The 72,089-nt window shown below is 37.6% G+C and overlaps 1 protein-coding gene and 1 non-coding gene across 3 annotated transcripts; both read left to right on the top strand.

Moving 5' to 3' along the window:
• The first annotated feature begins 22,416 nt into the window (after positions 1–22,416).
• TRNAG-CCC (transfer RNA glycine (anticodon CCC)) lies at positions 22,417–22,489 on the top strand. Its single transcript has one exon. It is a non-coding gene; the product is annotated as a tRNA-Gly (tRNA).
• A 9,866-nt stretch (positions 22,490–32,355) lies between these two features.
• MYL1 (myosin light chain 1) lies at positions 32,356–58,543 on the top strand. 2 transcript variants are annotated; one of them, XM_005888989.3, is made up of 7 exons: positions 32,356–32,724; positions 45,804–45,831; positions 51,421–51,564; positions 54,784–54,957; positions 55,412–55,489; positions 57,352–57,394; positions 58,227–58,543. In XM_005888989.3, exons 1-6 carry the CDS (start codon positions 32,599–32,601, stop codon positions 57,378–57,380), a joined length of 579 nt encoding a protein of 192 aa, XP_005889051.1. In that variant the 5' UTR covers positions 32,356–32,598; the 3' UTR covers positions 57,381–57,394; positions 58,227–58,543. The 2 variants fall into 2 exon arrangements, with proteins under 2 accessions (XP_005889051.1, XP_005889053.1); XM_005888991.3 differs by lacking the exons at positions 32,356–32,724; positions 45,804–45,831 and adding exons at positions 44,668–44,804; positions 45,526–45,550.
• The last annotated feature ends 13,546 nt before the right edge of the window (positions 58,544–72,089 follow it).

The following is a 72,089-nucleotide window of genomic DNA, read 5'->3' on the forward strand; positions in this document are numbered from 1 at the left end:
ACAAACCTAATGGGTGTGATGGAATTCCAACTCAGCTATTTCAATTGCTAAAAGATGATGCTGTTAAAGTGCTGCACTCAATGAGCCAGCAAATTTGGAAAACTCAGCAGTGGCCACAGGACTGGAAAAGGTCAGTTTTCCTTCCAATCCCAAATAAAGGCAATGCCAAAGAATGTTCAAACTACCACACAATTGCACTCATTTCACATGCTAGCAAGATAACGTCCAAAATTGTTCAAGCTAGGCTTCAACAGTATGTTAACCCAGAACTTCCAGTTGTTCAACTGGATTTTAAAAAGTCAGATAAACCAGACATCAAACTGCCAACATCTGTTGGATCATAGAAAAGCAAGGGAATTCTGTAAGAAACATCTACTCCTGCTTCCTTGACTACTCTAAAGCCTTTGATGTGTGGATCACAACAAACTGGAAAATTCTTAAAGAGATGTGAATACCAGACCTCCTTACCTGCCTCCCCAGAAACCTGTATGCAGGTCAAGAAGCAATAGTTAAAACCAGACATGGAACAATGGACTGGTTCCAAATTGGGAAAGGAGTACATCAAGGTTGTATATTGTTACCTTCATATCACAAGTTTATAAAGGAATTTATAAATATGGTAAAAATCAACAATTTAGAAGGTGCTCTATTTCAAGGACCGATTTTTTGCCAGTCCCTACAAATTAACCTGGAATTCAGTTGACTGCCCTGACCAGAAAGTTGCTGATCCTGCCTCTAGAGCATCATTGTATCTGTCTTGGGACACTGTTTGCTCTAGGTACTCATTCGTGTGCCTAAAGGACAGAGAATTGGACTTCACAGAGCTTCCCTGAACCAGCTATATGATTGTATAGATGCTTTTGTGATTGCTGATTAATCGATGTCCTTTTAACTTATATGCAGAGTACATTATGTGAAATGCCAGCTGGATGAAGTACAAGCTGGAATCAAGACTCTAGGGAGAAATATCAACAACCTCAGAGACGCAGATGATACCACCCTAAAGGCAGAAAGTGAAAAGGAACTAAAGAGCCTCTTGATGAAGGTGAAAGAAGAAAGTGGAAAAGATGGCTTAAAACTCAACATATAGAAAAGTAAGATCATGGCATCTGGTCCCATCACTTCATGGCAAATTGATGAGGAAAAAATGGAAATGGTCACAGACTTTATTTTCCTGGACTCCAAAATCACTGCAGACAGTGACTGCAGCCATGAAATTAAAAGATGCTTCCTCCTTGGAAGAAAAGCTATAACAAACACAGACAGTGTATTAAAAAGCAGAGACATCACTTTGCTGACAAAGGTCCATCTATTCAAAGCAATGGTTTTCCCAGTAATTATGTAAGGGTATAAGAGTTGGGTTATAAAGAAGGCTGAGCACCAAAGAACTGATGCTTTTGAACTGGTGCTGGGGAAGACTCCCGAGAGTCCCTTGAACTTCAAGGAGATCAAACCAGTCAATCCTAAACGAAATCAACCCTGATATTCATTGGAAGAACTGATGCTGAAGGTGAAGCTTCAATACTATCGCCACCTGATGAGAAGAGCCAACTCAATGGAAAAGACGTTGATGCTGGCAAAGATTTGCGGCAGGAGGAGAAGGGGACAGGAGAGGATGAGATCACTGAATGGTATCATTGACTCAGTGGACATGAGTTTGAACAAACTCTGGCAGATAGTGAAGGACAATGAAGCCTTATGTGCTGCAGTCCATGGGGTCGCAAAGAGTCAGACACAACTGAGTGACCGAACAACAACTTCCCTTACACAAGTTAATGAACTCTCTAATGTGAATTCAAAGAGCCACATTTGCAGGCTTTATTGTCCCTGGAGTCCACACTCAGTGAAGTTTCAAATGCTAAGGAACCATTCCTTAGCATTCCTGCTCCTAGGAAACATATTAAAAGAAACTATGTGCAAGTGTATCATAGTCCCTGTTGTGAAGTATTTAAGTATTTAAAATTAAACACGGACAATACATTTGGTATGTGTTATATATCTATAAAGTCTGCATTACATACTCAAGTACACACCTTGGACTGTTGAAACAGCAATAAAAATGAGTCTCCAAGGATCAACATGGACTCACATTCTCCCCTAAACAGAAGTTTAGACCTAAGCCTTGGGCAAAATGGAGTCATAAGACATGTATACCTGAACCCATAAATTATAAAGATTTAGTAAAAAAGCACTACAACAAACACTTTCTAGTAGTACTTTGTGTTCCTCCTAGAATTATCCTTTATAAGTGCTCTTTCTCTCCCCTCTTTCTCCCCTGCAGCTGGCTGGTATGGTAAATGGGACTTGGAAGCATCTCCCATCCCATTTTGGATGTCAGACAAGACCTGAAAGTGAAAGTCACTCAGTCCTCTCTGACTCTTTGCAACCCCAAGGACTCTACAGTCCATGGAGTCTCCAGGTCAGACTACTGGAGTGCGTGGCCGTTTCCTTCTCCAGGGGATCATCCCAACCCAGGGATTGAACCCAGGTCTCCTGCATTACAGGCAGATTCTTTATCAGTTGAGTCACCAGGGAACCCAAGAATACTGTAATGGATAGCCTATCCCTTCTCCAATAGATCTTTCTGACCCAGGAGTCAAACCGGTGACTTGGAATCATTGTAGGCAGATTCTTTACTAGCTGAGCTACCAGAGAAGCCTGAGACCTAGTAGAACCAAATAAAGGTCAACTAAGGTTCAAGCCAGTTCTGATTGGGGAATTAAGAATACAGTCTCAATTTTCTGTATGTTTCCTTACCTCCTTCCCTATCAATTAAATGTAAGCTGCAAAGCCTCATTAAGACCTCAGCAAAAGGAAAACAGAAGCAGGTTCTTTTCACCTGCATCAAATCTTAAGGTAAAAAAGTAAAAGCAAATCTAAGGTAAAAGTCATCAAACACACATTGATTGAACAAAGTAAGATAAAAGGCCACAAGAATTTAGAGGGATTCAAAATCAAATCCCTAAAGACCAAGAAGTTGTATGCAAACTTGGAGCATTTCTCAGGATTCTAGCAAGAGTGGCTATGCAGTGTCATCAAGACCAAGTTTGCACCCACACACCTAGATACTTATCCCATCAACTATTTATAGTTTTTGCCACTTATCATCTGTCTGAACAAGAATTATAACAAAGAAGAGAGAAAAACCAAACTGGTATATCCACTAGTAAAATTCATACTCAAACTTGGCAGGGCAAGTACAAAATTTTACAAATTCTACCATAACATTAACATTGCATTTGTTGAAACAATGAATAAATGGGTGACATCAGTTCCAAAAGATATTTCACTGAGATTAGGCACTTAAAAGCCTCTACACTGAAGTGTGCTTCAAATAAAACACTATATTTTTGAGCAATCTAGATTTCTAGTTGGAAAGTCTTCCTGGTTCCAGATGCCTTATTGCTATGAACATTTCCCAGCACAGTTTTCCTAGAATTTTTTCCTCATTCATTTTATTCTGAACTGCTCAGGAGAAAAGAATATTGTTCACATAATCTCTAAGAATGGAGAACCAAACAGATTCAGAAACGAGAGTTTGGAAATATTCTGCTGGTGTTCAGCTTAATACCAGAGTTGAAGCTTTGTCCCTTTCCCTTTGAATCCTTCACACAATCAACAAGATGTGTTTCAGGACTAATTACACAAATGCCAGCCTAAAAGCCTCATTATACTTTACAATAGCCTTCAATTAAATGCAATGGTATTGAATTTGAAAGAGAGCTTTGCACTGACTCGAAAGCTCCAGTTGGAAACAAAATGTGCTTGTCCGGAGAGGTCCATGCGAAATGTTAGGTCTTAATGATTTCAAAGAGACCCTCAGATCTTTACAAACATTTGTCATTAAATTTAGTTATTAAAAGCACCAAATATTTAAAATATTTAAACCATTCTGGGTGCATGTTAATTCTTATTACGAGTTACTTATTTGATTTGCAGCATTTACTAAATAAATTGATATTTACACTTTAACTAAAGAAAAACCCTGCAACTGTTGGATATAAAATCATTATGAAATTAAGATTAAAATCAGAAACCCATCAATAAGGAAAGTAGCAAAACTGAGTGGAGGCATTTCTCATGAGCTGGTGTTTCCTCAGTGTAGGAAACACTAGAATGTGGCTTAGTCCTCTACCCCTACTCCAATTGGAACTCATCTACTATTTATGCAATAAATGTTTACTAAACACTTCTGCCAGGTCTATCCAAGTTCTGACACCCACAGTCCAGTGTGACAAGAGCTTTACCGATAACTGGAAACACCTGAGGCATTTCCTTACTATATGAATGACCCTTACTACCTTTGAAGGAAATTAGAATCCCACCAAGAACAGAACATTTGGAGTAAATTCCATGGGTAATATAGGAACTATGGGGAAGCGACACTAGTCACTATTTATCACAATCATGGAGGAAGCCAAACAGAAGGAAAAAAAAAATTTTCTCCTGTCCCTGACCCATTCACTAAAATCCCCTCAATCAGAAGATAAGATGGAAATGACAAAAGAACGGAGAAAGAGCAGTGGGAATTATAACTGTGGGAATAATCCCAATCTTGCCTGAATCTCCAGGTTTGTACAGGAGTCTACATTGAATGGGGATCCATGAACTTTCTACAACCCACATGTAAAGGCTGCATGGTTAGGTAAAATTGCTAGAAATCTTGTTTTGAAATTTTCATTCAAGGACATGAACCATACAAATCCAAATAAAGATTTAAAGGGGCATAAGAAACCTTAGGTGTAATGGATATATTTATTACATTGACTGAGGTAGTTTCACAGATACAGATGTAGATAGATATATACATTTATAACACATTGTACACTTTAAGCAAGAAGAGATAAGAAAGCTTTCTTCAGCGATCAATGCAAAGAAATAGAGGAAAACAACAGAATGGGAAAGACTAGGGATCTCTTCAAGAAAATCAGAGATACCAAAGGAACATTTCATAAAAAGATGAGCTCGATAAAGGACAGAAATCGTATGGACCTAACAGAAGCAGAAGATATTAAGAAGAGATGGCAAGAATACACAGAAGAACTGTACAAAAAAGATCTTCATGACCCAGATAATCACGATGGTATGATCACTGACCTAGAGCCAGACATCCTGGAATGTGAAGTCAAGTGGGCCTTAGAAAGCATCACTACAAACAAAGCTAGTGGAGGTGATGGAATTCCAGTTGAGCTATTCCAAATCCTGAAAGATGATGCTGTGAAAGTGCTGCACTCAATATGCCAGCAAATTTGGAAAACTCAGCAGTGGCCACAGGACTGGAAAAGGTCAGTTTTCCTTCCAATCCCAAAGAAAGGAAATGCCAAAGAATGCTCAAACTACCGCACAATTGTACTCATCTCACACGCTAGTAAAGTATTGCTCAAAATTCTCCAAGCCAGGCTTCAGCAATATGTGAACCATGAACTTCCTGATGTTCAAGCTGCTTTTAGAAAAGGCAGAGAAACCAGAGATCAAATTGCCAACATCTGCTGGATCATAGAAAAAGCAAGAGAGTTCCAGAAAAGCATCTATTTCTGCTTTATTGACTATGCCAAAGCCTTTGACTGTGTGGATCACAATAAACTGTGGAAAATTTTGAAAGAGATGGGAATACCAGACCACCTGATCTGCCTCTTGAGAAATTTGTATGCAGGTCAGGAAGCAACAGTTAGAACTGGACATGGAACAACAGACTGGTTCCAAATAGGAAAAGGAGTTCGTCAAGGCTGTATATTGTCACCCTGTTTATTTAACTTACATGCAGAGTACATCATGAGAAATGCTGGACTGGAAGAAACACAAGCTGGAATCAAGATTGCAGGGAGAAATATCAATAACCTCAGATATGCAGATGACACCACCCTTATGGCAGAAAGTGAAGAGGAACTCAAAAGCCTCTTGATGAAAGTGAAAGTGGAGAGTGAAAAAGTTGGATTAAAGCTCAACATTCAGAAAACGAAGATCATGGCATCTGGTCCCACCACTTCATGGGAAATAGATGGGGAAACAGTGGAAATAGTGTCAGACTTTATTTTTGGGGGGCTCCAAAATCACTGCAGATGGTGACTGCAGCCATGAAATTAAAAGACGCTTACTCCTTGGAAGGAAAGTTATGACCAATCTAGATAGCATATTCAAAAGCAAAGACATTACTTTGCCAACGAAGTTTCGTCTAGTCAAGGCTATGGTTTTTCCTGTGGTCATGTATGGATGTGAGAGTTGGACTGTGAAGAAGGCTGAGCGCCGAAGAATTGATGCTTTTGAACTGTGGTGTTGGAGAAAACTCTTGAGAGTCCCTTGGACTGCAAGGAGATCCAACCAGTCCATTCTGAAGGAGATCAGCCTGGGATTTCTTTGGAAGGAATGATGCTAAAGCTGAGACACCAGTACTTTGGCCACCTCATGCGAAGAGTTGACTCATTGGAAAAGACTCTGATGCTGGGAGGGATTGGGGGCAGGAGGAGAAGGGGACGACAAGAGGATGAGATGGCTGGATGGCATTTCTGACTCGATGGACATGAGTCTAAGTGAACTCCGGGAGTTGGTGATGGACAGGGAGGCCTGGCGTGCTGTGATTCATGGGGTCGCAAAGAGTCAGACATGACTGAGCGACTGATCTGATCTGTACACTTTAAACACATTCAGTCTATTGTTTACCAATTAAGCCTATTAAAGAGGCTTTAAAAAGTAATTTGATGCAGATTAATAACATGGAAAAGTAATTTGAGGAAGAAGACAAAATTTTCAATGGATTTTAGAGTTATGTGAGTAATTATTAATATAAAAATTTTTTTGAAGAAGATTCATAATAAAAGATAATACTCTGAATCTTCAATTCCAGACTGCATAAACAAATTCTAGGAAATGAGAAGAAGGTAAATGTGTACTTAAATGTTGAGAAATCAGGGGGAAGCCAGTAAAACCGCTTAATTGTTAAAGTTCACAATGAAATATATTTGTAAGTATTTTTAATGTAAAGTTATCCAATGATGAGTGTAAAACTCCTAACTAGCAAAAAAAGACAAAAAAAAATTTTTTTAAATGATCAACTTTCAATGACAGAAAGGTTTATGTACACTAGATTCATTTTTAATAAAATTATAGTGAAAAGATGAAATATATAGAGTTGATACTAGTGACACTAATCTCCCTTCTTTAATGTGACTTTATTGGAAACACTTAATACTACCAGAAAGCACTACAACATTGGCTTCCAGAATATTTTACAATCATGTCACTTAGCATAGGCATGTTCTGTGAATATTAATAGCCTGATTCCAAGCTGTTCATCAGCAGTGACCTTCAAGCATGCTAAGTACCCTTTGCAAAGCTTGAATTTAGAGAAAGAGATCTTATAGCTGAGAATTTAACTTTTTCTTTACAATATAAAAATGAAGAAACTGGAAGGAATAAGGAGGTACCTGGCTTCTTCTTTTTATCATACAATTAGCAGTAAATGTATTTTAATTTAAACATAACCATCAACACATTTGAAAAGATACTTCTCCAAAATGGAATCATTGGAAAAAACATCCTTCTGTATAGCATGGTTACTGTACAACTACAGTGGCTGTCCCTTGAGATTTTAGCATAGGCATAGAGAAATAGTTCAAAAGAGAACAGTAATAACTCCAGAAACATTACAAGGTATATGGAAACTTGTTGTTTATAGGGGGGAAAACAGACTGTTCAATACGTAGCCTCAAGACATTTTATTATTTCTATGTAAAAAAAAAAATCACTATTTTACACCATACTCAAAAACACAGAAATATAGAAGACGATATAGGAAATATTAATACCTTAAAGAATTTGGACTAGGAAATAATTTCTTTAGAATGATTTCTTAACCAAAAACCACACCCTTTAAAAGAAATGGTTAGTAAAATTGACAACTTTGAAATTAGAAACCTGTATACAGCAACATATGAATAAAAAGGTATATCACAAAGAGAGCATATTTACAAGCCATATAATAATTATTTGTATTCAGAATAAAGAGCTCATTCAAATGGATAAGAAAAAGGCAAAAAAACCTAACCATAAAATGGGCAAAGGTTATATACAAGCAATTCACAAAAGATAACTCTAAATGGCAAAAAAGCATATCAATAGTAATGTTCAACCTCATTAATAATTAAAATGCTAAGTAAAGTAAGAATATTAATTTATCCCATTCGGATTGAAATATATTTTTCAAATCTAATTATTTCCCGAGTTTTAGTGAGAACTTGGAACTCTCAAATATGACAGGACAATAAAGTCTGTCTTAGGAGATCAATCCAACAAAATGTAGCAAAGTTAATACCTGTATCCTATGAACTAGCAAGTCCATTCTATATACCTTAAAGAAATTCTTGCAGGTATACAAAGACATATATACAAGTATGCTCAAACAGCTTCAACAGGAGAACAGATAAATAAATTATGTGGTATTTGACCAGTGAAATATTATATAGTCATGAAAATGACTGATTTGAACAACATGTATCAGTATGGATAAATCTCAAACAATGTTAAATGTATGAAGCAAGATATAGAAGTGTATGCATAATTTATTATAGGTCCCTATATTTTTATATGCATTCAGTTCAGTTCAGTCGGTCAGTTGTGTCTGACTCTTTGCAACCCCATGGACTGTAGCACACCCTGTCCATCACCAACTCCCGGAGTCCACCCAAACCCATGTCCATTGAGTCGGTGATGCCATCCAGCCATCTCATCCTCTGTCGTCCCCTTTTCCTCCTGCCCTCAATCTTTCCCAGCATCAGGGTCTTTTCAAATGAGTCAGCGCTTCGCATCAGATGGCCAAAGTATTGGAGTTTCAGCTTCAACATCAGTCCTTCCAATGAACACCCAGGACTCATCTCCTTTAGGATAGACTGGTTGGATCTCCTTGCAGTCCAAGGAACTCTCAAGAGTTTTCTCCAACACCACAGTTCAAAAGCATCAGTTCTTCATCTCTCAGCTCTCTTTATAGTCCAACTCTCACTTCCATACATGACTCCTGGAAAAATCATAGCCTTGACTAGACGGACCTTTGTTGACAAAGTAATGTCTCTGCTTTTTAATATGCTGTCTAGGTTGGTCATAACTTTTCTTGGCTGCAATCAGTGCAGTGATTTTGGACCCCCCCCCCCAAAAATAAAGTCTCTCATTGTTTCCACTGTTTCCCCATCTATTTGCCATGAAGTGATGGGACTGAATGCCATGATCTTAGTTTTCTGAATGTTGAGCTTTAAAGCCAACTTTTTCACTCTCTTCTTTCACTTTCACCAAGAGGCTCTTTAGTTCTTCTTCGCTTTCTGCCATAGGGTGGTGTCATTTGCATATCTCTGGTTGTTGATATTTCTCCCAACAATCTTGCTTCCAGCTTGTGCTTCATCCAGCCCAGGAAACAGAATAAAGACTTTTATTATGAATACAGAAAGTAAACAACCAGTATTATTTTTCACTGTGCCCCATGACACTGATAATAGGCACAGAGTTAACTCAAAGAATGGGTTTTATGTTAACCAAAATTTCTTGAGAGAGAATTTATATTTGCATATGGTTATCCATTTTAAACCACACACAAACAATCTCCTTTCCCAAAGAGGTAGAGTCTGACAACATTAAAAGCAAGCAAGTAATGCAGAGGCCTCAAGAATAGCCTTTTAAAGTTGCACAGTGAATCACAGTGTTGTGTGACACATCTGTTAGAGGCTGCAACTGAAAGTGTTAAAGAAAAATCAAAAGAAAGGGAAAAAAGATATCAACTGGACTAACTAGGGAAGGCTAACTATATGTAAGTGGGGTTGCAAGATTTAGCAAATAAAAGTACTGGGTGCTTAGTTAAGATTGAATTGCAGATAAAAAACAAATAATTCTCTAGTATAAGTATATCCTAATATAAAGGCTCCCTCATAACTCAGAAATTCACTCTAAACATGGGAAGTTCTGCTAGGAAGTAATGTGGAGTTCAGTTCAGTTCAGTTCAGTTGCTCAGTCATGTCTGACTGTTTGCAACCCCATGAACCGCAGCCAGGCCTCCCTGTCCATCATCAATTCCCAGAGTCCACCCAAACCCATGTGCATTGAGTCAGTGATGCCATCCAGCCATCTCTTCCTCTGTCGTCCCCTTCTCCTCTTGCCCTCAATCTTTCCCAGCATCAGGGTCTTTTCAAATGAGTTAGCCCTTTGCATCAGGTGGGCAAAGTATTGGAGTTCAGCTTCAACATCAGTCCTTCCAATGAACACCCAGGACTCATCTCCTTTAGGATGGACTGGTTGGATCTCCTTGCAGTCCAAGGAACTCTCAAGAGTCTTCTCCAACACCACAGTTCAAAAGCATCAGTTCTTCATCTCTCAGCTTTCTTTATAGTCCAACTCTCACATCCATACATGACCACTGGAAAAACCATAGCCTTGACTAGACGGACCTTTGTTGACAAAGTAATGTCTCTGCTTTTGAATATGCTATGTAGGTTGGTCATAACTTTCCTTCCAATGTGGAGTAGAAAAGAAAAATATAAAGTAGACAGGAAAAACAGAGCTTGTCTACTTATAAGAGTGACTGAGACAGAATGTGTTAAGAACCTGACTCGCAGCAGTTACTCATTGAATAGCTTTTAAAAACCAATTTAACATTCATGAATACTCAATATGACAGCCGCTTTACCAGTATTGGGGCTATAAAGATGAATTTTTAAAAATGATTTTTTGTTCCAAAAGAGCTCACTTTTTGTGTGTGGAAGATATTTACAAATCACATAAGTAAACAATCACAGTACAGCCTGCAACATTCTGTAACAGAGTTGTGTGTGAAATATGTAGTCAACCACCTGATCAGAGATCATCAACAGACTTTCAACTTCTTTTACCTCAGATGCCTAAGCCTTCCATTTAAGGGCCTCATGATCTAGCCTGGAGGTATCTCTGCAGCTTTATATTCTACCTCTTGCTCTGTACACGTTCTTCAACTCTCATATTTCCTTGAACATATCATGTCCTTTAGGGTCACATGCTTTAGGTCACACTGTTTGCGCCAGACTTTTTATTTACCCTCTTATCAAAATCCAACACAACCTTTGAGGTCTAATGCAAAACACATTTCCTTCCAAAAATTTCACCCATTCCCTTCAGTCAGAATTAGTCTCTCCCTCCCCTATTCTACTCAGAAAGTTCACTTAGACCACTGTTGGGAAACTTAAAACTCAATGGCTTTAAACAATATTTAACCCTCTCTGTTACCCGCACTAGACCGTGAGCAGGCACACAATTTACTCATCTTTGTACCACCCTATACACAGCAGATGTGTGTGTTCAGTGAATGCTTGTGCTGCCTTTCCAGATGGATCTAGGCTATTATTTCTGTGAATGCAAATAAACAATCATGATGAGAAAAATCCCTTCTCAGGTGCCTATGGATAAAGTTCTTTAATCCAGTTGAAACATGAAAATTTGACATACATTTTTATATGAAGTAATTTAAAACTGACAATATAATATATCCCCATATAGATGGAAAGATAACTAGTATATATTGTGAAACAAAACCAAAAAATATCACATAGTATGTAAAATATAATACCATTATTATTATTATTACTAATATTAGGCTATATATAGAAAAATGTGAAAAATATATGCTAAAATATTATTACTGGTAATGGAATTATGGGAAATTTATTTTTTCTAAATTATAGACTTCTACAGTATTTAAATGTACAGGTGTTAGTTATACAAAAGAAAAACAATAAAAAATTTTATAAAATACATTAACCCAAAGACTCACGTCATGGAGTCTTATGCCCACTATTGCTTTTTTTCTTTTTTTTTTAATTGGAAGATAATTGCCTTACAATGTTGTGTTGGCCTCTGCCATACATCAAAAAGAATCAGCCACAGGTCCACTATTATTTTCATGTTAAAATTTTTACTTTTGTCTAACATTAAAAATAAGACTATTCTGAAGGTAAATGAGTGGCAATAATTTTACTGTTAAAAAAACCCAAACACTTCCTCTTCCTTTCTTTTCTTCCCTGTTGGAGTCCCCAAGGAAATGACCACCTGGTATCAGGACATTAGGACTCATACAAAACACAAAAATTGTCAACTAAAATTTACTTCTTGGGGTTTTTTTCTCCTGTGCTTATTAGTCTGACAAACTTAGGTATTTGTATTTTGGTCCAATCCTCCCTAACATTAGTTGAAAGAAATTTTTCTCTAATACTCACATAATGAGTCAAGTGCAGAATTGATTTAGCAGAAGGATGAGGGAAGCACTGCAATATCTCCCTACCTCCCCTGGGCAGGTTAAGGAGAACTTAATTTCAACGTGAAGTGGTGAACCATCCTGAGATGAAGCCCCTTTAACTGAATTGATGGAAGCAAGCTAACTGCGGTCTCAAAGCAAAACTACATCTTCTGTGAACCAGTTTACACGAGTTTGGCACAGAGGGCAGGGGCGCCAATGTAGGGGAGTGAAAAGCAGAATAGCTTCCTGAGCTGATAAGGAGATTAAAAATCATCCCAGAACTATCACTTATCAAATGCTCTTTTCAATACTTAAGGTATTGCTAAGAAAGTAAAAAAAGAAGCATATCTCATCTTGAAATGTCCTTGAATGTTCAGTGTTTAATTTAATTTGGGGAACCTCTTGATTTTGGGGCAGGCTTCCCTGATGGCTCAGACAGTAAGGAATCTGTCTGCAATGAAAGAGACACCAGTTCGATTCCTGGGTTGGGAAGATTCCCTGGAGAAGGAAATAGTAACCCACTCCAGTATTCGTGCCTGGAGAATCCCATAGACAGAGGAGCCTGGTGGGCTTAGTCCATTGGGTCACAAAGAGTCAGAAATGACTGAACGACACTTTACTTTTGATCTTGGACAGCGGTGAAGAAAGACTTTCCCTCTTCCAGTGTCCTGCGAGGGAGCTGAATGACAGGTGAATTCCAACTGGAACTGAGATGCTCAGCAATCTCCATCCCACTTAAGATTAGGAAGAATCAACATTACAAAAATATAGTTCCTCTCAACAAATGCCAAAGGAATAGATAGAATAGAGATGTGGGACTTTCAACTTTTTTCAGAAGTGTTATAGAATCGCTAGATGATTTTAGTTCTCACCAACATGATACTTTCATTGAGTATTCCTTGTATTCAAAGCTCCCTTCATTTATTCATGTATTCATCCCTTTATTCAGTGAATATATATTCAGTGCTCACTATGTCCAAAGCACTGCTAAGTACTCATGATACCATTTCACAGATGCTTTTAACCCACTGACACCAATTATAAGTTTTTGCTTTTACTCATTTGTTACTATTTAGTCACTAAGTCATGTCTGACTCTTCTCCCTTGCATCCTGGCTGCCAGCTCTCATTTCTGTGTGCATGGGTCTGGCTAGCAATAGCACTGATTTAATTAGTTACCTTTAATCTGTATAAACTGATTCAATGGTGAGTAGGAATATACGTGAGCTGAGAGTCAGTAAGTTTTCAATTGCACTTTCAGGCTCTCTCACACAGAAAAAATTTTTTTTAATTTAATGCAGTAAGTAGTTCATAAACTTTACATTAGAATCACCTGGAATGATTCTTTAAAATTCTGATGTCCAGAAGCAATGGAAAGCAGACAGAGAGAACAAATTTATGGACGTGGGGGTGGAGGGTATGGAGAGAGTAGTGGGTAGCATGGAAACATATACAACTGCCATATGTAAAATAGATAGCCAATGATAATTTGCTGTATGACTCAGAGAAATGAATTGGGACTCTGTAACCATCTAGAGGGGTGGGAACAAGTGGGAGGAAGGTTCAAGAGGGAGGGAACATATGTATACCTATGGCTGATTCATGTTTATACATGGCAGAAACCAACACAACGTTGTAAAGCAATTATCCTTTGATTAAAAATAAATAATTTAAAAAAATTCTGATACCCAGGCTGTAATCAGAATCTCTGGGAATGAGACCAAGCATCAGTGTATTTTTACAACTCCCCAAGTAATTCCAATGTGCAGTCAAGGTTGAGAACCAATGGTTTAATGAAACTTGGGACAACTATATCTTTGCATCTGGGATTTATTTTTCCTTTTTTTCATTTGCAGGGTTTGGTTTTTGTTTTGTCTGTTTGTTTACCATATTGTTGACAGCTAGAATGCTAGAAATTTCAGCCCATGTTGAGATGTCATTTTCTTAAGATCATAGAGATTTAAATGTAGTCATTAGAATAGGACAGCCACTCCAGCATAGCCAATATCCAGTGTCAAAACCTGTATTTCTCCAACTAAGGGTAGTATGGTCACAGACCATATGAGGGAACTTTCAAAGTGCTTGCAGAAATTTAATCTGCAAATCTCTGAGCACTTGCCTGGTGATACAAGTGCAGTAACTCTACCACATACAGGAAAAAACAATTAGCCACCCTTGGAGTGTCCCATCCTTTATCTTTTCTTTCTTTTCCTGAACCATTCTGTAACACTAGAAAGGCAAACAGAGCAGAAGAGCAAATAACTGTTAAATGTTTGTGCTTCAAAGAGTATTTAGAATATGTAGGGAAGCAGTTTAGAAATTTTTAATTCTCCCTTTTGTGAACCTAGATTTCTTCTTCAAGGTCTTTATTTTTAATACTCAAGTTTTTATACTTCAACCAAGCATTATAGCCATATAAAACATTAGACCAAAAATGACTTGATGCAACCAATGCCGTTTTACAGATCAAAGAGAGAAAGGGCACATTTGATTTTAGTCAAAATGATCACTTGGATAAAAGGAGAAATCAATGTTGTCAGCAGCAGAGGTATATATAAAAATATGAAAACTCCAATTTTAAAAATCACATAAAATGTTGTTTGAACACATGTTGACTGTTATTATATTAATAACTGTATCTCAGTTCTCAGCATCAAGTAGCCAAACTACGATTCTCAAAAGATCTCACCATTTCACTTAAATTTTTAAAATTATGAATTGTTTTGCGAAGTACAAATAGTAAAACAAAAATCCATATAAGTACCATGTAGCTCAAGAAATAAAACATTACAACTACAATTAAATCCCTCTATCTACCCACCCCAGATCTTATTCACCCCCGCTCCTTCTTAGAAGGAAAATTTCTATATTAAATTTGAGGTTTGTAATTTTCATTTATATTGTTGTATTTTTATTCTGTCTGTTTAGACCATAGACTATAATACTGGTTGGATGTTTTAGGCTGTATAAATGGAGTCAGACACTGTGTTTGCTTGTATAAACTGCTTTTTATCTTTCAGCGTAATGCTTGTGAGATTCACCCAAGTTGATGTATGCACTGTTTTATTGATTTTTGCTTCTGTAGAATATTCTGTTATATGAATTATATCAATATTTTATGTTGGTAATGGTTTATGTTGTCATCCATTTGTGCTTTTGCTCTTATGCTTTCTGAATTTTTCACTCCAACAACATTGCAGTACACATTTTTGCATATGAGGTAATATATGTATATATACACCCAGGACTGGAATTACTGGTCCATAGAAAGTACACAAGTTCAACTCCAATCCACAAAATAGTTATACCATAAATGTACACTCCCACAAGCACTGGATCAGAGTTCTTGGTTTTAATTTTATGGTAGTGCTCTAAAATCATCTTTAGCAAAGCCTAGCCACCAAATCATGTAAATGAGAATCACAATAAATGGTATTTTTAAGATATAAAATGTCACTTGATACTCCATTGTTAAAGAAGGATCTTATGCGTTTTGAACCTTTTAAGGAAAAATAACTTGTGTAGGCATTATTGGAGTGTGGATATTTTTTAAATTCCAAAAGCATTTTACAGATAAGTAAGATATAAATTTAATGACAGTAGTTAGGGCCATAGGGACAACATTTATAGAATAGTTCTGGAAATGGATTATAACTAATGCAAGTAGGTAAAGAATTAAAATACCTATTCTGTGTATTAGGCATTAAACTTAATGGCCAGAATAAATTTCAACAAATGCAAATGCTTAAAAAAGAAAGAGAGAGAAGAAGGAAGGGATAAAACTGTCCATTTGTGAAAGTGAAAGATTTGTCTGGTTTGTGTTGAATGGGTTTCAAGTCTGATAGGCATCTACCCAGACTATGAAAGTTAAAAGTTAACAGTATGTTTTTTTTATTATTATTATTAAAATTGATGTGTATTTCTGAAGGCTGGAAATTGTGTAAGTCACAGCACAAAACCAGCCCTCAGGTTCATGAGGGGAAAAAACAGATTCCTTTATTTTTTTCATTCTTTCATTCAAAAAAAAATTATCTTACTGGAGAATTCCTGTGTGTTTTTCCTTTGTGTAGGCACAGTGACGGGCCCAAGGAGAGTTCTGTGCGTGCAGAAATTGATTTTAGTAAGCACAAATGATGTTTTTTTCTCACATGCAGATGCCTATTACATTGTCTCTGGGTCCTGAGATATCTCCTTATGAGAGAGTTGATGTTGCTATTAGCTGATTGAGGGAGAGAAACTGAAACAAGATGAAAAACCCCAGAAACCCGAAAACACAACCACACTGGGATTTGAAGAAGCTGGCCTCCAAAATGGCCTCCGGTGATTCTTACCTCCCGGTTTTCACACCTTAAGTAGTCCCCTCCCGCATCAAGTAGGACTGACATAAATAACCAAATTGAGAATAAAAGTGTGTAACACCTGAGGCTAAGCTATGAAAGACTTTGCAGCTTCAGCTTTCTGTCTTGAATCACTTGCTCTGCGGGAAGCCAGCAGTCATTTTGTGAAAACACTCATCCAGTCACACAGAAAACCCACATGGCAGGGAACTGAGAGCTCCTGTCAACATCCCTACTAGCTAGCCGTAGGCGTGGACCACCGGCGCCTTTGCAGATGACTGCAGCCCCAGACGACATCCTAGTTAAAACTTCATGAGAGTCTCTGAGCCAGAAATACTCATGTAAGCTAGTTGTGAGTTCCTAATTCATAGAAACTATGTGAGATGAATGTTTATTGTTGCTGTAGGCTGTTACACATGTTGGGGTAGTTTGTGATGCAGCAACAGATGACTAATACAAGGTTGGGAAGATAAATAAGACCAACTCTCTTTTCTCCTATCTCCAAAACTGTAATATATGTTTCTCTTGGCTTCCCTGGTGGCTCAGACAGTAGAGAGTCTGCCTGCAATGCAGGAGACCCGGGTTCAATCTACGGGTCAGGAAGATCCCCTGGAGAAGGAAATGGCAACCCACTCCAGTATTCTTGCCTGGAAAATCCCATGGATGGAGAAGCCTGGAGGGCTACAGTCCACGGGGTCTCTAACAATTGGACATGACTGAACAACTATCATTTACTTTTTCTATTTAAAGGATTATAGGATTTCCCTAGTGGCCCAGTGATTAAGAATCTGCTTGCCAATGCAAGAAACACAGGTTCAATCCCCGGTCTGGGAAGATCCACGTGCCACAAGGTAACCAAACCCATGTGCCATAACGACTGAAGCCTACCCTCGAGCCTGTGTTCTACAAGAGAAGCCACTGTAATGAGAAATCCATGCACCACCACAAGAGAGTATCCCTGCTCAACACAACTAGAGAAAGCCCGCCCAGCAACAGAGACCCAGCACAGTCAAATAGTAATTCATTAATATTTTGAAAAAGGATTATAAGTCTCTAAGAGAGAAAAATACCTAAGACACTAGCTTCAGAAAAAAACCTTGCACAGTACAAAGAAAAATGTATCACCCAAAATAAGCCTATTCATTTATTTACTCAACAAATATTTATTGAGCATAATACTATATATTAGATACTATTCCACATTAGAGAGCTACAACAGTAAACAAGATAGCCATGAATGCTGCCTCACAGAATTTACATTATAATAGGTAACACTGCACAATAATCAGGTAAATAAATAACTCAAATTCTTATAAATACCATGAGTCTATCAAATGAAGTGTTGCAATAAGGAATAGGGGAAGTAAAACCTACTTTGGATAGTGTGATAGATAAGATTTCTCTGAGGAGATGACATCTAAGCTAATAGTTGAAGGACAGGAAAATATAGTCACTGAAAGAAAGGTGGAAAGATCAGTGCATGGAGAAATAATAGCATTTCCAAAGGTCCTGAGGCACAGAAACATAATGAATAAGCTGAAGAGCCAAATGACAAGAGTCCATGAATGAGGAGGAGGTTAGCAGGGATAAGGTGGGAGTTCATCCATTTTTTTTCAGTATTCTAGGAAAAATAGGTTCATTGTGAGAAGGCAAACTATAAAAATAATTTCACTCATACACAAGACCTGCTTTAGATACTCCCTTTCCTTCACACCTAAAGAAATATAAACTGAGGAAAGAAATGGAACAGAAAGATTAAACCAGTCAATCCTAAAGGAAATCAATCCTGAATATTCACTGGAAGGACTGATGCTGAAGCTGAAGCTGAAGCTCCAATACTTTGGCCACCCGATGCAAAGAGCTGATTCACTGGAAAAGACCCTGATGCTGGGAAAGATTGAGGGCAGGAGGAGAAGGGGGAGACAGAGGATGAGATGGTTGGATGGCATCACTGACTCAATGGACATGAGTTAGAGCAAACTCAGGGAGATAGTGAAGGACAGGGAAGCCTGATGCGCAGCAGTCTATGAGGTCACAAAGAGTCAGATACAACTTAGTGACTGAACAACAATGACAAAGAAATGGGACCAAACCACAAATCAAACTTGAGCACTCAGATTTCCCACTCCTCCAAGCCCCAACCAAAGGTCTTTCTCCCTCTACCAGGATATCTTGGATTTCTAGATTTGCAGTATTAATGCACAGCCCTATAGAGGGTCTTCATACGACTCTGATGGTGGAGTCCAGTCTTAAAGTTGGAGAAATGTACAGGAATATATATGTAGCTCAAAGGCTGAATTTGAGGGGAAACCTAAGGCATATTGGATTTAACAATTACTGAAGACATAAAAAGTTTAGTTGGAAAGTTTCTGACACTTCTCAGGGGATTATATGACAGCTTTGGATTTCGAAGACCAAGTTTCCTGAGTGTTCAGACTTAAAATTCTGCCTCTGTGTAAGACCTTTCAGACTCTGTTTGCTGAAGAAAGAGACTGTGAAATGTAAAGGCTGGAAGTCACATTGTAGCTCTGCTTGCTGGCTAGGTGCCGAGGGGCTTCATGCTATTTATTTAGCCACGTTGTAATGCCCTTTCCAATCCAAAATTCATTCTCGCCTCCAGAAGATTATTGAAATGGGACTTGTGAGATATACAGTCTATTTCAACAAACAGCAATCTAATTCTTCCTTTACACGTTCCTGGGAAGGGAAAAAAAAATCACCTTGCCAGCTGGTACACAGGCTGCAGTGCACTGAAGCTCCAAGCATCTTAACTGCCAAAAGGAGACCGAGGGGATTTTCATATATACAGTGTGGATGTGTCAGAAGAAGCATCTTATGAGGAGTTTAATCTGTTTGTTTGAAAGAGTGCGGCAGGAACAGTCCCATGGGGCTCACCTCAGGGCAGGCGATGCTTTCTCTCTGCAAAGAATCTCACTTGATGAGAATCAATAAGCGTGCTTGGTCTTGACTGCAAATAGTTCATTACAAGCTGAGAAAGAGGCCATTGCAGTTCCATTTTGCCTTCTTCCCAGCTTTCATGGTCCTAACTTCCTCCATGTCAGAAAAGCCCACAGGTGTGTGATATACAAGAATGTATGGAGCAATTTAAAAGCAAGAAATCTCACACTGAAGTTTATTATTACGGGGAGCAGGTGTCTGGCATCTTTTAGATCCTGGTGCTGTTTTGGAGTGGGCCCAGCATGCTCTTTGTGTTATCCTCTCTTCTAGAACTCCTCCAAACGCACAGGCCAAGGCTGCCAGTCCCTAGAGAATGTTTAACGTGCCACAGTGTGGCCTCCTGGAGTCACAGATACTCTCCTGGCCTGAATTAGAAAACTTTGACCGGGAGAAGTAGCAAATGCACAGTCAGCCACGGCTATTTCTGTCCCTACAGTTGCTGCCCATCCTCCAAATGGAGACGGCCACACTCCTGCCCCCTGAAGCCCCTAAAACACGCTTGAAAACAGCAGCCCTCAGTTTCTTCGACTTCATCTGTGGTTCAGTTGCTAAGCCGTGGCCGACTCTTTGTAACCCCGTGGACTGCAACACACCAGCCTTCCCTTTCCTTCACTGTCTCTTGGAATTCACTCAAATTCGTGTCCATTGAGTCATCTACTCTCACTCATTTTACTTTGAAGGGCAGTATTACTTCTTTTCATTACTGAGCTTTTTATTAAATTATACATTTGGGATGGTGCCAAAATAAGTGTACAGCTTGATGAATAATCACAAAGTGAATATATTCATGCAGCTACCTTTCCACTCACCACCACTACCCCACCCTCCTTTCCGAGTTAACCACCACCCTATCTTCTTATGCAATCAGTTCAGTTCACTTGGTCTTGAACTTCATATAAATAGAATCATATTATATATACTTTTTTTTTATCAGCATTCTTTAACTCAACACTACATGAGACTGATCGCGTTATTATATATACCTGTAGTTTGTTCCTTCTTACTGCTGTGTAATGCGTTGTTATATGAATATACTGTGTTTTACATGTCCTCTCTACTGTTGATGGATATCTGAATTGTTTTCAGCTTTGTGCTACTATGAATAATGTTGCTAAGAAGGTTTATGCCTACATGTAGACATTGTGGTAAGGTATGTTTATAGCAGTAAAATTACTGGTTTTTAAGGTAGGCACATAATTAGTATTTCTTCTTAACATTTTTGCCCTGGGAGTTACTTTGTATTTATTTCCCAGAAAAACAGCAAATGCTTATTTTGCCAGTTTGTTCTTGGAACGATGATATTATAGAATGACAGTGAGCTAACAGACAGTCGCTGTCCTTGGGCATCTGTGCTCTCGGCCGTCCTTCTCCGGAGATGACCAGGAGGCATTTCTGACCCGGAGTCTGACCAATGGGCTCCTGTGCATCTGCTGCTGCAGTCCCTTTACTTAAGGTAACGTCTACACCATGTGCCCTTCTATGTCACCGTCTGGGATTTTCTGTCCCTTTCATACTCCCCTCTTGCCAATATCACATACTACAGTATCAGAATTACACAATGAAGCAAGCTCTGAGCAATTTTAATCACTATAAATGTCCTTCCTTAAGAAACCTTACCCCCAAGGGAAGCAGCATGCTAACCATGCAAAGAATCACGCTGACTCCTTTTCCACATGGCTCACCATCTCCCTCTGAAGGAAGGATTCCTAAGCACTGATCCCGGCTTGCCCTGGATATGGCATGACCTCTAGCAAGGTAACTCTAAGAGCAGTAGAAGAAAAAAACACCAGCTCCTATTTACACAAGGATGGGATTTACTGAGAGTTAAATAAATAATACTGGTTAAAAACTTAGTGATGAAAGGAGTGTAAATATCAAAAAGAAAAAAAAATCATCTTTATTATCCACTACTAGTCCCTTAAAAAGCTTGCACTTAAATACCTATCTGCTCTTAAAAAGAAACAGTTTATAACATTTCAGAACACTTTTAGAGTATCTCTTAACCCTCAGTTGGTGAATTATTTTTATCAGAAAAATCTCTTCACTTATCCTACTTAGTTTCATATTAAGAAGCACTGATGAATGTTCTCTTGTTACATTTTACATAATTAAAATTGTTTTTTAGTCACTGTTTTCCCTTCCTCCCACTAAATAATGTCAAAGTCTTTACCATCTCAGAATGGGTTCTGATAGTCAATTCTCTGTTCAGTGCCTTCTAATCTAGCTATCCAAGTTCTTCCAAGCTCTCAAAAATTAGAGCTGCAAACTGCCTGAATCATTTAATTATAATTAACCAATGCCAAAACCCATACCACTCACTTATTTATTCATTCATTCAATAAATAAATACTTGTTTTGAACTTACTATGAGTTGAGAGCTTGAGGTTTGCTGTAGAACCAGACAGATGCGTCCCTGATCTCATGGAGCAGCACACTTCCTAAAATACATTAGAAGACAAATTATAAAATGTGAAATTTATAAAGGCTATGAGGAAAATCAAATACTGGCCTAGATAATGACTGAAATAGGGACTCCTTATGATAACATGACTGGGGAAGGTCTTTCTAAAGAGGTAACACTAAAGACTGACATCTCAGTGATCCCAGGAGACTGGCATGAAAAGGTGTGTGGAAAAGTATTGCATGCAAAGATACAGCAAGAACAGCCTACATACAACAAAATAGACCCCTAAGGTGGAATGGTCACTATGACTACAGCGTTACATGCAAAGATAAAAGCAGTGAAGGGAGGCAGGTGGGAATTAGGTCAAATCCACCTTGTTGAACAATGTTAGGAGTTTATCTTGCAAGTTCCATAGGTCATAATTCCATTATTGAAAGATCCCATAAATGTTTTTCTCTGGATAATAAATGCCAGGAGAATTTCCTAGTGGTCCAGTGGTTAAGACTCTGCATTCCCAATGCAGAGGGCACAGGTTTGATCCCTGGCTGGGGAACTCAGATCCCACATGCCTCATGGTGAGTCGATAAATAAATAAAAATAAAATGCACACTCCCATTCATTAAAGCATTAAAAAATATGCCAGGAGTATGATCCTGTCACTACTGTATACTCTGTTCCACTTTGTGTTTTCCAGTACTCCCAAGGTTTCTCAGACATTGGCGTCTCTAGCCTTCGGGTAGTTATTTTCCCTCTTTGAGTCTCTCTTCTGAAACATAGCATTGAAATGGATCAATAAGATTTAATTCTAACATAACTGGACAGCTGATGTGTAATCCACATAGGTTTTCACATGTAATTTCTCTTCTCTCAGTCAGTGGGAAGCAATAGTTAAGAGCTTAGGCTTTTAATTATCAAAACCAGGTTCTATTTCTGTTTTTGACACTTTTACTGTGTGTAACTGGTACATTACCTTACCTTGCTGAGTCTTTTGGTCTGTAAAATGGATAGTAGGATAAATCTCTACCTCAAAATTGTTGCAAGTTTTGATGAAGATGATACACAATAACTATCAACAGATGGCCACTATAATAATGCTGTTCACAAGCAAAATTCATAGAACTTTGCAGTAAAAAGAGATGATGGATGGTACCTTATCAATTTCTCTCATTTTGTATTTAAGCCTCTCTAAAACTAAAATAACTGTCAATGGTAACTTCCTTCTTTCCTCTATTCCTTCCTTTCTTTCTTCCCTCCTTCCTTAGAAGTAAACCAGACTTCCCTAGTTAATATTCTCATGGAGAAATAATTCAACAGTTCATTGCTTGCTTTAGCTTTGAGGTTGGGCTATATGAACTACACAATCATTACCTAAATAAATCACAGATACAGTCTTATTCCTGTTGGGGCGAATTGTGATTGGAGAAGTGGATGATTTAATGCATGCTACTTATGAAGGCTTGAGAGACTCAAAAACATGAACTCTACTTTTTATTCAATTTGTTAAGTGGGAAAAGCCAATAAGAAGATACGATCTCCATACAATTCTCACTCACCAAATGTGGATTGTAATTTATAGACAAAGCTCAAGCAAGGAAATAAATTGTAGGTGATAGAAGAGCTATAATAAGCAAATATTGGGGCCTTGTGGATATGTCATCTAAAATCCAGATAAGTAGCTGTTGGGGCATGGAATTAGGTGAAGCCCCTTTATTCCAAGTGCCTGTCATCGGCAAGTTTTCATATAATCATCACACAGACATGAACTTAGCTATATAAGCATAAAAGGGAAAAATTCCTGAATCTTAATTGAAAGTTTAACAAGTGGGCTTTTATGTGAATTCTTTGTATTGTACCAATATCAAATCCTTATTGTTAGCTTTTTGAATTATTTTATCATTTATGTATTATAAAAACAAACTGCAACCACAGAAGAAAAATAGAAAATATACATTAGCAAAAGGAAACTCATTTATACTTTTATCACTCAGAAATAACTATTATTAACATTGTGCTTTTTACCCACACACATACACACAGTAATTCTTCACACATTCAAGCTAATTCTTATTTTACCTAAAGAGGCATAACAAAGGAAATTGAGGCAAACTTCTAAAGCTAAAATAGTACTTTGTTACACCAAAAAATACTTATCACAAATGAACAGGACACTTCATATGGAGAAATTAAAATTTTCACAATTATTGTTTACTACATACAGTCATCTTTCAGTCTCCAAGGGAGAATGATTCGGGAACCTCTCCTTCTCCAAAGATACCAAACTCTGTGGATGCTCCAGTCTCCTATAAAAGGGCGTGTTATTTGCATATACTACAGCCTGGTGTGCTGCAGTCCATAGGGTCACAAAGAGTTAGACACAGTTTAATGACTGAACAACAACAATTTTCATATGACCTGTGAGCATCCTCCCATATATTTTAAATCACCTCTAGATTACTTATAATACCTAATTCAACGGAAATGCTATGTAAATTGTTGCTGTGTTGTTTAGTGGCTAAGTCATGTCAGACTCTTTTGTGAATTCATTGACTGTAGCCCACCAGGCTCCTCTACCCATGGGATTTACCAAGCAAGAATACTGAGGAGGGTTGCCATTTACTTCTCCAAAAATGTTGCTTTTTGGAAATTTCTGGAATTTTTTTTCAAATATTTTTGACCCACAGTTGGTTGAATCCAAGGATTCAGAATCCATGGATATGAAGAGCCAATTGTACTCAATTAACAGATTTTCTTCAGGGTTGTATAAGGGAGTTATGACAACAAATTCCGTTCTAATTCAACAAGACTTTACTAAAAACTTTTAATGGTCCCTATATGTGGGGAAATGTAAAATAATTATCTATGCTTCTCAGGAATTATGTCTTCAGGGAACACACATGCACACACACACAAAATCTTTCTGACTACTTGGGCAAAATAATTGGTAGGAGGCAAGAAAACACATTGAGTTTTGGGAGCTGATGAGGTCAATGTGTCTTTTTCAAAGTCCTTGCTATGAAGCTGGAGGAATATTACCTTTCCATAGAGCCTTCCTGGTGGCTCAGGTGGTAAATAATCCACCTGCAATGCAGAAGACCCAGGTTTGATCCCTGGGTTGGGAAAATCCCCTGGAGAAGGGAACAGCTACCCATTCCAGCATTCTGGCCTGGAGAATTCCATGGACAAAGAGTAGGACACAACTGAGTAACTTTCACTTTCACCTCCTTTCCATAAGAAGAAAGATAGGCAAAATCCATTACACACTTTGCATTCTCAAGATTTCTCTGAGTTTTCTGTCACCTACTTTTATTCTAGTTGGCTGGACAGATGGGATTTCTAAGTTACTTTGCAGATACAGACTCAGCTAAGAAGGCGAATCTTTGAAATTCCAATGTCTTTTTGATTTGTTTTGAAGGACAATTGATGGGGCCACCTTCAATTTCTTTTTAATGGTAACCCCCATTTAATTTTTTTCATTTGCTTTAATATTTATTTATACAGATACTTTATTGTTGTGTATGGCAACTCTTGTTAAGATGGCTTGTGCACTGCCATTTCTGTTGGCTAGAATCTTCATCCCTGCTCCCTTCATGTATTACTGCCTTTCTTCCTGTTCTCAATCCAATTATCCTTTCCTGAGGGAAGACTTCACTGATAGCCTCAAGTTTTTCCAACTCCATCTTCTCTTAACCCCACTTATATACTGTTTCAAATACCCATCTCAGTATAATTTTAGACTTACATGGGTGATGCACCAGTGCTTTTCTCCCTCAACAGACTATAACCTCAGTGTTTGCTCACAACTGTATTCAGAGTGCCCGGGATGGTATACAAGACACAGTAAATATTTAATGTTTGTTGAATAAAATTTCCTGAGAATATATTTTTTACCTAATTTGATTGCAACTCCTGGAGACAGTGAAGGACAGGGGAGCCTGGCATGATGCAGCCCATGGGGTTGCAGAGAGTCAGACATGACTTAGTAACTGAACACACAGTTTTTCAAGACTCATAAGTAATACCATTTTTACCCATTCTATGTCTAAAGTGATAATTCCTCTTTAAGAACAGCTTGCTATAAACCCAGTTCATAGTAATACATATAATAGGCTCTATATACTGTATTATCATCAAAACAGGAATACAAAGTAAATCTCTACTCTCTGTCTATGGCTTAAGGAAAGATTTGACTCTGAATTTAGCAACAATATAACCTATACCTAACAAATAAGTGTACCAAAATAGCTCCAAGCCTTAATATAAAACAGAAATCCAAAAATTCTGCTGAAGGTTGATTGCATTTACTCACTTGCTAGTTGACACATTTTTAATTAAACAGACTTTATAAAAGTCAATTTGTTTTTCCTTGTGGTTTCAAATAAAACTCATTTAATTATTACATGTTGTTATCCAAAATTATCTATTCATTGTAAATTTTGAGCATCTAATATAAATCAGCCACAACACTGAGCATTGAGGCTGCTGCTGCTAAGTCGCGTCAGTCGTGTCCAACTCTGTGCAACGCCATAGATGGCAGCCCACCAGGCTCCTCTGTCCCCGGGATTCTCGGGGCAAGAATACTGGAGTGGGTTGGCATTTCCTTCTCAATGCATGCATGCATGCTTGCTAAGTCACTTCAGTCGTGTCAGTTAAAGAAATCCAGCCCAAACAATCGTTTCTACATTTTATTCATTTCTCTTTCTCTAAAACATCAAAAAATAAAAGTCCAAGAGCTAAGTCCATTACAACTCTTATTACAATTTTTTGTCATTTCATTCTCTAATACTTCAAAACTCCCAAGTCTCTTCTTCTCTTTCACTCCTAGAGAATATTATAAGCATTCAAAACTCATGTCCTTTAATAAGTAGTAAGAAGCTCTTCAGTTCAGTTCAGTTCAGTTCAGTCACTCAGTGGTGTCCGACTCTTTGTGATCCCAAGAATCGCAGCACACCAGGCCTCCCTGTCCATCACCATCTCCCAGAGTTCACTCAAACTCACATCCCTCGAGTCAGTGATGCCATCCAGCCATCTCATCCTCTGTCGTCCCCTTCTCCTCCTGCCCCCAATCCCTCCCAGCATCAGAGTCTTTTCCAATGAGTCAACTCTTCACATGAGGTGGCCAAAGTACTGGAGTTTCAGCTTTAGCATCATTCCTTCCAAAGAACACCCAGGACTGATCTCCTTTAGAATGGACCACATGATCTAATTCTTCAGGGCTATGTTTGGTTGCTGAAGAAAGGTGTGTATGAGTACGTGTGTCCTTGTAGCTGTGTGTGTGTGAGAGAGAGAGAGAGAAAGAGTAAGTATGTCCTTGTAAAGGTGTGTGTGTGTGTGTGTGTGTGTGGAGAGTATGTATCCCCAAGATCCACAGTTCAGGCACAAATGAGAAAGAGTAGAGAGGAAGGAACAGTGCCATCAAAGAGGGCATCACAACAAATGAAATTGTAGAAGTGAGTCTCTGTAACTTCTCTTCGCAGATCTCAAGCCCCCTATATTATCACCTTTCTTCTGCAATATACACAGCCATGAGCATTTTGAGAAGCATAAGAACATCATCTTTCAAGTCATGTCCTAAATCATGATAACCGGATTCAGTGTTCAGAAGAGGCGTAATGGGAAGTAGTCTTCCTAATTTTTCTCTACGAATCCCTCCATCAGCACTCAGCTTGAGCTTTCTGTGTGTGCTCAGTCATTTCAGTCATGTCAGACTCTTTGCAATCCCATGGATTGTAGCCAGCTGGGCTCCTCTGTCATGGGATTTTCCCAGCAAGAATACTGGAGTAGGTTGCCATGCCCTTCTCCAGGGGGTCTTACCAACCCAGGGATCAAGCCTGCATCCCTTGCGTCTCCTGCATTGCAGGCAGATTCTTTACCTGCTGGACCTTTGGGGAAGTCCCTTGAAATTTCTGCAGTCCCCATAACTCATTTCTCACCTGTCTGAACAAGAATCAACCTAGACATGTATTTATACATGCATAGGTAATTATGTAGATTTTTGTGGATATATTACATATATGGTATCACATTCTATTTTCATTTCTTACAGATCTTTCCTTATCCCATGGAACTGCATAGAAAAACACCACACGGACCATGTCAGTTTAACCAATATTCATTGATAGGCATTTCGGTTGTGATCTTTTTCCTGTTGAAAACAATGCTGTAATAATACCCTTGTACAGGATCTTGGTTCATAGGCATGAGTGTTTGACTATGACTAGTGTTTCTCAAAACTAGCTTTACATAAGAATTATCCATGGAGCTTTTTAAAAAATACTGCTGCCCATGCTCTGCTGCCCCTTCCCCCCACACCAGACCCATTAGATCAGAATTTCTGAAAGAAATTCTGAAAGAAAGAATTTCTTGAACCCAGGCATAGGAATTTAATAAAATCTCCACAAAAAATTTTAATATACAACCAGGGTGGAGAGTCACTACTAATTGTGAAACATTAGCATTGCAGAGTTGAAGGATATACACATTTTACACTTTGGACTCATTTTCTAAATGGTTAAATTCCATATAATTGCAAATTTTATAATATCATTACTTCTTCTGCTCTAAGTTTCAGAAAAACTAAAAGTATAAATCAAGTACAAGGAAAGGGTCTCTTTTTAAGCTAAAATGGCATCTCCTCAGATATAAAAATGGGTGTCCACTCCACTTCAAATAATTATTTTCACAGCATTTGGTTTTCTTTATCACTTGTGACAATTTGCCATCCTTTCATTTACTTGATTACTGTTTTTCACAGCCCCCATCTCCAGCAAAACACCAAGAGAACAGGAACCAAATCCATCTTGTTCACCCAGTAAGCCTAATGAGTGCTATTATAAAAGCACCTAGCATATTATAAGTGATCAGTATGTGCGATAAATAAATCTCTGTGGTTGCCTGGTCAGTAGATGAGCTTGTTAGACTATTATAAGGACCAGGGCAGAGAAGGGGAAATACTGCTTCCTCTCATTTCCCAGGCTCTAAATTTCCAAATAGAAAACAAATACTTTATCTTAGTCCAAAAGAAACTAAAAACCTACACCATTACATAAGAAAAAGATTGATGTGTATCAAATCTTGACCGTGTAATAAAAAAAAATAAATAAAATACAAAGGGTTTAGAAGGTCGGATATGACGGCCCACCTTTAGTAGTGAATTTATCCCTTCTCTACCATTCCCCTGCACTTTGGTAAGCCTCAAAAAAACTTAGACAGCAAATGGTACAGTTAAGCATGAGGAACACTTGGAGATCTGCTCACAGGCGAATCAGCTGTCATTGAGAACATGACTCCTCAGCTGTTGCCCTTCTTTCTCCTTACAAGTAAATCTTGTCACGTGGCCTATAAAAAGGAAGAGTCAAGAGAGAAATTTCACTTTGATTTTAATCACTATATTAAATTACTCAAGATCATAGTTACAGAAAGGCTCTAAATTCTTCTTTCTCCACAGATAATTTCTCTCTCTGGTTAGTAACATCTATCAAAGTAACATATATATCATGTCCAATAGACTAACCATTTCAGAAAAGGGCTCAGTGCTGTAAATGGTGCACATGCTTAGACTTCCCTTCTATAATATGCCTGACCGAAACACAATGATTGTTGACTAAGTAGGAATGAGATCTTACAATTCCTTTCTTTGAAGTTTCAGGGTGAATTAGTTTTAGGGTTTTTCATTCTTGGGATTTTTAAATAAAGTATTTATTTTAGGATAGTTGTAGATTTATAGAAAAGTTGAGGGGAGATCCCATGTACTCCACACCCAGTTTCTTCTATTGTTAGCATCTTAGTTTAATATGGTACCTTTGTCACAATTAATGAACCAATTCTGATATAGTTCACTTTGACTTTTCACTCTGATGCATTGGAGAAGGAACTGGCAAGGGACAGAAGAGCCTGGTAGGCTGCTGTCTCTGGGGTTGCACAGAGTCGGACATGACTGAAGTGACTTAGCAGCAGCAGCAGCATTAGCTAAAGTCTATGCTTTATTCAGATTTCCATAGTTTCTACACAATGTCCCTTTTTTATTCTAGGATTCTATCCTGGATACTACATTAATTTACTCATCATGTTTCCTTAGTCTCCTCTAGGTTGTGAAAGTTTCTCAGACTTTCCTTGATTTTAATAATCTTGACTATTTTTTAAAGTGCTCTTCAGGAATTTTGTACAGTATCCCTCAATTGGGGCTTAGACTTTTCACATGATTAAACTAAGTTATGGGTTTTGAGGAACAGCCTGTCAACACCATCTCAGCCTCTTGGTCAACATTAATATCATGAGTAATGTCACGTTTTGACAGCATGTACCCTTGATAAGATATGAATGACACTATACCTTTGTGATTTCCACTTTTCAAGCAGAAAATTCTACACCAATATATTTTTCCTCTGTGAATTCATAAACCATGATATTTATTTGATAACAAGAAAGGATTTAGACATACAGTGAGATCAAGCCATTTCCCCCTTAACGTGAAATAAAGTATTCCAATTTCAAACTGATTTGCTCAGAGCCCATAAAGCTTTTTTACTTGTAAGCCTGTCACAGATTTTAAGGGATTTCTGCACATGAAGCAAAGTGTTAATACAGGCTATGAGTTAAAGGAAGAACATATCCATCACTCAGTACTTTCTTTGATAATCCAAAGGAAAACAAAGTGGTAGACAAAATTTCTGCTATTTACAAAAATAGTTTCTATGATAAATATAGCATTATTTTTTGAATTCTAATTATTTTAATTTGAGACAAGCAATATGCTTAGGTAAAATATGTTCAGATTCTCTTGACTCTCTTGTCTATAAGCAATGAGTAGCATAATTTATGTAATGATTGAGTCATTGATGTGGGACAGCAAGGAGGAGGGAGTAATAAAAAAGCTTCTCTTGAACCCATGTGGATAATATAATCCAGTGGATCAGGCCACCATGTGAAATCAGACTAGCTGTGGATCAGCTATGACTTAATGAATTATTGCCAATATGAGTCTCAATCCTTCTTAGCTATGGAGAGTAACAGTTACCAAGTTGGGGAATGCTTTTAATCAGACCAAAAGAAAATGGCTAAAATCTATAAGCACAATTATATTCAACAATTAGAATATATATCATCTGTTTACACATTATATATATATATACACACAAATATGTATACATACAAATATATATATAATCTTATATATCTAATGTATAAATATATATAACGTGTAAAAAACTCCAATACTTTGGCCACCTGATGCAAAGAGCCTACTCATTGGAAAAGACCCTGATGCTGGGAAAGATAGAGGGCAGGAAGAGAAGGGGCGACAGAGGATAAGATGGTTGGATGGCATCACCGACTCAGTGGACCTGAGCTTGAGCAAACTCTGTGAGATAGTGAAGGACAGGGAAGCCTGGCATGCTGCAGTTTGAGTTTCACGTGACTGAGCAACTGAACAACAGCAATGTGTAAATATGCTCTTTTAAAATCTCAGACTTGCTACTGGATTTTTTTTTTTACTAATTAATAACAACTCAGTAATTAGATATCTCACAAATTAACGGGAGTGAGGATGGTACATTGGCTAATCATGTTTCTTAATATGAGTCTAGTCTTGTTAACTGAGAAAGTCAAGGACAGAAAAGGAAAAACTTACAAATTACTCACCAGAATTTCCACCTAATGATAAAGTCCTTTTCTCTCTTCATCTCTCTGGTCATTTAAGTAAATTTAAAATTTTATCTTATCTCCCTAGTATGGATGAAAAAATTAGATGATAAATAATTAGACTTGGTTCCATTTAGGAAATAAAAGGGATTAAGTATCTACTGTGATTGAAAGTTACTTTACTCTTAGAAAAAGTGTTTGGCAAGAGGGTAAATCTTCCTGTTACTTCCACCACATTTAATATTTTTCATTATAGAAAAAAGTTAAGTGATAGGAAGCAGCTGTGAATTATTCTTTTTAGCATACTGTTCACCACAGTTTAAGAGAGAGGGAGTCAGAGTTTGTGCTCCCTAGAAGGGAAGCCACTTTAAGACTTAATGGGCTCTCCTTATACGTCCGCTTTTTATTTTTAAACACCACTACCTTTTTGCTGACAAACATTTTCTTGCAAATTATGGCAAGAGAGGAGGAGCATGACCAAAGAAGCTGGGTTGGTGATACTCTGCCAAAATTCCAAGCTGAAATCAAATCCTTCACTAAAGTTTCTTAGGCATAGGAGACAAGAAAATGATTTACAACTTCATCAGAACTGTAATTCTATAAAGAGAAAGTATCAGTCAATCTACTTTACTGTCATCAAAGGATCTAAAGCTGGCTGGCTTTGTCATACTTCTTTCTCCTTTATATATGAAGGTGGCGGGGGCAGGGGGGTGGGGTGGAAAGCAAGAGGAGTTAAAAAAATTGATGAAGCCCTAACCCTTTTGATTCCATTTATAGTCTGAGCCGGAATGCCATCCCCCTGGACTAGGGAACTGTCCAATCCAGCCCCAAGTGTCAAGATTCTGTTAGGCACTAAGTGAAATATATATGCATGCCCTTATACTGTTTAACACTCTGGGTCCACCTGCAAGACACTGGGCTGTGGATCAACCGAGCCACCACTCCTCTTCCAAGAATCACTTTGACAGGTTCTTTTGGAGGTGCTCCTTCTCTCTCATTTTTTTTTAACCCATCCTTTTAAACAAAATGGCACCAAAGAAGGACATAAAGAAACCTGCTGCTGCCGCTGCCCCCGCCCCGGCCCCGGCCCCTGCCCCAGCACCTGCACCTGCCCCACCCAAAGAAGAAAAGATTGACCTCTCTGCCATCAAGGTAACAAAAAGGGTGAATTGTTTGGTCACTGAAACATCTCTTAACGGTGGGAACACTAGGGACTTGCAGAGGGGGCATGTTTTTCATTGAGAGGAATGGAATTACTAAGCAAACAGATAGATCTGGATAGAGGAGAATCCTGATTTTAAAAAATTTAAAACAAAACTGCAGCATATAATTTCAGTAAAATTATTACGAGTATATTATACTTGAAACCTGTATTTGCTGTAGTCTTTGTTTTCTGTTTCTTTTTTTCCCTCAATTGTCAAAGTCTATGTTTTACAAACATTGAAACCAATGATTTCTTTTTTTTAAATAAAATCTCTGGAAACTGGAACTCTTCCTTAAAGCTACATTAAAAAGAGAGTTATAGTCCCTACTTGTTTCCAAAAATTTAAAAACAGCTGATGACCCAGTTGTCCTAGATGTATTTGACAGCTGCTTTATTTCATCTGAAAAAGAGATTTTTGCAACTCAAGTTAATTCCCCCTTCAGCTTTGCTTAATAAAATTTGATACAACACTAAATGAGATCTCAGTGCAGACAACTATGCACTCAAGTGTTTCAGTGACTATAACTGTCATCTTGCTTATTTATATACAGCATTTAATTCAGAATGTGAGTTGCTTCTAAATGAAACTAACCCTCCCACCACCAATATTGTAAAACTTGTTAGTTATATGGCTTTGAGCTTATGTCTTTGAGCTCTTCCTTGCATACTGATCTTGAACTAAGGAGAATGTGATTGATTTTTGTGTCAACATTTTGCTGTGATCAAAGGTCTCGACTGCTGAAAGGTTATCTGCTTTTGGAAAAATGATGCTATGGATGTGCCTGTTACTTCTCAGTGATATGACCTATCAAATGTGCACTGTCTCTTCATTCCCTGGGCTCTGATTGGTCCAAATGACAGTTTGAAAATCTTCATCAAGGGAACCCTGCCTTATATGGAAAACTAGTAGCTGAAAGTGCCTAGGAGGTGATCATTTCACTGAAGCCAACAGTTCTATGCTTAATAAATCTGAATTTTGCTAACTTAATCCTTGTTAGTATTTAATATGTTGTTTACTTGCAACAATCAAGCTAACCTATAAATAAATAATTCATTAACTATTTTAGTATAATTGTAGATACTTAAAATATTTTGACAAAAATATTGAATTAGATTACCCTTAGATGTATGTGATAACATTAAGTAAATATATTTAAAATTTTTATAGTAGTCCAGTTAAATATGAAATTTTATATCTCAAAGTAGAAGTAGATCATCATAGATATTTTATTCTGAGTTTGTAAGTCACTGAAGTCATATTTGAAAAAAGTTCATCATAGAATCTAATATTGGTTAGGAACTATTCTTAATGAATATCCACTTAGGAGAAGAAATGAATGTTATGTCTTCCAATAAATGTTTTTCTATCTTGAGGACTGTATGCATACAGTTCATTAGGAGAAAATCAAATTTTTCATCTCTAGCAATACTGGTTAATGTATCTTATACATGCAGACTGACTACATTGTACAATAAGCAAGATTACAGACACTACAATAATTTCAACTGCCTCTATTCTTTGACTCTCCATTTTATATTAACACTAAAGATATGAATCACTGTCAAAGCAATTCCTCTTTATATTTATCATGATTTATAAGACAATATCACCCTTTTGTATCTGGGACTACAAGCATTTGGAAAGGAAAAAATGTGCCTTCTTAAGGAGAAAATGAAGTATCCCACTAATGAAAACAGGCATTAATTTTCTTCCCCAAGGAACTGTGTAAGAATAAGTAAGTAAATAAAATTTTAGTTTGGCAGGTAAAAGTCTCCAAGAAAAGACAAATATGGAATCATTTTTCAAATCCAAAAATTAAACTGATTGCTTCTTTGTAGCAGAGAAGTGATGCTTTTCTGTATCTTGAAAACTGGTGTATCCTTTCATCTGTATCTTGAAATAATGCTACTGTGAGCTAGCACAAAAAAAAAAAAAAAAAGTAATTTCTCCGAGAGAGTCTCTGTAAGGATAGGATATACTCCATCTTCATTATTTCATTGTAGAATGAAAGAGGTGATGGATTTTAATAAGGAACACAAACCAAAAAGGGATGTTAAATGAATCTAGAAGAAACATTATCTTTCATTCAGAGAGCTCATTCTTAATAGAAAGAGAAAAAGAAAAAAACAGAATTGAAATATATTTTTGTAAAAGAATTTAAATGGCTTTAATGATATGTATTCAACAATATGAAATCAGAACATATTTATACATATGATAACATAGCCAAAGAATGTGATGCAACTTGAGAAATTTATAAAATCTAATTTCATCCCAATAGGTAAGAAGGCTAATTAAGATGTGCATTAAAACATTTCATATTATGGTGTTTTTAATCACTCCATGATATTTCTAGATATATTACCTCATATAAGTTATAAACTTTTTTCAAGCAGAGAAAATGGACTTTAAAGAAATTAATAGAGCTATTATAAGCGTTCATTAACTTTCTGAAAACTCGATAAAGGAAAAAAAACTTAATTGGATTTTACACTGTCTTTCATAAATCATATAAGATTAGAAATCTAGCTGTTCTTTATACTTTGAGTAGGGCTGAAGTTTAAGTGGAACTATCTTTGTGTAGTATAATCATAGCAATCATAATTTTTAATCCCTCAATACTATCTCAGTTATGTTACTAGCCATATATTTGACTCTCCATAAACTATGAACAATATGAATTGGTTTTATCAATTTCTTAAATGGGTTTTCCAACCTGATTTCCAGCTTTATTGGTTATTTGTTTAGGACATTTCTTTGGTTGTTCTGACATTAAACCTTTGACATTTTCTGAGGGATGGCTTACCTGATATGCCCTTGCCCCATGGATTTTCTATGAGTATCCTTTTCAAACATCAGCTATGCTGATATCTGAGCACTAAAGCTATTGTCCTGGGTGGTTCTAAGCACTCTTTGCTTTCAGAAAGTGATACTTTAGAACATTGCCTGAGAGAATTGCAAATGTAGGAAGTAAAACCCATCATGAGTTTAGCTGCAAATACAAACAAGATTTAACACCTGTTGCCCAAAACGACAACCAAATGAAATAACAGAAGTAGATAAGCAATGAGATGATCATTTGCCTAGATTTTAAAAGATCTTCACTTTAAGCAAATTTTTGCATGATGCATGCCTTAGCTGGTACATTGGGATTGCTCTGAAGTGATGAGATTTTGAATATGTCTATCATTGTGCTGCTTAAATTTTAATTCTTGCTGTAGTCATCACTCAGTCAGGTGAGCCCTGACAATATACTGCGGGAAACATTTAAAAAAAGTTGTAAAGGTACAGAATGCATTGACAGAAACTCGTCAATAACAAGTTTCACAGCAACAATTGACCATGTGTTGGGAAGCCTTAAACTTGCAATTTAATGGATAAGGTGGAAATATAGCATTCCCAATAAATGTATCTCTTTACTGATGAGTATTCAGTGGAGGCAAATATTATGTATTCATTGCAACATCTGACTTGTTCTAGTCCAGGTATAGGATTGCTGGTGTTAATCTATAAGTTATTTTTTCTCATCCCTAACAAAGATAGGACTTCCCTTGTGGCTCAGCTGGTAAAGAATCGACCTGCAATGCGGGAGCCCTGGGTTAAATCCCTGGGTTGGGAAGATCCCCTGGAGAAGGGAAAGGTTACCCACTCCAATATTCTGGTCTGGAGAATTCCATGAACTGTATAGTCCATGCGAATGTATAGTCCATGGGGTTGCAAAGAGTTGGACATGACTGAGCGACTTTCACTAACAAAGCTAATACAAACCCAGTCCCACTTAGAAGAATTGTTGGAAAAATAAATGAGCTTATAAAAAGGTTTGAATATTATAAAGCTATTTTAATAATCAATATTTGTTATGAATTTATTCTGTGTCTAATTATAATATTTAATAGTAAAAACATTACACTCAGGTTGTTTTTAGCTACATTTTGCAAGAAATCAAGCCTAAATGAGGTTCAATGTCAAGCCCATGTTCAAATAACAAGTGTGTGATAGATCTAGGATATCACCTACCAGGGTAAATCCAGAGTCAACTGTATTAAACATTTCCTAAACTACCTTCTGTTATAAAGGGTAAGTTGCTATTTCTAAGAATGTTAAAAGAAGACTTTTTGCTCTTAAGGATGAGGGTAAGAGTGATCAATGTAAGAGTGACTCTCATGTTGCCCTGCACAGCCCTCTACAACCAGGGGAGAGGGTTACAGGCACCCATCAGAGCTAGTTCATCGAGACCTTTCATCTTGGCAATTCATTACTGTTCTATTTTCCTCAGCACCTGTTGCTGACAGGTTGGGTGTTCTCATTTACAGGTGGAAGGTGAGATATTAGGATCCCAGAAAGACACCCTAGTCACTTTGGTCCAGCTTCCTGTAAAAAGTTGTAAATGGAACATGGATATCAAAAATGCTGTTATGAGACCAGACTGGTAATTGCCAGGGTGGGGTGGGGATGGGAGAAAAGAGTGAACATTATCAGAGGGTACAAATGTGCAGTTAAAAGATTACTGAGTTCTAAGGATCTAAAATACAATATAATGACTATAGTTAACAGTACCATGTAGTATACTTGAAAATTGCTAAAAGAGCAAATTATGTGGTTTTCACCACAAAAAAGATAACTAAGTAATATGATGGTTATATTAACCAACTAAACTTATTGTGGTAATCATCAAAATCATCACGTGTTAAATCATGTTGTACATGTTAAACTTATACAATATTATATGTCAATCATATTTCAATAAAGCTGGAAAAAATTATACCAAAATGTATTTAAATGTTGTTAAAAGTAGTGAAGCTTATTGAATTTTAAAATAATTTTGCTTTTGTTTAATTAAACATGCCCTTATATCAAAACTGACCTGCAAATTTTGCCATCAGACTAATAGTCTAAGAATAGTATGGGTTTATATTTTGTTTACAAATAACTGCAAATCTCAACCAAATATTCTTTTGGGTGATATAAAGAAACATAATGCCACATGTATAATGATTAAATCAGTAACTAGTCTGAGGAAAAGAAAGAGGGAAAGGAGACATATAGTCAATTTCTAATTAGAAGGAATATGTGAAGATGTAAGTTGTTACTAATTTTTCTTCATATAATTTTAAGAATCTGTCTTATTTTACCCTGGCCTTTTAATACAACTAGAATGTCAACCAGTTGCAATATTCATCCATTTGTGGCATGATTATAACTTCAGAAGTAAATCAACAATTATTTGAGACTATCACTAAGTATTAGTATCAAGTTTCCACTTTGAAATGTCTACCCTGTAAAAGAAGAGAACAGGTGGAGTGGAGTGAGAAAATATGAAAGGGCATTCTGTAACTTTGTCTAAAATTATATTTTAAATAATATTTAACTAGATAATGTCTTTGCAAAGTAAAGGCGGTTTGGAAGGGAATAGGAATGTTTACCAATAATTAGTGAATAGCACTTTTAATAAAGATAATGAAATTTTTGTAAGACAAGGAGACCACAAAGTGACAGAGCCAAATTTAGCCTCTCAACATTTTAGTGCTGCGAATGAACCCCCTGGCAAGTTGTCTTCAGAAGCCTTTCCATAATTACCCAGCATTAAACACCATCTGACTCATGGAAATTGTGGCAAGGATTATATTTAGTCTGCTGATACCACATTTTTTTCTTCTTCTCTTCATACTAGAATACTTTTTGTATGAAAAGGAGATCTTCTATAATTTGTTCCTATATCAAGTTCTACAGTTTCTTTCTCCTCCCAAATCAGAATCTGGAAGACAAAAATTGCACTATACAAGTAGTAATGGCTTCAATTATGCTGGTGAAAATGTCAATGATATAAATAATAAACTCTTGTCATCTTGATCATAAATCAATAATAGTGGACTGAAGCCAGAGCAGAAAATTTTTTCCTTAAGATAAAACTACATCTTATTCAACTTGACTTTCTTCCTTTCACTGTGGCAAGTGAGGTTCTTTGTACCTAGTTAGGTACCCAATGATATGCCACCTTCTGATATAAGTAAGATATAAAACACTCATTAGAACAGTGTTACAAAATTTTGTTTTGCTCAACTCCTCTTTATCTAAACTGTTTCAAAGTAATATATCAAATTTTTAGGCAACTTTTTTCCATGGAAAAAAAGCGACTTGCTGTAGATACTACTGAGAAAAGGATTAAAAACTCAAAACATTATAGAACCACAAGCAATCCTAGAAACCATAAAGAATAATATCTCTTATTTGAGGAAGCTATAACTCAGAGACATTACTTTACCAACAAAGGTCCTTCTAGTCAAAGCTATGGTTTTTCCAGTAGTCACGTATGGATGTGAGAGTTGGACTATAAAGAAAGCTGAGCACAGAAGAATTGATGCTTTTGAACTGTGGTGTTGGAGAAGACTCTTGAGAGTCCCTTGGACTGCAAAGAGATCCAACCAGTCAATCCTAAAGGAAATCAGTTCTGAATATTTATTGGAAGGACTGATGTTGAAGCTGAATCCCCAATACTTTGGCCACCTGATGCGAAGAATCAACTCATTGGAAAAGACCCTGATGCTAGGAAAGATTGAAGGCGGGAGAAGGGGATGACAGAGGATGAAACACGATGGACAAGAGTTTGAGTAGGCTGCAGGAGTTAATGATGGACAGGGAAGCCTGGCGTGCCGCAGTCCATGGGGTAGCAAAGAGCGGACACCACTGAGTAACTGAACTGAACTGATAACCTAGATAAGAGAAGTTATTTAATCAAAAGACATGATTCATTACAGAAGCACCAGAACAAAATTTTGAATACCTCAAGCCCCATCTAGGACTTTTTCTTCCCTATCGAAAGACCTGAAATCACCAAAATAATAATATCAATATTCACATATCCTTGTTGTTACAAAAGGAAGTTCTACTCCAGAAAAGTAGGAAAAAGAAGATACTTATAATTCCTTAAAATACATACACAAAGACTTTTATTCTAATGCCCTTATTTTAAAAATAAAAAGAGGAAGGAAAGAAGATAAACACAATTTGGATTTTTAATTAAATTACACACAAATGCACAAAGTAGAACAGAAGCAACTCAAGAAATCTTAGATTTGTTTCTCAACTATTAACAATGGGAAAGCTGATGAGAAATCCAAAGAAGTACAGACTTAGGTCACATTTTAAAATTTTTATTAAAATTCATTTAAACTTCTCTGTTAATTCCTGTAGGTCTAAAATGTATTGTTTTAATAATCCAGCCTTTGATCTAATATGAGTGAATTCAGGTGACTAGTTTAGGCATTCTAAGCACAGAATTACTCATTTCTTCTTCTGTTTGGATCAATTTATCCAATATAGCCATCTCTTCTTTCTTACATTAGACAACTCAGGCTGGTACTGTATTCTCATTGCTCTTAATTTCTCCTTTTTACACCATATGAGAGTCACCAGGCTAAATATATCCTTTGTTGAAATAAAAAGTGCAATAAAATAAATTAAGTGAACTGTTCTGAAGCACGAAACTCTCAGAGTTCCAAAATGGTACTTCTGCCTGCCTTTTACAATAATTCCTCATAACTCTAAGGTTGGAGTAAAAATAATTAAGTTTTTGTTAGGGTTTGCTTACATCCAGGTCTTTGTTCTCCCTGCCAGGCATTAAATCAACGAACATGCAACAATGTTTTCTAGATTGAAAAGCGGTTAGAGTAAGGACTTTACTTAACCTCACCAGTCATTCTCCTTTGTATCTAGCAGTGATGATTAAGCTCTTTAAAAACTACAGTCTATCTTCCTTCTTAGGGCATTAGCCCTCAGCACTCAACATCACATATCTCCCAGATCATCTTTAATTACAGCTCTTCATATTATACTAAAGATTAACATACATCAGTCTGACAGCCTGTTTGAGTAAATGCATATTAATATTTTTCCTATAAATCAACTCTTTCTATATACCAGCAGCTTTGTCTTGTCTTTAATCAGTTAACCAAACCTCATGATTACTATTAGAAAAATATTTCTCAAAGTGAGAAACAATCTGAAAACATTGCAATAAAAATCTTTTTTAGGACCAGTATCTTGTCTACTACATATCTAAATCCAATACTGTTTACTACATGAATCATAAAAATGTGGAATGTAGTTACTTTTACCAAGTCATTTTAGTATGTAGACTAAAATGAAAAAAAAAAAAAAAAGCTTTAAAAAAATAGGAGATGGTCAATTAGAAGTCCTGATCATAACATTTATATAAAATCTAAAGAAATGTTATGGAAAGATAAAGGCATATACATCAATAAGGGCTTTCCTTTGGCTCAGCAGGAAAGAATCTGCCTGCAGTGCAGGATACGCAGGAGATGCGGGTTCATCCCGTGGGTCAGGAAGATCCCCTGGAGAAGGGCATGGCAACCCACTCCAATATTCTTGCCTGGAGAATCCATGGACAGAGGAGCCTGGCCAGTTTACAGTCCATAGGGTCGCAGAGTCAAACACAATTGAAGTGATTTAGCGTGCACGCATGCACATAATATCAATAATTTTAAATAAGCATGCCTACTAACTATGTGCCTGGCAGTTGTAGGTGCTGGAGATGCAGTACCAAAGGAGAATGAGTGCACCAGTGCCCCTTCCTCTAGAATATAAGTTCTTTAAAGGAACTGACAAGGTCTCTCCCCTCCAGGAAGATAATATAGAAGAGGAAACATGGTTGAAGGAGGAACTCACAGTACACCTGTTCTGTGCTGTGCTATGTGCTAAGTCGCTTCAGTCGTGTCTGACTCTTTGTGACCCCATGGACTGTAGCCTGCCAGTCTCCTCTGTCTATGGGATTCTCCAGGCAAGAATACTGGAGTGGGATGCTGTTTCCTTCTCCAGGGTATCTTCCTGACCCAGGAATCGAACCTAGGTCTCCTGCATTGGCAGGCAGATTCTTTACCACTATCGCCACCTGGGAAATCCCTGTTCTAAAGATTTTAATTTAACGAAAATTCTGTTGAGTATCTAACGTAGACAAGGTATTGTATAGGATCATGGGGACATGATCTAAGAATAAGGCAGAGGCAGCTCTCCAGGAGGGAGAGGTCGGCTCACACTCAGGTTCACATCATGGACCAAGGGAACTGATCTCCAGTAGCAGCCTGTGCTTCCCAGAAGTTTAAAATCAGAAGGTTAAACATACTGAAGTGGGAGAAAGGAGTTAGACAAATAGAAAAGGTTCTTTCAAGGGTTTTGAAGGATAATTAATTTCCAAGAAACAGAGATGACAGGAGAACATTCCAGATAGAAGAGACTTAAATCTAACTTTCAAAATAAAATGATACCATAGCAAATGGAGTCCAAAATCAACTGACATTTTGTATTCATATCATGCCTTTGTACAAAGGGTTGATTATTTCATTATTATAACACCCAGGAAGAGATACAAGTGAAAGTTTTTACCATTTGTCAAAGTGTAAAAGTGTACCAGAGAATAAATATCATCTTCCATTTATTCTATGAGGCCAGTGTCTAGGTCTTTTGACTTTTAAACTATAGTTTATTCTCTAGACTAGACTAGACTATAGCCTTCTCTAGCATTATCAATAACTTTTTTAAATGTTTTCTTTCCTCAATAAGCATTAAAAAAAATCAAACTCTCATTCTCTATGTGATAAATATATGGATTAAAAACTAGAGTGAAGTAGTGTGATAACTGCCTCCATTGTATTTTAATAAATAATAAACTTTTACATAGTATGCAAGTTTCTATGAATAACTTGTTTATAACATAAATACAGCTATTAAAATGACTTTCCTGTTTACACAACAGATTTTACACACATTGTATTTTATATGTATTCAAGGACTCATTTTTCTATCTGAAAAAAAGAAAATGAGCATTATGTAGGGTAATGGCACCTCACTCCAGTACTCCTGCCTGGAAAATCCCATGGACGGAGGAGCCTGGTAGGCTGCAGTCCATGGGGTCGCTAAGAGTCGGACACGACTGAGCAACTTCACTTTCACTTTTCACTTTCATGCATTGAAGAAGGCAATGGCAACCCACTCCAGTGTTCTTGCCTGGAGAACCCCAGGGATGGGTGGGCTGCAGTCTCTGGGGTCGCACAGAGTCGGACACGACTGAAGCGACTTAGCAGCAGCAGCAGCATGATGAGTATTATATAGGGTAACTTTGATGATTTAATAAAGAATATGATAGTTCTCAATGCTGATCATAGGGCAATTCAAATTTAATGACACAATACCTAAAACTAAAACAAAGAAAGATGGTATGCTGTAATGGCTTTAATTTGTGCATCAAAAGTCATGAGACTCCAAATTATAGTCATCGAAGGTGACAAATTTCCACCTTGGTTCCTTTCTTTCATTTTCCCCTAATGATTCAAAGGACTTAAATTTTTTTATTAACTTCTATTTCCCAACAACTTTCAAAATGTCAATCTATTCATGAAAATATGTGTATATGGCTTCTAATACTGTTAAAGTTATACTTTCAATCCTCATTTTGGGACTCAGATTCTATCAGATTTTCTTCACTACTTGTAGACTTTGGACAAAAAAAAAAAAAAAAAAAGATACATTTAAATGTTGATTTCTTTCCAAATGGCTTGGGGAAAGTTGCAAAGTATACATCTGTCTAGCAGAGGGTGACTATGCTTTTCGTGATCATTTTCTTAAAAATAGTTGCTAAAATAGTACTTAAATTGGAATTTATCACTAACATTTGTTATGCCTTTGAGCTGCTTTTAAGTATATAGAAAACTAACAAACATGTCTGAGTTTTAGTGGGCATTTAGACTGATCTTTTCCCAATATCATTCTAGGAAGTGTAGGAAATAGGAAATTACCTATTTTCATGTAAGCTGCCATGAAAATTTAATACCAATCCCATGGACACCTTTAAAATTTGAAATTACAACTTTGCATTTCACAGTCTTTATTTTGGATTCTTTTGGTTCTCAGTCTGGTGACTGAGTCACAAAGTGTTTGACATGACAGAAAGGGAAACAGCATGTTCTAGTAAGAAAGTAAGCAACGTTTATAAAATTTAAAAGAATATGTATAGAGTGAGAGGAAAAAGAATACAAAATGGCCCATCAGCTTTCCCTCTTAGAAGAATTTCATAAATTCAAAAAATATGACTAGTCAGCCACCATAAAGGGAACAGTGTACGCTCAGTCATTTAGTTGAGTCCAACTCTTTGCGACCCCATGGACTATGGCCTGCCAGGCTCCTCTGTGCATGGAATTTTCCAGGCAAGAATACTGGAGTGGTTTGCCATTTCCTTCTCCTAAAGAGAACAAGGAAGGAATCTAATACCTACCCCTAAGGTAAGAATACTAAGGAAGAATACTAAAAATGGAGATTAAAACCATCCCTGGTTTAAATGAATTCTATACTTCTGAGAGTACAATGTACAAAAGAATGGTCTTTAGTTGGAGGTTTCACAAACTGACCAGATTTTCACTTGGTAGGACCTTAAGAAGCACATAGAATATGTGTGTCCCTTTCAAGTCCTCTGAACTTTACCACAGGGGACAGAGCTCCAGAGGCTCTTCCTTCTATAGCAGTTGCCATTTGAAACCCCAAACCAGCCCCATCCAGTAAGTTCCATTTATACCCAGACTGCTGACTTAAAGTTTGCAAAGTCCATAATTCACTAAGTGAAGAGGTCAGGAGGAGTCTTTCAAGAAATTCTAAGCCCCTCTGCCACTGAACAAATAAGAATCTTCTTCAAGGAAGACACTCCAAGAGACTATCTCAGGGGTAAAGACCATAAAAGTGCTGATAGGCATTGGTCTCATCATGGCCATCCACTCTTAGGTTCTGATTTCCTAAAAATAGACCTCAGGGTACAGATCTCTCCTTCCCTTTGCCCTAAGAAAGTTAAAAAACCCTCCAAGAGGAGTGGCTACTTCTCTCTGGAACCTGATGCTAGCTGTGAGGTCACAGCTTCTCCAGAAATAAAAGGCAGCCTCAGCAAGGGAGGACCCACTCAGGGACTGGAGCGGCCCTCAACTCACTCTACAGCTTCACCACTGTCTGCAGCCCAGCAGCTCCATCATGGTGGGTCCTACGAGAAAACTATTTGTAATTTATAGGCAGATGTGAGAGTAGATAGGAATGAAATTGAGGACAGAACATACTCAGTGTGAGTCTGTAGAATCTACTTTTGGTTTTTATCCAGGTGTGTTGAGGATAGACAAGATTAATTCAAGCTACTATGCCAACTACAGAAATACATCTTACTTGCAAAAGAAGTACTTTATGCTTCACCAACTTTCTATATCTCATAAGGTTTATTATATCTAAATTTAGGGGGGAAAAACCTGCAATTATAGCAAAATATTGCACCTTAAGAAAACAATCCAATGATGCTGATAAATAAAATTAAATAAATGCATTGGGTAAAACATACTGGTTAAATAGAAGAATGACTTAAAGTGATCTTTTTAATGCAATGTGTCTGTAGTTCTTAATACAGTGTATCTATATTAGACATATCTTAAATATACCATAGATTATGATATTGTTCCAGGAAGAATTTGATTTAACATTTGTTAAATTATTGACTCATGGGTTAAGATACAGAGAAATATTCCCTAACTATGTTTTGCAATAGCTTTTTATTTTTCCTAGATTCAAAAGTATCCTAAGGCAAACTTCTTATTCTCTGACACCTACATGGCTTCCTAAAAACCTCAGAGCAGAGAGCACTCCCTTCTGTCAATGCATTTGAAAGAGTTCTAGTTGTTTCTTTCTTTCTTCCTCTCTCTCGCCATTGCAGTCCTTCAGTGCTGAGCAGATTGCTGGTAAGTGAATTGAGCTTCTCTGCTTCAGAGGTAGGCAGAGCACTGCTCAGTTTCTGAAATAATACTCATCTCCAAGGCATGTTACTGTGTGGCTCAAACTGTGAGTATCCAAGCTATGCCTGAACTCTGAAAAGTAGGCATACTTTTTGAGCTTACTTTGATGATTACTCAGGGAATGAGCTTGGATACATTTAAAAAATCAGGACATTTTTGTTTGGTTAAAATATTCTTTGTGGTAATTTCTTTCTAACAGATCGAGTTCTCTAAGCAACAGCAGGATGGTAAGTTTAAATGATATAGTTGTTAATATGTGCACACTCATAAAGATGGCATGTGAGAAAACCAACTCCCTTGAGATGAGATTAGCTCTTTCTAATTATCCCCGCTAGTGCTGTCACTCTAAATATAAATGCTCTCAATCCCTCTAAATATAAATTCTCTCAGCATGAACCCTTCATCTATAATCAGTAATCAAAGGTTTAAGCAAACAAAAGCTAAACACTACAAAATAATTTCTTGCATTCACTGATTTCTAAATAGAACTAATTTGATACAGTAGGTAATACTATACTGCTGCTGCTAAGTCACTTTAGTCATGTCTGACTCTGTGCGACCCCATAGACAGCAGCCCACCAGGCTCCCCCATCCCTGGGATTCTCCAGGCAAGAACACTGGAGTGGGTTGCCATTTCCTTCCCAATGCATGAAAGCGAAAAGTGAAAGTGAATTCGCTCAGTCGTGTCCGACCCACAGCAACCCCATGGACTGCAGTCTTCCAGGCTCCTCCATCCATGGGGTTTTCCAGGCAGAGTACTGGACTGGGGTGCCATTGCCTTCTCCGTAACACTATACATATACCCCCAAAAAGGATGCAGATCTTGGATGGCTGATTTGTTAATCAAATACCTAAACAGAAATTTGGCAGGTCTAAATTGTTCACTTTAGAAAATAAAATTGATTCTAATACTGCCCAGTTACCAAATACACATGATCTCAATAGGCACCACAGTAAGTTGAGAGAAATAGAGGGTGACGTGGATTTAGGGGAAAAAGTACATTCAGAGATAGAGGGGGAAATGATTTATTTAAAAAAAAAAAAAAAACTGGAAGGAAACTTAGACATTTTCTAGTCCATCTTTAGAGATGCAGGACAGACTCCCAGAGGGATGTTGAGACTGACTCAAAGATCCAAAAAATTAATGATAGCATCAAAATCAAAACTAGCTGAATTAATTAGGAATTTATTTCATAGAAACAATTTCTAATTACAAGACTTTAAGCTCTAGAGATTCAAAAGAATCTGAATAGTTTCACTAACACTTTCATTGTTTCTTCTTCAGGTCTTTAGATCTAAGAGATCCCATGGCCTATGAATCTTGTTTTTTTACTGGAAAGTGTAGGACAAAATGTTTAATGGAAAAGAGTCACATACTTAAATAGAGACAAAAATACATCTATAGAAAGAATGGAATAAAATAATAAAATTTTAGTTATGTAATATTGTACAAGTATTGGTCATAAAAATAAGTATGTGTATATTATATATTTATGATATATAATATAAAAATAATTGTGAAGATACTCATAAGAATATAATTATAATTATACTCCATTCTATACCTAAAGGACGGAGAAGGCAATGGCACCCCACTCCAATACTCTTGCCTGGAAAATCCCATGGATAAAAGAGCCTGGTGGGCTGCAGTCCATGGGGTCTCAAAGAGTCGGACACGACTAAGTGACTTCACTTTCACTTTTCACTTTCATGCATTGGAGAAGGAAATGGCAACCCACTCCAGTGTTCTTGCCTGGAGGATCCCAGGGATGGGGGAGCCTGGTGGGCTGCCATCTATGGGGTCACACAGAGTCGGACACTAACTGAAGTGACTTAGCAGCAGCATACCTAAAGGAGTCAAAATTTTTCAGCTTTTTCTTGAGTGTCAAGAATACCTCACATTTGGACATCAGTTAAAATATTTCAAAAAAGGAAAGAAAATAAAAGGATATTTGCTATAGTACAGACTCATTTATATCTACTTCATAGTCAATGCCTTCATGTAGACAAATTAGATGATTTGATGACTCAGCTCAAGGTCATTTGACATTGTACTAAAAGGACTAGTTTTGAAAACAGTTGGCAATTCTGCTGTGGTTTGCTTGATTTTTTTTAATCTATTTTAACTAATGATGCTTCTACAATATCTGGTACTGTATCCCAGTCCTCGAAAATATCTAACTTACAGTGTCATTATAACTGCCAAACTATGGTAGAACCAAGAAACAGAAGCCTTAAAAACCCTTTGAGAGACTTTTAAATTAAAAGGAAATCTTATATTTTAAGAAATAAATAAAGGCATACTTTTTGTTTCCTTCTTCAATGATTAGCTTTTCTCACAGCTGCTCTATTTGAATGTATCACAAGTTCAGAGTAAAGACAAGAACACCAGAAAATTATAGCATTCTAAAGGTGTTAAGTCCTGTGCCATACAGAAAAGTTGCCACTAGCCGCATGTGGCTTTTAAAATTTAACCAGTAGTTAAGTAAAAATAAATGCATTTAAAAGTCTACTTTCTGCTTTGCACTAGTCATATTTTAATGCTCAAAAGTCATGGGCAGCTGGTTGCTACTACCCTTTTGGGAAGCCTGGATACAGAACATTTCAATCATCACAAAAAATCCTGGAACAGTGTTGTTCTAGACTAGCGGCTGGCAAATTTTTCCTAGAGGGCTAAATAGTAAATATCTAAGCCTTTGTTGGCACTACAGTCTGTGGAGACAACTCAGTTCTGTCCCTGAGGTATGAAAACAGCCATAGACAATACATAAATGAATGGGCATGTCTATATTCCAATCAAACTTTATTTACAAAAAGAGGTGGCCAGCCTGTAGACAGTCATTGGCTAACCCATGTTTTAGACTCTTCAGGGAATAACTAAGCTTTAAAAATCTGGAGTAAGAAGAGCAATATCTTTCTGTTCTTGGCCTTTAAATCAACAAAAGAGTTAATGTCAAAGAGATTCCATTACAGCCCATAAAACCCTATTTCTATATCAGCATCTGACCAGGGTAATAGGGAACCCTCTGAGCAATCTGCTTAAAAGCCTGGAGCCAGTAATAAGAGCAGTTCAGTTTCATAATTCCCTTAGAAAGATGAAAAATTATATTTGACTAATGACCCCACGGGACCTACAGCATGTCTTTTATGTAAGGCAAATTATCTGTGATGTCAATTTGAATAGAATTTGAGGGGGACATTTCAGCAAAGAGTGGTAACATGATCTATAGTTGATTGTGAATTTAATGTCTAGTAGTCTTGGATTAGAGGATGAAGGGATAGTTAAGATATTTTTCTGAGTCATCTACCTAGATAGTATCTCTTGATCTGAGGCCACTAATGGCCTAAAAAGAATGCTTTCACTTCTACCAGCTCATTCACAAATGAGTTTTTGAGTGTTGGTATTAAACTCCAACAGATCACCACCAATACTTTTAGGTTTACCATAAAAAGTGATTTAATTTAGCTTTGTAGTTTCAGTTAAAATGTCTTTATTTGCTCCTAAATCCTTAGTAGTACCTTTTCTGTCTTTGTGGTGTACACTTCTTAATTTGGGGTTAATGCAATTCTGAAAGGCAAAACCAATTCTATCAATGGAAAGTGACCAAATTTAGGGCAAATAAGCCATAGAATGGGGCTTCCCAGGCGGCACTAGTGGTAAAAAAAAAAAAAAAAAACTCGCCTGCTAGTGCAGGAGACATAAGGGACGTGGGTTCAATCCCTGTGTGGGGAAGATTCCCTGGAGGAGGGCAAGGCAACCCACTCCAGTATTCTTGCTTAGAGAATCCCTCAGACAGAGGAGCCTGGTGGGTTCCAGTCCATAGGGTCACAAAGAGTTGAACAAGGCTGAAGTGACTGAGCACACATGCACACAACCAACAGCGTGCCTATTATAAAAACAGACAACACTTTTAAAATGTGTACTTACATACACCCATGAATACAAGTAAAACTAGGGAAATCTGAGTAAAATAGGTGAACTCTATCAATGTGAATATTCTGGTTATGTGAATATTCTGGTTATGATCACATACATATATACATATAGTGTATATATATCATATACTATAATTTTGAAAAATGCTACTATTGGGGGAAATAGTATTTCCCCCAGACAGAATATTTAAGAGATCTCTTTGTATTTCATAAAATTGCATGTGAATCTACAATTATCTCCACAAAATTTTAAATTAAAATATGTATCTGTATAATAAAACTAATATAGCAACATGTTATCATATGTCATATCTGAAAAATACAAAGTTTAAAGCAATCACTATAGCAATGCTGCTGCTGCTGCTAAGTCACTTCAGTCGTGTCCGACTCTGTGTGACCCCATAGACGGCAGCCCACCAGGCTTCCCCGTCCCTGGGATTCTCCAGGTAAGAACACTGGAGTGGGTTGCCATTTCCTTCTCCAATGCATGAAAGTGAAAAGTGAAAGTGAAGTCGCTCAGTCGTGTCCGACCCTCAGCAACCCCATGGACTGCAGCCTACCAGCCTTCTCCGCCCATGGGATTTTCCAGGCAGGAGTACTGGAGTGGGGTGCCATTGCCTTCTCTCACTATAGCAATAGATTCAAATAAATATGGTTCCTTCTGACTCTGTTACACTAGGAGCCTATTAAAGTCCCATTAAAGTGGTTAAAGGACACCAGAGAACTTAGAGATTTGTGTCATCTTTCTAAAATTTTCCTGAAAAATGAAGTTACTCCTGAAGAAAATTAGTTAAGAAGAGAGTCTAGGAAGTTTGTACCTCAAGAGAAGTTTTTCTATATAACTTGAGAAGTTTGAGTTAACCTCATGTGACACAACCCCAAATTAATGTTTGTTTTCTTGAAATTTTATTAACTTTGTTAATTATATGAGGGATTTTATGAGGAATTCTTAAGATTTCTCCAGGCATCAGAATTTCTTAACCCAGTCCTGTTTCCAAGGCAGATGAAGGAGATATGAACAAATATGGTGAGGATTCTCAATTTCCATATCTAATAATTGGACTGCAAGGAGATCCAACCAGCCCATTCTAAAGGATATCAGTCCTGGGTTTTCTTTGGAAGGAATGATGCTAAAGCTGAAACTCCAGTACTTTGGCCACCTCATGCGAAGAGTTGACTCATAGGAAAAGACTCTGATGCTGGGAGGGATTGGGGGCAGGAGGAAAAGGGGACGACAGAGGATGAGATGGCTGGATGGCATCACTGACTCGATGGATGTGAGTCTGGGTGAACTCCGGAAGACAGGGAGGCGTCGCGTGCTGCAATTCATGGGGTCGCAAAGAGTCGGACATGACTGAGCAACTGAACTGAACGTATGACTTGAAATTAGAAATGCTGCTTTAAAATACGGAGAAGGCACTGGCAACCCACTCCAGTACTCTTGCCTGGAAAATCCCATGGACGGAGGAGCCTGGTAGGCTGCAGTCCATGGGGTGGTGAAGAGTCAGACACCACTGAGCGACTTCACTTTCATTTTTCGCTTTCATGCATTGGGGAAGGAAATGGCAACCCACTCCAGTGTTCTTGCCTGGAGAATCCCAGGGACGGGGGAGCCTGTTGGGCTGCCGTCAATGGGGTTTCGCAGAGTCAGACACGACTGAAGTGACTTAGCAGCAGCAACTTTAAAACAGTCCCAAAAAGAAATGTCAAAAGAGGGTTGACGTTGAACTCAGAAAAGGGAAATTCAAAGACAGCAACTTAAGAGACTGGCAAAAGTTTTAAAATAGAGGAGAGTTTGAACTGGATCCTTGACGAAGTTTGGGTTCCTTTGTAAGTTTGAGGCAGAAAAAAAGCAACCAAATGTTTCTTGCTTCTTGCAGAATTCAAGGAGGCGTTTCTCCTGTTCGACAGAACAGGTGAATGCAAGATCACCTTAAGCCAGGTTGGTGATGTCCTTCGGGCTCTGGGCACAAATCCCACCAATGCAGAGGTCAAGAAGGTGCTGGGAAACCCCAGCAATGAAGGTAACCACATGTTTTTCCAAGAAGCTGGGAGTGTGTGTGCATGTGTGGGAATGTGTGTATGTATAAGAAAGAAAGGGTTATTGAGAAACAAGTTCCATAGGATAGAATTTAATTTACTCCTGATGGTAACTGTGTTTCTTGGCTATCTAGTCTCAGTTTTTTCCTCCATGAGATAAACTAACCTTCCTTTGAGAATTTATAAGCATAATTTCATGTTAATGAAAGGAAACAATACCTAATGCTAATATCATCATCATCATGCTATCTAAATATACCCTGCTTCTGTGACCATCTTAAAAGAAACTTGGCTATCTTAATTAAGAATAGATAGCTGATACCTTAATAAAAATTCCAGAAAGAATTAAAAAAGTATTAAGCCAAAACCTGCATTTGGTTGCCCAAGGAAAATCCTAAGGCAAAAGCTAGTGAAATATGTAAGTGGAAAAACTGCAGAGGTGATTGCTGGGTAGGGTAATCTAGTCATTAGTCAACAACAAGGAAATGTTTTCTAATCCCATGGTTCATGGCAAAGTATAATAGTCTGTTGGAAAATACCACTCTGAACAAAACAGAAGAGACAAAACTGAAGTTTTTTTCAAGTAGATATCTCAGTTTATCTTTACCGTATGGAAAATAACGCTGGGAAGGCAATCTCTTTTTTCTAGAAAAGACTATGTTCCTTTGTTACAAAAGAAAAATATTTGATTAAGAAAAAAAAAAACTACCTCTAAATCAGTCTGCCGAAATTTTCCTCAGATTATAGTTCCTTTGGACAAAAATGTCCACATAACTTATTCAAAAAGTAGCTGAGAGTATCAGATAAAGTGAGAGCTCAGTTAGCCAAATTCATTCTTAAATGCCATTTTCTAACTTATCAAACTTCTGTCTTTAATGGAATTATTAGATAAATGTTCATTTATTTAGCATTCAAATTTAATTTTCTCAATATTACTCAATGTACTAGATTTCTACACTATGAGGAAAGACTGGTAAATGGAATTTTGATTTATGGGTACATAACTTTATCTATTTGTGTACATCTGATTAGTCTGTTTTATACTTTTGCTATGAATACCATTTGCCTTGTCAGAAGGTTACTAAAGAAATTCTTATCATCTCCAGACTTCTAAAACCACAAAGTCAGGAGATCACAAAGTATTTAACATGCACATTCTTCTCATAGGCTTCTTTTTTTTTAATTAAAATTTAAAGAAATTGAAAGCTCTGTGAAAGCTCAAACAATGGTGGAATACATATTAAAGTTCAGCTAGGTTTTGCTATATTTATATGCCAATAGGTTTGTTATCAGTGTATTTCTATATTGCTTCCCTAGTATTCATAGTATTTATTCACTGACAATACTAATAAAATAGTAGCTAACACTGATCAAGCATTCAGTTTGTCCCAGGTATGGTAATAGAATGCATTATTACCTCATTTAATGTTCACAAAACACTACAAAGTACCTCTTTTGAAAGATTGAAGACAGAAATATAGATCAATGGAACAAAATAGAAAGCCCAGAGATAAACCCACGCATCTATGGACACCTTATCTTTGACAAAGGAGGCAAGAATATACAGAGGAGAAAAGACAATCTCTTTAACAAGTGGTGCTGGGAAAACTGGTCAACCACTTGTAAAAGAATGAAACTAAACACCATACACAAAAATAAACTCAAAATGGATTAAAGATCTAAACATAAGACCAGAAACTATAAAAATCTTAGAGGAGAACATAGACAAAACACTCTCCAACAGACATCACAGCCAGATCCTCTATGACCCACCTTCCAGAATATCGGAAATAAAAGCAAAAATAAACAAATGGGATCTAATTAAAATTATAAGCTTCTGCACAACAAAGGAAACTATAAGCAAGGTGAAAAGACAGCCTTCAGAATGGGAGAAAATAATAGCAAAGGAAGCAACTGACAAACAACTAATCTCAAAAATAAACAAGCAACTCGTGCAGCTCAATTCCAGAAAAATAAGGACCCAATCAAAAAATGGGCCAAAGAACTAAATAGACATTTCTCCAAAGAAGACATACAGATGGCTAACAAACACATGAAAAGATGCTCAACATCACTCATTATCAGAGAAATGCAAATCAAAACCACAATGAGGTACCATTTCACGCCAGTCAGAACGGCTGTGATCCAAAAGTCTACAAGCAATAAATGCTGGAGAGGATGTGGAGAAAAGGGAACCCTCTTACACTGTTGGTGGGAATGCAAACTAGTACAGCCACTATGGAGAACAGTGTGGAGATTCCTTAAAAAACTGGAAATAGAACTGCCTTACAAGCCCACTGCTGGGCATACACACCAAGGAAACCAGAATTGAAAGAGATGCGTGTACCCCACTGTTCATCACAGCACTGTTTATAATTGCCAGGACATGGAAGCAACCTAGATGTCCCTCAGCAGATGAATGGATAAGAAAGCTGTGGTACATATACACAATGGAGTATTACTCAGCCATTAAAAAGAATACATTTGAATCAGTTCTAATGAGGTAGATGAAACTGGAGCCTATTATACAGATTGAAGTAAGCCAGAAAGAAAAACACCAATACAGTATACTAATGCATATATATGGAATTTAGAAAGATGGTAACAATAACCCTGTATGCGAGACAGCAAAAGAGACACAAATGTATAGAACAGTCTTTTGGACTCTGTGGGAGAGGGAAGGGGTGATGATTTGGGAGAATGGCATGTATAATATCATATAAGAAATGAATCACCAGTCCAGGTTTGATGCAGGATACAGGAAGCTTGGGGCTGGTGCACTGGGATGACCCAGAGGGATGGTATGGGGAGGGAGGTGGGAGGGGGGTTCAGAATGGGGAACACGTGTACACCCATGGTGGATGCATGTTGATGTATGGCAAAACCAATACAATATTGTAAAGTAAAAAAAAAAAAAAAAAAAAAAAGAAAGATTAAAAAGTTGAGGCACAAAGAGGTTAAGAAACTTGCCCATGATCACGTATTTGTAAATGGTGAATTAAGGATAAAAGCTCAAGCACTAGGAGTCCGGAGGTCCTGCTATTCTCTGTTACAAACTTTCTGTCAGCAGCCATTTACCAACTGAAATTTAAGCTGTATGAAGATCTTTATGATGATCCAGAATGAACATTCAAGCTTAATTTGTAACTCAGTGGCAGCATTTTATGATAGCTGATAACTCTCCAAATTGTGATTTCTTTCAGAGATGAATGCCAAGAAAATTGAGTTTGAACAATTTCTGCCCATGTTGCAAGCTATTTCCAACAACAAGGACCAGGGCACTTATGAAGACTTTGTTGAGGGTCTGCGTGTCTTCGACAAGGAAGGCAATGGCACTGTCATGGGTGCTGAACTTCGTCATGTTCTAGCCACACTAGGTAAGAAAAATTCATTTCAGTGGACTTAATAGGACAGAGTATGTAGGAAGGAGCATGACTCAGGGGAATCATGTTATAACCAAAATAAGTAGAGGGAAAGACTACAAAGGGAAAATGAAAAGGAATAGTCAAAAGTTAATGACCATTTCAATTAGCCTCAATGTCAGTGAGTTTATTTGGGGGAAATGGTCTTAATAACTTGAATTATTGGTTATGAATAAGTAACATATGGCATTGCAGTTCTTACAGGATAGAGTGTGGATGATCAGGTATAATGTGCATTTAATTCATTTATTCAAAAACAATTTATTGGCAAACTTCCTGCCAAAGGAACAGGAAAGTCTTGGTGTCTATCCTACAAGAGGTCTCCAGGAGTCCAAAGCTTATCACTTATGGTGGAATTTTGAGAATATTCTCTGGCTTTCTTCTTGAACAAAGAATTTTGTTTTATCAGGTGAAAAGATGAAAGAAGAAGAAGTGGAAGCGCTGATGGCAGGTCAGGAAGACTCCAATGGCTGCATCAACTATGAAGGTATAATTTCATGTGCTCTGGTGGTTACAGCAATTCTGAACTGATTGGGTTGATGCCGGATGCCTTTTGAGTTTAAAACAACTTATTTTTCTCTACTCTCTTGTTGAACACACACATTATTTATTATCAACCAATTACACAATAACCCTAAAAAGATATCTTGTAAGGATCTGACTATATACATAAACTTTATTTCAGTGGGTTTTAACATTTTTGTGCACCGTTATACAGATTAAAATGTGTTTTTACTTTTTTATTAGATCTTTTTAAAATTTTTTTAAAATTTTTAATTGGAGGAAAATTGCTTTACAAGATTGTATTGGTTTCTGCCATATATCAACATGAATCACCCATCTTACTAGATCTTCACAACACCTCTGTGAGACAGCATTTGTGTCAGAATAAATTTTAATATTAGATTTAATATTAATTCTTCAATATTACAGTTGGAGATATCACAAAATCCTTTACAGCAAGCAGTGATGAAAATGAGGAATCTGAGTGCTGAAGATGTTTAGCTACTTAGTGAAGGTCACATAATTAATAGCAAGGCTGGTGCTAAAATTTAGTTCTCCTTATCTAGTGTTCTTGCTCAAATGAAATTTATCTTATAGTATCCAATTATCTATTTCCTGCCACTTTTTTACTGAAGCTTCACCCAGAGGGTCTGAAAAGCAATGCACCACCCAAAATAAAGATACAAGATAAAACTGCATGATATAACTTGTAAATTTGAAATGTTGCAATAAAACTGAAAAACTTATCCACCCTCCCAAAAAGACTAATCTCACCACATCTCAATAAACTATGTTGATAGCTTTGATGTCAATATGGACTTATAAAGTCTAACAACTTGGATAAAGTAAGGAAAGAAACACAGAGGGGAGAAGAAGGGAGGGAAAAGAAATGAAAAAGAGAGAAGAGAAGAGGACAGGAAAGGATAGGAGAAAAAGAAAATACTCAGCTAAGCATATCTACACTGACAATCTTGGTTAAACTTTACTTTTTTCTATAAACAACATTTTACATTCAGTTACTGCCATAAGTGGGAAGGTCACCTGGAGAAGGAAATAGCAACCCATTCCAGTTTTCTTGCCTGGAGAATTCCATGAACAGAGGAGCCTGGCAGGCAACTGTCCATAGGGTCACAAAGAGTCAGACACAATTAGCAACTAAACAACGACAACAAAGAACAATGTCCAACAATATAGAATGCATCAAATAGATTTTGGTACATCTACACAATGACATTCCCCACAGCTCTAAAAAAGAACAAGGACACCCTTATTTATGGTTATGGTAATATTTCTAAGACAGTACATTATGCAGTGAGAAAAATAAGAGCAAAAGGGTTTGTAGAACTGCCACCATTTGTGTAAAAAAAATATGTAACATATATTTGTATTTGGGGGGGCTTCCCTTGTGGTTTAGATGATAAAGAATCTGCCTGTAATGTGGGAGACCTGGGTTCGATCCCTGGGTTGTGAAGACCCCCTGAAGAAAGGAAAGGCTTACCCACTCCTGTATGCTTGCTAAGCAAGCATAACAACTCCACCAAGTTAGCTATAAAAAGGAACTAGATAGCTAGGAGACAGTGGTGAAGAACATTTTTTATTTTAAACTCTTTGATACTTTCAAGAAAAACATTTAACCATGCGAATGTAACACTTAAAAAGCTAAATTTACAAAATCGGGGGAAAGCCATAAATCTAGTATTAAGAATAGTGGGCTATACAGAATTTAAATAAATAAACTCTAGAGTTACAAGAATTATAAGAATAATTAGAATTAAGTTAACTTAACATACTGTTCTTTTATTAAATTTGACTCTTTTCTAACTCTAAACTGTATTATCCCTACAGCTTTTGTCAAGCACATCATGTCTAACTAAATGGAGCTCTCAAGGTATCTATCTGTTCCCTCTTTAATATATAAGGCTTTCTCAACATTGTATTTAATGTAAAGAGTTATTCATATTAGTTATTAATAGTTGGAATAAATAATTATTCATATTAACCAGAACACATTAATATAATTAATATTATATCAATATTAATGAGTTATATTATTATAACTCCTTGAGATGGGTTATTTAAAAATAGATTATTTTTGTGTAAGTGTACAAGCAAAAACTTTTGAGGTTTTTCCCTCCATTTATAGACCGTATCAAGGCTTCCCTGGTGGCTCAGCAGTAAAGAACCCATCTGCCAATGCAGGAGACATGGGTTCAATCCCTGAGTCAGGAAGATTCTGTAGAAAATGAAATGGCAACATGCTCCAGAATTCTTACCTGGAAAACCCCATGGACACAGGAGCCAGGCAGGTTATAGTCCATGAAGTCACAAAGGAGTCAGAAATAACTTAGAAGCTAAACAACAAATAGACCGTATCTTTATCTGTACTATAATTATGCAGTGGAGAGTCAAGAAACCAGAGAGTAATTATTTGATTTAATTGGAACATAAGAATAATAAAAGCATTATCCTAGGTTCTTTGAATAACTCTAAATTGTATTAAAGTAGTTTTTAATAATTACTGCTCTAGAAAAGCATATTATCACAGTCCAAAGTACAACACTTGGAAACCAGGTTTGTGCAGCAAGGAAATGCCATCCCTTGGGACTGATGGTTCATTTTGTGCTTTTTTTTTTCTTTTTCACTTTACATTATTTCCTTCCCCATTTTCTTTCTGAAAAGATGCAATCAACATCTAACTCTTTTTCCCTTTTCCTTTATAGATCAAGCATTGTTTATGAAGACTGGCTGAACCTTATTTTAAGAACACCCATGACTAACTGTCCAAATCTGTTTACCATCATTTAGAAAAACAAAACAATTTGTACTATTCTAAACTGAAGGACTCCCTGAATTTTTATACATTTTATGTTTCTCTCTGAATTATACTCATACCACACAAACTAAGTGTCTGCTGATCCAGACAAGAATGGTGAAATACTGACAATCTCAGATCCAAGCCCTGCTCTTTATTGTATACCATGGGTCAAAGAACATCCTTAAAATAATAAACCAATAAATAATTTTGGTCAGTCTGGAATGTTCATGTTGCATTGCACTTTTATCTTCCTGCTTAGAGAAACTAATTTTTCAAAATCCCAGTTCTTTTCTTAATGTTGATGAATTATAAAATTTTAGGAGAATAATTACAATCTATAGGCAATAACAAACTAAATAATAATGATAATCATATATTACTGAGAAAGCAAAATAGAAAACTGAGGAAATTCAGATAGAGATAGTTTAATATAAATTATACAGGCAATTTGGCCTTCCCAGGTGGCGCAGTGGTAAAGAATCCACGTGGCAAGCAGTAGATGTGGATTCAATCCCTGGGCTGGGAAGGTATCCTGGAGAAGGAAGTGGCAACCCACTCCAGTATTCTTGCCTCGGAAATCCCACAGACAGAGGAGCCTGGCAGGCTACAATCTATGGGGTCTCAAAAGAGGCCGACACGACTCGGCAACTAAACAATAACATCCAGGCAATTTAAGTGAAAGTACGTTTCTTCAGCTTTGTGTAAATCATTGTATACATAGCTTGAACTATTTCACTTCTAGTGACTATCTGGCTTATTGGAAAATTCTAATAAGCTCTTGATCTGTCTCACTGAATGTCTTCAAGGATAAAATTTAAAGTGACCTTTCAGCTGTTACTTAAAAAAAACCTCTCTGGGAATGACATTCTTACTCAAGACTCTATCTATTAATATCCTCTCTCCTACTTTGTATGTCCGTGTCCCAAAATCTTGGTTTCACCTTTTAACACATGCTCTGAATAGTAAGATCAGCTGATAGATAAATTCACAGTGTAAACTTACTTCATCCTATCACATCCTATCACTTTTTTAAGAATAGAAGCAGAATTTGCAAGTTAGTAGCTGGATATTTAGAAGAGATGAAATGATAAATACTTCTCCCACTCTCTAAAGAGATATCTCTAAAATAAAATCTCTGAAAAGTACCTGCCTGCCTATATATTTTTGGAAGCTGGAACAGCTTTGTCCTGATGTCAGTCACTTCAGGTCATCATGCTCCTTTATTTAGCAAAGGTCACTCAGATTTCAGTAGCCATCAGCTTTAAATTTGACCTAAGTCTCTGTAGCCAAGATAAGGTTGGGACATGGCAATCATTTTTCGAAGGAGAATTTACTATGGCTTCAAGATCTTTAAGGTCAAGTTAGCCTAAGACCAGGAACTGGAAATTTAACACAGCACTATCCCATAGAAACTTCAGTAAAAATGGAAATCTCTATCTATATTGTCTTGTATGGTAACCACTAGCCAGCTACATCTGGTGACTGAGAACTTGAAATATGGCAAGTGTGACTGCAGAACTGAATTTTTAATTGTATCTCATTTTAATTAATTAAAATAGCCCTATGTGACTCATGAATACATACTGAACGGATCAGCTCTCAGTACACATTCATATTTGGGTTGTTACATCAGGAAATAAAATGTGTTTTTAAAAATTACAAAAGTCAGTATGTAGAGAAGTCAGTTGGTACAAAAAATCCAATCCTAAAAGGCTCATTTTTGTTTTGGAACATGTGGCTAAATTTCTCATCTTGGACATTCCTTTAATACTTTTCAGTTAGAAAAATGTGATGTCTACAAGGCACTGAAAGTTTAGTTCTCAAGCTTGATATTTAATATTTTTCCCTCAAGACCTTATAAAACTGCTTTAACTCCCCGTGGGATAATATTGAATACACTGTCATGGGACCTATCCTTATTAAATTACCATGTGTGAGATGCCCATGTCTCAAATTGTAGCAGGTGCAAAATAGAGTAGCAGGCAAGAGAGTGACAGTGACTTTTAACATCCACACCAGCTGGCAAAAGTGACAGGTGTTTAATTCCTCAGTCTTTAAAAATAACTGTTGAAAAGCCTGCACAGCAAAGCAAATATTTTCAAGTTTGTTTTTTAACTATGTTCAAGTTACCTTCCTGACATATATTAATGTAATATAATATTATGTGTTAATTTTTTGCCTTAAAGTATATTTAAAACAGCACACAGAACTTAATTTTTCTCCTTTATGAATGAAATAAACAATGATTGTCAAATTAGGGAAATAAAATTTTATTTTTCTCAAGCAACATTGTATCCAAAATAACTCTTGACATCTTTTTCTCTAACTGGATTTACATGTTTTTTTCCACAGTGGCAAATATACCTTGAAACTTAAAAGAGTAAAGGAAAAATACCTTCCTTTAAATTCTAAGTCGAGAGAAAAATTATGAATCCAAAGATTTAGTTAACAAACCAAGTCCAAAAAACAAAGTGATTAAATAGCAAGTATCTGGAATCCAAACTAAGAGTTATACTCTCTTGAAACCAAGGAAGAGCAAAATGATGGAATAATTCAAGCAATGATCTCAATTTTACAGTTTGGTGAGCGAGCCCCAGGCTAAGGAGAGGCAGTGCAAAAGGAAGGGTGAGGGGGTTTAAAACATCTGCTGAGAATTTTTCCGGAAATTTCATATCAAGATGCATTTTTTTTCAGTTATTCATTAATTTATGGTAGGAAAAAGTACTAGCTCTACCCTACTTTGTCCTCCACTTGCCAGCTCCTACATTGTGACTGGCCAGAGTCTGCTTTTACCATGACACTGAGAGGCGGAACCACTCTTTGGTTAGGGCCAATGTTGCCATGTCCTGTACCTCACACAGTAGACCTCATAGTCCGTTTCTCCTCCAGAGTCAAGGAATCTACAAAGAAATAGAGCATGCCGCTTCTGGAAACAACACCCCCATTTCTACACACTCTGTGTACCCATGACCCCGGACTTCCTAGCCCAGATGGCCCCAAGCTTTCTTCCAAGAATAGGTGGGATTCTTCCTAGGTCTACCCTCCTAAAGGAAGACTACAAAACAAACACCAAGAGATGGCCAAAGTCAGCTGTTTTTGTTTTGTTTTGCTTAAAGTGAGGATAGAATTGACGTTAAGGTCCCTGCAGTGCAGGATGGAACTGGAGGTGGGAACTGAAGGAAGGCAGGCCACTATATCACCAAGGAGTCCAAGAAGTATAACTTGGCCTTCCAAGCTATTATGAAGCTATATTTGTCAAGGGAGTACCAGAGTATACATTATGGAATAGTTTGTTAATTTGACTGATAACTTTTAATCAATTTAAATTTATTTAAATTTATGATAAGTGGACCTCAATTTGAACTCTTGTCCCAGGCCTGCAAAAATAGGGGTGGACCTGCTGAGAAAAGACAAATTCAGATTTTCTGGGGGCAGATCTTTAGGTTGTCCATAAATACTCCAAATAACACTAGAAATATTTCTAGTACAGTTGAACTTTTAAAAAAATAATAGAGGTTAGGGCAATCAAGATGGCAGAATAGGAAGATCCTTAATTCAACTCTTCACACACACCAAAATGACAACTACCTACAGAGCAACTATGAAAACGACCTGAAAACTAACAGAAAAGATTTTCCACTGCTAAAGACATAAAGAAAGAATCATAGTGAGATGACAGGAGGTGCAGAGACATGACATAGTCAGGGCTCTAATCAGCAACCCACAAACAGAAGGGATATCACTGAATCAGTGGTAAAGAATCCATCTGCCAATGCAGGAGACTCAGGTTCAATCCCCAGGTCAGGAAGATCCCCTGGAGCAGGAAATGGCAACCCACTCCAGTATTCCTGCCAGGATAATCCCATGGACAGAGGAGGCTGGTGGACTACAGTCCATGGGGTCACAAAAGAGTTGGACATGACTGAGCACACCTGCACCCACAATTGTAAAGTCCTCCCTAAAGGGCAGGAACTCCAAGCTGCATATCGGGATTTCCAGCCTAAGTGTCCTTCACCATGAAAACAAGCCCCCAGAACATACTGAGACTTATGTTCAGAAGAAACTAGAAAGCTACAGAAAACAAAGACTGCTCTCAAAGGGTGTGCACAAAATTTCATGTTTTGAATTACAGTGCAGAGGCAGTAGTTTGAAAGGAGCCTTAGTCAGATCTATTTGTTCATCTTGGAAACCCTCCCAAAGAGAGAAGAAGAACCTTGGGACTCCCCCTGAGGATAGAGATGCTGGCAGCAGTCAATTTGAGCAGCACATTTGACAGCAGTAGTACTGGCACAGGCAAGAACAATTTTGGAATCCTCCCTCTAGCCTAATGAATGCCAGGAGGTTACCCACCCTACCAGAAAGTAGGCACTAGCCCAGCACATTCCGGCTGTGTAGACAGTCATGCGCTGACACATGACCCACCAGTGAGCCAGCACCGGCTCCATGCCCCTCTCAGCTCACATGGGAGACTGGGTGCACCAAAAAACTGGGAAAACCAGCAGCCTGCAAGATCACCTCACTCGTAACAGGAACAGACCCTACTCAGCGATCCTAACCACCCATAAAGAAATCTAAGCACCAAAGAATTGATGCTTTTGAACTGTGGTGTTGGAGAAGACTGTTGAGAGTCCCTTAAACTGCAAGGAGATCAAACCAGTCAATCCTAAAGGAAACCAACTCTGAATATTCATTGAAAGGACTGATGCTGACGCTGAAACTCCAACACTTTGGCCACCAGATATGAAGAGCCAACTCACTGGAAAGGACCCTGATGCAGGAAAAGATTGAAGGCAAGAGGAGAAGGGGACAACAGAGGATGAAATGGTTGGATGGCATCTCCAACTCAATGGTCATGAGTTTGAGCAAGGTCTTGGAGTTGGTGATGGACAGGGAAACCTGTCATGCTGCAGTCCATGGGGTGGCAAAGAGTCAGACACAACTGAGTGACTGAATGGAACTGAACCACCCATGTTTCCCTGAAGTTTCTGGGGACTGCTCCATGGGTACATTACACTCGAGTAAGGAAGGCATCCAGGCCCTAACCCCTGGAAAGACAATCCAAGACAATGAACAACTCCCCTCACACCCTTCCCCCCCAACCATTATTCTTGTGAATCTCTCGGATCTAAATCTCCTTTTCTAGAAACCAGCAAAAGATAAGTAACTGTATGCATTGCCAAGCAATAGAGATTTGGAGATAATTGATTTGCCCTAAATGATGTTAGCTGACCAGAGAGAATCTGTGCACTGGCCAAAAATACATCAAGTTGCCTTTTCCTCAACGCAAGTGGCTTGATTACAGTAAATGCAGATAGGCTTCTGAAAAATGCAATTTGGCTACCAGAACCCAACGGAACAACTGTGGAGCAGGGTAATGTAGGCCCTTCCTGGGGTCACTTGGCTTCTACCTTCCCTGGGCTGCTTAATAACCATTGTTCTTTTGCAGGTATATGGGCCCATGTACCTGATACTGTCTGATGTCCTTTTGGCTCCAAAAGATTTAGTTCAGTCGCTCAGTTGTGTGCAACTTTTTGCGACCCCATGGACTGCAGCATGCCAGGCCTCCCTGTCCATCACCACTCCTGGAGGTTACTCAAACTCATGTCCACTGAGTCAGTGATGCCATCCAACCATCTCATCTTCTGTCATACCCTTCTCCTCCCACCTACACTCTTTCCCAGCATCAAGGTCTTTTCAAATGAGTCAGCTCTTCTCATCAGGTGGCCAAAGTATTGGAGTTTCAGCTTCACCATCAGTCCTTTCAATGAACACCCAGGACTGATCTCCTTTAGGATGGACTGGTTGGATCTCCTTGCAGTCCAAGGGACTCTCAAGAGTCTTCCCAAACACACCACAGTTCAAAGCATCAATTCTTCATCTCTCAGCTTTCTTTATAGTATAACTTTCACATCCATACATGACTACTGGAAAAACCATAGCCTTGACTAGATGGACCTTTGTGGGCAAAGTAATGTCTCTGCTTTTGAATATGCTATCTAGGTTGGTCACAACTTTCCTTCCAATGAGTAAGAGTCTTTTAATTTCATGGCTACAGTCACCATCTGCAGTGATTTTGGAGCCCAAAAAAATAAAGTCTGTCACTGTTTCCACTGTTTCCCCATCTATTTGCCATGAAGTGATGGGACCAGAAGCCATGATCTTAATTTTATGAATGTTGAGCTTTAAGCCAACTTTTTCACTCTCCTCTTTCACGTTCATCAAGAGGCTCTTTAGTTTTTCTTCACTTTCTGCCATAAGAGTGGTGTTATCTGCATATCTGAGCTTATAGATATTTCTCCCAGCAATCTTGATTCCAGTTTGTGTTTCTTCCAGCCCAACATTTCTCATGATGTACTCTGCATATAAGTTAAATAAGCAGGGTGACAATATACAGCCTTGACGTACTTCTTCCCAATTTGGAATAATTCTGTTGTTCCATGTGCAGTTCTAACTGTTGTTTCCTAACCTGCATATAGGTTTCTCAAGAGGCAGGTCAGGTGGTCTGGTATTCCCATCTCCTTCAGAATTTTCCACAGTTTATTGTGATCCACACAGTCAAAGGCTTTGGCATAGTCAATAAAGCAGAAATTGATGTTTTTCTGGAACTCTCTTGCTTTTTCGGTGATCCAGCAGATGTTGGCAATTTGATCTCTGGTTACTCTGCCTTTTCTAAAACCAGCTTGAACATCTGGAAGTTCATGGTTCACGTACTGCTGAAGCCTGGCTTGGGGAATTTTGAGCATTACTTTACTAGCGTGTGAGATGAGTGCAATTGTGTGGTAATTTGAGCATTCTTTGGCATTGCCTTTCTTTGGGACTGGAATGAAAACTGACCTTTTCCATTCCTGTGGCCACTGCTGAGTTTTCCAAATTTGCTGGCATATTGAGTGCAGCACTTTCACAGCATCATCTTTTAGGATTTGAAATAGCTCAACTGGAATTCCATCACCTCCACTAGCTTTGTTCATAGTGATGCCTTCTAAAGGCCACTTGACTTCACATTCAAGAATGTCGGGCTCTAGGTGAGTGATCACATCATCATGATTATCTGGGTCGTGAAGATCTTTTTTGTACAGTTCTTCTGTGTATTCTTGCCACCTCTTCTTAATATCTTCTGCTTCTGTAGGTCCATACCATTTCTGTCCTTTATTGAGCCCATCTTTGCATGAAATGTTCCCTTGGTATCTCTGATTTTCTTGAAGAGATCTCTAGTCTTTCCCATTCTGTTGTTTTCCTCTATTTCTTTGCACTGATCACTGAGGAAGGCGTTCTTGTCTCTCCTTGCTATTCGTTGCAATTCTGCATTCAAATGTGTATATCTGTCCTTTTCTCCTTTGCTTTTCGCTTCTCTTCTTTTCACAGCTATATGTAAGGCCTCCTCAGATAGCCATTTTGCTTTTTTGCATTTCTTTTTCTTGGGGATGGTATTGATCCCTGTCTCCTGTACAATGTCATGAACCTCTGTCCATAGGTCATCAGGCACTCTATCTATCAGATCTAGTCCCTTAAATCTATTTCTCACTTCCACTGTATAATCATAAGGGATTTGATTTAGGTCATGCCTGAATGGTCTAGTGCTTTTCCCCATTTTTTTCAATTTAAGTCTGAATTTGGCAATAAGGAGCTCATGGTCTGAGCCACAGTCAGCTCCCGGTCTTGTTTTTGTTGACTGTATAGAGCTTCTCCATCTTTGGCTGCAAAGAATATAATCAATCTGATTTTGGTGTTGGCCATCTGGTGATGTCCATGTGTAGAGTCTTCTCTTGTATTGTTGGAAGAGGGTGTTTGCTATGACCAGTGCATTCTCTAGGCAGAACTCTGTTAGCCTTTGCCCTGCTTCATTCTGTACTCCAAGGCCAAATTTGCCTGTTATTCCAGGTGTTTCTTGACTTCGTACTTTTGCATTCCAGTCCCCCATAATCAAAAGGACATCTTTTGGGGGTGTTAATTCTAGAAGGTCTTGTAGGTCTTCATAGAATGGTTCAACTTCAGCTTCTTCAGCATTACTGGTTGGGGCATAGACTTGGATAACTGTGATATTGAATGGTTTGCCTTGGAAATGAACAGAGATCATTCTGTCATTTTTGAGATTGCATCCAAGTACTGCATTTCAGACCCTTTTGTTGACTATGATGGCTACTCCATTTCTTCTAAGGGATTCTTGCCCACAGTAGTAGATATAATGGTCATCTGAGTTAAATTCACCCATTCCAGTCCATTTTAGTTCGCTCATTCCTAGAATGTCAATGTTCACTCTTGCCATCTTCTGTTTGACCACTTCCATTTTCCCTTGATTCATGGACCTACCATTCCAGGTTCCTATGAAATATTGCTCCCTACAGCATCTGACCTTGCTTTCATCACCAGTCCCATCCACAACTGGGTCTTGTTTTTGCTTTGGTTCCATCTCTTCATTCTTTCTGGAGTTATTTCTCCATTCCTCTCCGGTAGCATATTGGGCATTATTGACCTGGGGAATTAATCTTTCAGTGTCCTATCTTCTGCCTTTTCATACTGTTCATGGGGTTCTCAAGGCAGGAATGCTGAAGTGGTTTGCCATTCCCTTCTCCAGTGGACCACATTTTGTCAGAACTATCCACTATTCTAACCAAAAGGTTAGAATCTATAAAACTTCTAATCACTCAGGGAGAGAAACTATCAGGGTTCAGACCTGGGGACACTCAAACATGTCTAAATGCACCTGGGGAGATGCTCTGCTCCTCTCCCTGGGGTTATAACAATGTCCACACTCAGCAGTGAGGAGTTACAGAATGTGGACCTGAGCCCTCAGTGAGCCTCAAGAATAATAATCAGGACAAAAGGCAGAGAAGGAATTTTGACACCAGCCCAAAGCTCGTTAATGTTTCCCGGGAAACATAAGTTGGAGTCTAGATGATAAGGTCTAACCTCTTGTTTTGTGCTTGGTCAGGTTTCATTTGCTTGTAGGGGTTCGTGTTCAGAGGCCTTGCTCCTTACACGTTGGATTAGAACTCCCAGCCCAGGGCCGCTGCTCTGGATGCTTCAGCTCAGCGCACCCGCATAGGCACTGCTTCTCAAGATGGCGGCTGGGGACGTGTGTGGCAGTGGGACAACCAGCGCTGTGATCTGGAAGGTAAGCAGTACTGCACCTGCCCTGTAAGGACCCCGCTGAAAGACCCATATAAAGCAGTCGCCCCCACCACAGCCTGCTGGGGACAGCCAGTGCCCTAGAGCAGCAGTCCCCAAACTTTTTGGCGCCAGGGACCAGTTCCATGGAAGAACACTTTTCCATGGGGGTAGGAGGTGGTTTCAGTATGATTTAAGTGTGTTACATTTATTGTGCACTTTATTTCTATTATTATTATATCAGCTCCACCTCAGATCATCAGGCATTAGATCCCCAGGGTTGGGGACCCCTGTTAGAGCATGAACTCACACCTCTCCATTCTCCCATGAAAGAATAAGGCTTTCCAGTTGCTTCTGAATGGAACTCAGTCTCCATCTATTGAGACCCGCAACACCAGGTAGGAGAAACCTTGTTGGGGTCCGACTGAAAGTTCGGTAACAGACTTAGAGAACAAAAAAATTGTTGCCAGAGCTGTGAGGGGGTGGGGGTGGGGTTGCTTAATAGGTAAAGAAATTAAGAGGCACAAATTTCCAGTTACAAAATAAATATGGCATAAGGAATATGGTCAATAATATTGTATTATATTTGTATATTTGTATGTAAATAACTTTGTTTGTAGACAGATGGTTACTAGATTTATTGTGATGATAATTTCATGATGGATGTAAATGTCAAGTCACTGTGTAGAACACCTGAAACTACATAATCCTGTTACATCAACTGTATTTCAATAAAGAAAATGTAAAATTATAATAGTTGAATACCTTCATCAATAATCATATAGGTGGCAAAGAAGAGTTCAAGTAGCAAATAGGTTAGGCTTTTCTTTCTATCCTTGAAAAGACAAAAAAATTATTGTCTTTTCCTAGTTTATTTCTCCAACCTGTGAAGGAGAATATCAACTCATCCTGTAGGGTGGGAAAAAGTGTACTGCTGTAAGAATAGTAGTATATAATCAATAATGCTTGGTGGTACAATTAAAAAAATGTGAGCTTAAAAGTGATAAGTAAAAATGTATTGGGGGAAATATTTTTATACTTTTTCAAAGTTCACTAATGATAGCTCATCTATAAAAGCATACTGAGTGGTAAATCATTTAATTCTAACTGGGAAAGCTTAATTGGAAATACAATTCAGCAAAAGTGGCCAAATGGCAAACATATACTCCCTCTTGCTCACTTTTACACTGCCATCAGCTAGACTTTCTTGGGAAGAATACCTTAAATGGCAGGCAGGTGCTCTGAAGTCAGGCTTAGGTTAAAATGCTACTGCTCTCACTTTTGAACTGTGTGACTATGGTGCAGTTTTTTGACCTTTGCAAATCTCAAAGTTTGTTTTCTATAAAATGACATTTACTAAGGCTGTTTTGTAAATTAGAATAAATTAAGAATGTGAATTATTTTGCATGCAGCAAGCATTCAAATATTTTTCTTCTCCTTTTCTTTACTACTAGCCTCTGAGTTTTTTAGGAAGTATTGGATTACATCTGTAATAACTCCCCACTGCCTAGAAGATAAAATTCAAAGATTATCAAGATACACAGGATCTTCTAGGAAATTTTTCAGTTTTTGTCTCCTGCTATTTTAATTATTCTTCTGCTGAAGGATGTAGTGGGTAAGTGATGTAAAGATGTGGTGGCACAGACTTGTTCTGTCACATCCTACATGGGTAACTTTATTATATTAATAGTATATATAAAATAGACTAGGGCGCCCTGCCATAAGAAGTAAATGAGACAACATATAAGGTGCCTATGTAAGGCTTACTTATTGTAAGGGCTAAATAAACAAACTCATGATTTTTATTATAATTATCGCCTCTTGAAATTGTTATGAAAATGTCTTTTCAGAAAAAATATGTTACATCTTCAATACTTTTTTCAAGTCTTATTTCTTCTACTGACTTTCCTCACTTCCCTTACCCACACTCACCAATGTGTGCCTGTAGTACCTTGTACTTATTATAGCTATAATATTCTATAAATATTTGTCTGTGTCACAGCATAGCTATATCTTCAGGACTAGAACATAGTTGGCACTAAATAAATATTAACACTTGTATCCTGAATGTTTAAGTGAGTAATAAAAAAAACAGTAGGTAACCAGTAAAAGTTTTACAAATGTATTAATAAACTAACAAATATAGGAATGTATTAATAAAGGGAAAACTCCCACAGTTACAGGTAAGATAACCTTGAAGTATGTCTCTTCCTTCAGAACCAGATGGCAAATGGGTACCAACTCTTTTCAATTGGTAGTGTTTGTCTGAAACACTTTTTTTTTTTTTTTAGCAAGCATTATATAGCCCATGTTTAATAGAAAAGAATGTTGTTCTTGATTAGAACTGGAAGAAAGTGTGTGAATGTTATGGCATCTGACATAAGACGAGAGGGGGAAATAGTGACATGCATGCCATGAATTTGCTGCTCCTAAGAGCCTAGGGAGTTTTCTTCATCAAATGAGTCTATTCCAATAACATTAAATATTATAGACACTATTGAACTGATCACTTATTTTAAATCATTCATTTGGGCTCTGCTATGTTTAGACACCTCAGTGAACAAAATGTTTTTAAAAGAAGTATTCTTCATGGATTTATACTCTGTTGATGGAGGAAAAAAATAATCAAATATACAATTAAATATCATAGGAAGTTAGAAAGTGATAATACTAGAAAAAAACATAAATTAGGGGAGATGGACTAGAGAGCCCCAAGGGATAGGAAGGGTAGGGACAGGAAAAGTAGGGAAGGCCAGAGAAAGTTGAGGGAAAAGCTGAAAGTAAGTTAACCCAGTGACTGAATGTCTTTTAATTGTGAAAAAAGTTTATTCTCTATAGTAATCTAAGTCATTCTGTTATTTTCCCTTACCAACATGAGTTCAGAGTTCATCTGTCAAATTCATTCTGTTGTAGTCCTTGAACATCACATGGGAAGTAAAATCTACCAATATTAATCCAGTAAAATTAGTGCATCTCTGCAGTTGATTTTGTCTCAATATTCCAAATTCAAGTTCCATTAGTTTTTTTTTTTAAATTTTATTTTATTTTGAAACTTTACATAATTGTATTAGTTTTGCCAAATATCAAAATGAATCCATCACAGGTATACATGTGCTCCCCATCCTGAACCCTCCTCCCTCCTCCCTCCCCATACCATCCCTCTGGGTCGTCCCAGTGCACTAGCCCCAAGCATCCAGTATTGTGCATTGAACCTGGACTGGCATCTCGTTTCATACATGATATTTTACATGTTTCAATGCCATTCTCCCAAATCTTCCCACCCTCTCCCTCTCCCACAGAGTCCATAAGACTGTTCCATACATCAGCGTCACTTTTGCTGTCTCGTATACAGGGTTATTGTTATCATCTTTCTAAATTCCATATATATGCATTAGTATACTGTATTGGTGTTTTTCCTTCTGGCTTACTTCACTCTGTATAATAGGCTCCAGTTTCATCCACCTCATTAGAACTGATTCAAATGTATTCTTTTTAATGGCTGAGTAATACTCCATTGTGTATATGTACCATAGCTTTCTTATCCATTCATCTGCTGATGGACATCTAGGTTGCTTCCATGTCCTGGCTATTATAAACAGTGCTGCGATGAACATTGGGGTACACGTGTCTCTTTCCCTTCTGGTTTCCTCAGTGTGTGTGCCCAGCAGTGGGATTGCTGGATCATAAGGCAGTTCTATTTCCAGTTTTTTAAGGAATCTCCACACTGTTCTCCATAGTGGCTGTACTAGTTTGCATTCCCACCAACAGTGTAAGAGGGTTCCCTTTCCTCCACACCCTCTCCAGCATTTATTATTTGTAGACTTTTGGATCGCAGCCATTCTGACTGGTGTGAAATGGTACCTCATAGTGGTCTTGATTTGCATTTCTCTGATAATGAGTGATGTTGAGCATCTTTTCATGTGTTTGTTAGCCATCTGTATGTCTTCTTTGGAGAAATGTCTATTTAGTTCTTTGGCCCATTTTTTGATTGGGTCATTTATTTTTCTGGAGTTGAGCTGGAGGAGTTGCTTGTATATTTTTGAGATTAGTTGTTTGTCCGTTGCTTCCTTTGCTATTATTTTCTCCCATTCTGAAGGCTGTCTTTTCACCTTGCTGATAGTTTCCTTTGATGTGCAGAAGCTTTTAAGGTTAATTAGGTCCCATTTGTTTATTTTTGCTTTTATTTCCGATATTCTGGGAGGTGGGTCATAGAGGATCCTGCTGTGATGTATGTCAGAGAGTGTTTTGCCTATGTTCTCCTCTAGGAGTTTTATAGTTTCTAGTCTTATGTTTAGATCTTTAATCCATTTTGAGTTTATTTTTGTCTATGGTGTTAGAAAGTGTTCTAGTTTCATTCTTTTACAAGTGGTTGACCAGTTTTCCCAGCACCACTTGTTAAAGAGATTGTCTTTAATCCATTGTATATTCTTGCCTCCTTTGTCAAAGATAAGGTGTCCATATGTGCGTGGATTTATCTCTGGGCTTTCTATTTTGTTCCATTGATCTATATTTCTGTCTTTGTGCCAGTACCATACTGTCTTGATAACTGTGGCTTTGTAGTAGAGCCTGAAGTCAGGTAGGTTGATTCCTCCAGTTCCATTCTTCTTTCTCAAGATCGCTTTGGCTATTCGAGGTTTTTTTGTATTTCCATACAAATTGTGAA

Source organism: Bos mutus, chromosome 2 (assembly GCF_027580195.1).
Source record: "Bos mutus isolate GX-2022 chromosome 2, NWIPB_WYAK_1.1, whole genome shotgun sequence".
Taxonomy (NCBI): domain Eukaryota; kingdom Metazoa; phylum Chordata; class Mammalia; order Artiodactyla; family Bovidae; genus Bos; species Bos mutus.

Bases quoted from the DNA above. Each gene is read 5' to 3' on its own strand.
- MYL1 (XM_005888989.3), top strand. From the start codon at position 32,599: ATGGCACCAAAGAAGGACATAAAGAAACCTGCTGCTGCCGCTGCCCCC. The intron at 51,565-54,783 runs GTAACCACATGT...GATTTCTTTCAG, and splicing joins GGGAAACCCCAGCAATGAAG to AGATGAATGCCAAGAAAATT. The intron at 54,958-55,411 runs GTAAGAAAAATT...TTGTTTTATCAG, and splicing joins TCATGTTCTAGCCACACTAG to GTGAAAAGATGAAAGAAGAA.